This window comes from Hetaerina americana, unplaced genomic scaffold (genome assembly GCF_022747635.1).
Source record: "Hetaerina americana unplaced genomic scaffold, ioHetAmer1.1.p SCAF_3, whole genome shotgun sequence".
In the NCBI taxonomy this organism is placed as follows: Eukaryota; Metazoa; Arthropoda; class Insecta; order Odonata; family Calopterygidae; genus Hetaerina; species Hetaerina americana.
Window position 1 is genome coordinate 60,523,649 of NW_027286874.1, and position 72,089 is coordinate 60,595,737.

At 37.1% G+C, this 72,089-nt stretch overlaps 1 protein-coding gene across 2 annotated transcripts; it reads left to right on the top strand.

The window, feature by feature from the left end:
• The first annotated feature begins 6,613 nt into the window (after nt 1–6,613).
• On the top strand, nt 6,614–45,068 carry LOC139691012 (peroxidase-like). 2 transcript variants are annotated; one of them, XM_071588725.1, is made up of 13 exons: nt 6,614–6,839; nt 35,528–35,677; nt 36,310–36,640; nt 36,882–37,129; nt 37,337–37,510; nt 37,930–38,126; nt 38,362–38,584; nt 39,242–39,439; nt 40,023–40,164; nt 40,482–40,638; nt 41,335–41,505; nt 43,347–43,711; nt 44,220–45,068. In XM_071588725.1, exons 2-13 carry the CDS (start codon nt 35,539–35,541, stop codon nt 44,293–44,295), a joined length of 2,421 nt encoding a protein of 806 aa, XP_071444826.1. In that variant the 5' UTR covers nt 6,614–6,839; nt 35,528–35,538; the 3' UTR covers nt 44,296–45,068. The 2 variants fall into 2 exon arrangements, with proteins under 2 accessions (XP_071444826.1, XP_071444825.1); XM_071588724.1 differs by lacking the exon at nt 6,614–6,839 and adding an exon at nt 27,125–27,614.
• The last annotated feature ends 27,021 nt before the right edge of the window (nt 45,069–72,089 follow it).

Below are 72,089 nucleotides of genomic sequence, written 5' to 3' on the forward strand. Positions count from 1 at the left end.
AAAGCTTTGAAAGAAGGTGGCGAGCGTGCAAATTGTTCCCCTCATTGTTTGAAGGATTGATTAACAGAGTAATGTTAAGGACTTCTACAACACAGATTTGAGAAGGGAAATTTGCTAAAACCTGGTCCCAAGTTCAGATCCTTAGGTGTGGGCGTTAAGCTCAAGAATTCTCCCGCTTACCATTTCTACAATTTATTTCATTTTTTAATTTAAATCGCAGCTACCAACAAGCCGATATTTGCTGAATCATCACCTCTCATCATCTATCATAAAAATGTAGGTCATTTTTAAAAGCAACACTTGGAATAACTAATCAATCGACAACATGCAGATAATTTTTTATTATTATTAAATTTGCAAGCCTGTGTTTTTTAAATAATTATCCCTGATTTGGGCGTACGCTGATTAACAAGCTCTCTACCAAGAGCGAAAATATGGAGAATTACTGGATTTTTAGGCCAATAGTAAAGCTGTGAACAAGGGAAAAATACTCGCCACGCCAATGTCATAATTTTGTGTACTATTTTTCCCTTATTAATATGCTTCAACGTCAGAATTAATTTTCTAATGTTTCTTTACAATCATTATTTGCTGGTACAACGCACGGCTGTATTTGAAAACGCAAAACTTATGCGTGCCGCGCACTCATCAATCAAAAGATGACATGCTTAAAGATACTGCTTCTGTTCTTTAGATAGATAAACAAGGGCAAAAAAAGACTAAATAAACACACTTAGGAGCACTAGAGCGATTGGACCTAATTTTCACAATTTTATCGTGATTCCAATTTAAAAATATCAAGATTAACTCGACTAGATCATTCTCATCGATGTCGCCAATGCAAGTATTAATTTGACGCCACATGCCTCTTCTTTTCCCCATCTGCTAACCTCTTCATGCCTAAAGGGTTCTCTCTAACCCTTACAGTTATTTGCTTCAGACACCCTGAATTCTCCCTCGAAAGTTCCTCCTGTATATTTATTTACTGCCATCACCAAATCGTCGAGTCTCGAAATGTTTTCAATAAGGTAATCCCCACTGAATTTTACAGGGATGTATTGTGTAAAAACTATTAACAATGGAATGAGACCACAGGAAAACATTTTAAGCCATTGCAGGGACGAAATGTTTTTGTCGGGAATCAACCAACGATGACTCCGGATTTTAAGCATGATTTGGCCTTGTACACGGTAAAATTGGAGGTAATTTTTCGATGTGAGAGTGCCATACTTATTTTTGGAATTAGATTATCATGACCGAGCAAAAAATCCGTGGCATGAATGCCAACGTTTTATGGAGCTAATGATAGTAGGAAAATACAAAGACGGAAGCAACAACTCACAAAGACATGGGATTTCCGAGACCCCAAGTCACATATTCGTTACATTTACAACTACATTTAGCTCCGCAGTCCAGCATAAGAATGTGAGGCAAGGGAAGAGAAGTCACGGGCCATTAATGGGTATTTGTGAGTTTATAGTGAAACATAGAATAAGATTAATTGAAATATTTAGAGTATTAGGGAGAGTTGCACCTAGTACTTTCTATGATTGTGAAGAAAGGATTACATGGGATTCCTTATGTTGTTTGAAAGTCTATCTCCTCCAACTTGTCATTGAAATCCCGCCGAAAACCATCGCTGAGCATCACTATAACTATTCACTTTCTTCCGGAATTAAAGCCGTATGATTTGTATTTTTCTAGTAGTTTGAATGCTGCATCCAATCTTTGTGCTTTGGCATGGCTTCCATCCTTGGTTGTCTATCATAGTGCGACAGTCCCAGTTGTAATATTTCGGGAAACTTTCGACAAAAGAAGAATCTGGAACCTTTTCTCAGAAGATTGTTCAATTCCTAATTACAACCTTTCTCTGGGTGCCAAATATATACTTGAAACGTATTTAATATTAATTAAAGATAATGCAAAATAAAACTAATTCCAAACTTTCTCGTTCGAGCCCCTTCCTATAAACCAGTTGTTGAAACCTCCTTTCTTCAACGTAGTTCCGAGATACTATCGAATTCCTTTTCCCAATGTTAGTTCCTATGCTTCTTTCTATCTCACGTAGCAGTCAATAGGTGTACAAAATGGAATAACCTTTTCCTTGCGCATTGCTGTCTATTAAAAAAAATAAGCTGGAAACCCCACTCGTCAACTTGAGCATCAATAGTATTACTCTGCTTAAAAAGGTCTCACATGCATTTTATTAGTTGCATTTCGGTAGATGTCAGCCTATCCAGCGATATTCTTGAATTTTTTGGCTATGAAAAAATCAGTTGGTAAAATAAAATAATGTGAGTGAAGAATATCAGAAGATACCAATCTCTTCTACAAAACAGGAACTAAATACATTAAAATTGCAAAATTCGCGATGTCCATAAAAAAAACACCACCATGTAAATTTTCACACTATAATTATGCTTCACCGACCATGGTCTCAATAACTGGTGTGGAGGTAGGTGACCATTTCCTTGATGATGACAAAACCTGTCGAAACCAGGCTCGGTGAAGTATTATTATTGTGTTAAAATTTACATAGTGGTGTTTTATCGGGGATTATGAAAGAGAACTGATTTCAGACAATTCCCAACGGGTTTCCTGTCACATGTGCACCTAGTAATCTAACCGAGTTGGAAAGCAAAGTGTTTCAATTAGCATGCATGCATCGTATTTCTACACATATTTGCTAAAATTCATGATTTTCTCTCAAGAGGTAGGCAAGTTAACAAAAACCTGAATTTAAGTTTAAGTTCAGGGAATGTTCCTCGTTTTCATTAATATCTTCCGTGCTGATCCATACAATACGATGTCGTATAAATACACCTTTCGTTTAAATAAAATTCATGCATTATCACATGTATCCATATTTTTCTGCTCCTAGGAACATTTCTTGTAATAAGAACCACTACATTCATCACTACACTCTTCCCACTACATTCAGCCAAATTTTTCACAAGTCTACCCTTTCCTTTTAAACCATTCACTCTTCTCTCTTAAATCTGTTTGGTGATTCGACTCCCATACTTCCTCTAAACGTTACCAAACCAAAGTAACACACTTCTATTATATAATACGCGTATGTCTATCATAATCAGCGCATCCAATCCTCATTCTTTCTCGCCTCATTCATTCCTCACCCTTTCTCGCCTATTCTTACCGCAGACAATCCTCAACTACGAGATATCCACTGTGTTTATTCGGTCGACATTTTTACTTATCCTGACCCGACCAAGGTCCGCTTACACGAGTGGAGGAGAACGCTTTGATACATTGTCATTATCCTTTTTGCCTTCAGACCTGCATTCACTTCTGCTGCAGTTAGTATCTATTATTGTGCCGATTCTATTAGACTTGTTTTCATTTTGGTATCAGATTTTTGCTACAATAATATTCTCCACTGTGTGTAAGATTGATCAAGGTAAAAGAAGGGACTGTTTAATCTCAATCTCAACCCCAATAACGACTTTTAATTATTTTAAATTATTATCTTTCCCACACAAATATAACCTTATATCCACATTTTTAGTACACCTCACACCCATAAAAACCTTTTCTCCGGCATTTTAATCTCCTCATTTATCCTACTATATCTTTCAAACATTTTGCTAAGAGGAAACTACAAAATCACACACTTGTTGGAATATTTCTCCGTTTATGCTCATTACTTAAAACATTTCTACCTATTCTTCTTCCTTGCCAAACACGACTACCTTCATTTCAGACGCAGGCAATTTCAAATGACGCATGCCTTTTCAGAGCCTTTTCTTTTATTGCTCGATATTTAACTCGATACCTCTATTCTTGAAATCAACCGTTTAATAACGCTGTTTACAATCATTGCGTAGGGTTTATAGTTTGTATACGTACTTAATACACTGCCTTCCATACTTAAATGACGATCATCATGGAAATCAGAAGAGAGTTTTATTATCCTCAGTATATGTAAAAAAAACAAAAAATCCAATGCTTGGGCAAATATTTCAAATGTTTGCTAGCACGGAGAATGGGTACAGGGAAATATGAATTCAACTGGTACTTAAAACAATATACGATTACGTGTACTCGTATGTGTGTGTGTGGGGGGGGGTCGCGGTAGTCCAGGGATAGAGTGTTGGGCTGTTGACCGGAAGGCCCTGGTTCGATCCCCGGGTAAGCCACTCTGGGCACCTCTGGCTCCACCCAAGCTATGTGATTTTGCGGGCACCAGATCTTCCTGGGAAACCGTAACCGACACAGGGAAAGTTACTGGCCCCCTACCCTGATGTGCGAATTTCACACGCCGTCGGGCTTAGTACTGGGTGAACTCTACCATCACCTACCAAACCAACATAGATATCGTTAATGAGTTTTCAGCCGGAAGAAGACTTATAAATATTAACCTAAACATAAAGATTCCAATGACACGTATATTTTTCCACTGATGCCCTGATTGCCTATTGATGCATTTGCATCAAAGGCTAAAAAACACCTTCACATTCCTATGTGCAAAACTGGTGGTTGTCTCTTATCTGCATTACGGACTCGCATAGGTTTCAGACGGATACAGGCTAATAAATATTCAGTAAAATATAAAAAACTATGGTACGTAAAAAGTATAGGATACGAGTGAGATCATTGAAAAAATAGAACGCATACTGGCTGTTTGTGTGAAAGGAAAATCACAGAATGAGATAAAGAAATCACAAAAAAAATGATGGTATTACGTGAGGATAACGATTTCACTGCATAATATTGACTTGTGCAACAGCGGCAACGTCATTTGGCCACGAAGAGCAAAAAAAAATATTTTTGCATCGCGATCGGCAGTGTGGGGAAATTCGCAGGAATGTGGAAGTGAGAAAACCAAAAAAAAATACCCCTCTCAATTCACTCTGATTCATTCTGTTTCCGGTTGGTCATAGAGATCCGTTTAAAACGGGAGGGTTTTGGGCAAATTTTCAGGACAGTCAAAGGTCATCTAATCATTATATCAAGCCGCAATGAACTCTTGAATAGTCTCATGAGAGTAAAGGAGATGTTTCAGTACGCACATTCCTAGGAGAGTCTTTCACATCACTTCATGCACTCATTAACAGTGAATGGTCTTCAATACTGCGGGTGCGGGCATAAAAACTCTTAGTCGGTGATTGCATGGTCGGAATTTCGATCAGTATTGCAACAAAGTATATGCGCGTGTGAGCTCATTGAACCTTTGATTTTCAGGAATCTCACAACTAAAAGTCTTTCATTTTTTCAGACAACTATAAAAACCAATTCTTCACTAAATTACGAGTGCTGTGTTAATTAATAAAAAATTGGCAATTTTCCACAAAATACAAGTTGTGGAAAACTGCCAATTTTTAATTAATCATGATATTCCACCATATAACGCCTGAAACGTCTCTTTTTTTCTTTTTTATTGCTAAGCTTTGTCTAAGGATTCCATGTTCATTTGACAACATAGTCGTGCATTTTAAATAATAATTTTTGACGTCTTTCCAACTGCTGGATCTAAAAATTGTTAAAAATTAGAAAAGAATCAAACTGTTAGTTATGTTTATTGGAATAAATATTTATAAAATATGCAGCTGTTAGCCTAAAACGGTAGGTCAATTCTTGATCGAGCGAATGGGCGGAAGACTATCTAAGATCGGCTTTTTCTTTGAGTCCGAATTCCTTTAATTTGGGCTTCATCATATTTAACGAGTGTTCCAATGGATCACTCGAAGAAAAACTCTTTTTATGCTTGATTTAAATCAATTTTATTGACTCGGCGGCAATTAATTCAGATGCGCACTGTTTGAGCTTTCGCTATGAAATAGCATCTTGTGCCAACATGCCTTCAAGTCACGCTTTACTCTGGATTCCGAAATACTTTTTTTATAAATATAAATTTTAAAACGCCTCTTATGAAATAATCGCGAAAACAATGCCCAATCCAAGAGGCACTCCGTTTTTGGTCCGAATTGATGTTTGCATAAAGAATTTCTTTTTCTCACTCCAACTGCTGTCTTCTCAACTCGCCTCGTGCTGTCGACATTGGTGCCAGAGAAAATCTGTCAGCCTTTGTGGAAACTATTTTATAAATATTATTGTGATGCTGACATGAAAATCATCAATGGAAACTCGCTGTGTCGAATCCTAACGACATATATGGACCCTGGCGATTGTTAACGTCGTAGAAGTAGTTCGATACCGATGCCCTATACTTCCAGCCTGTAGAGTGAGGCTTAAGTCTGATGACGCCTATGAAAACCGCACGATGCCGACGCGCATTCGATGTTCGCGTCGCATCGGCGTGGGAGCGTTCAATCCCGCCCACCGCTCCCCTGTCCTCCGCTTCCCCATCCCACCAACCTTCACTCCCCTGCCTCGCGTCCCCTCCTCGTCTACTCCTGACGTCATTTATCCATCACCCACCCACCACCCATTCCCTACTCTCCTCCTTAAGCCCCGCTTCCCCTTTCCCTATCACTCCCTCTCTCACTCGTCCTCCCCATCCCGGATGGCTTCTTGACCCCGGCGGTCCCCGCCCCCCTTTCCGGTCAAGCCCTCATCGCCTCCACCAACCCGATGGCACTTTTAAAAGGGCCCGAACTCAGTCCTTCCATCAGATTGGAAGACGGAGTCGAAAAAGAAACCAACGCCTTTTTCATCCAGACGAGCTGAAAGGAAGGAGCTCTCTCTCCACTGCACGCGTGAGGAATTAACTACACCGCGACGCCACGCTCACCGGCGGATGCACCACTGAGGACGCACGCTGGACTCGACGGAACGGTATACGAGGGGTACAACTGCCCGTCGAATCGACCATAGAAACTTTTGGGCTACTAGGATCCAACTCGCCGCGAAGTGAAAAGGTGAGCGAAGTCGATTTTAAGAGATGTACCCTCCGAAAAATTAGTAGGTCACTAGGGGTTAGTAGGGGACTAGGGGTTGCATTAGTCAATGCATTTAAACGAATTCGGCCTTTTGAATGGCGCCTCAACTCCGCAGCTAAAGGCCGAAAATATTCCACGATCCAATGGTGGAGTATAAGAACTGGAGAGCATTTTGAAAAAAATCAAACAGAAGACCTTTCTTGTCTCTCTCCCTCGCGTTCAATTTGAAAGTAACACCTTCGTGCCAAATACTTACAACCAAAGTCCTACAAGCGTCTCGTTCTGCAATGGTTTCAGTTTCCTAAAGGTGAGTTACAGGAATTAAGTTCCTCGGTTAGCATCGCATTGTCGTGTTCAGCATTGCTATTTTGCCCACGTGCATCATAAAAACTCTAGCATGAAGCATTAAACATCGATTGAACGGACTTATACAGGTATAATGGCAGAGTTCAAGTAATGACTAATTATAATTGGAGTCTCAGTGATTTCATTGCTACTCTAAATATATAGCATAAATGCATCCATAAATTAGAGCCAATAAAATTAATTTAACATTGAAACATGTGACATGTAAGAAATCGGCTTAGAATAGCGCGGGAACATTAATTAGGCATTAAAACATTTAAATGATTAGTGTCAATTTATTACCATAAGGTTTTTCGCAAGAACTGAAACGAGTCTATAGCAGTTACTTAACGTCGTAGCAGCACACTAACTCCTACATAAAAAAAGAAATAAATACTGCAAGTCTCAATTTATTGGTCATTGGAAGAGCTCTCATCGGTTTCGAATGCGTCTTCATGTAAAATCATCTAAAATAAGTGGAAAGCTATAATTTTTCAGTTCAGAATGTGCCCCGTCAATTTTACCAAGACCTCGGAGTCCTTAATTTCTGCTGCCCCATTGCTCTGATATAGCTGATTATTCGCAAGCCATCCACTTTAAATTCTGCGCCGTCTTTACAACGATGACTGACGCGAGTGTTGTGATCCCTATTCATCTCGGAACGCAAAATGCTTCCACTCGCCAAACGTGCCGCGAAACCATAACATCAAGTGATTTGCGCTTTATTCATCCAGGAGTACTTACTCCAAATGAAAAATGGCCTCGGGAAAGGCATCATCCTTTCGAGTGAAGTGGGTCTTCGAGGGACATCCAATGGAAATTCAACGTCGTCTGACTCCAACTGAAGAACATAAGATTATATTTGCCTCATAACCACGACGAATGTATCTCAGTCATCAAAGCAGAACTCCTGAGTTCTTCATGGTGAAGTTAAAGATAATACCGGAAATATTTGGCTCAAGAAATAGATAAAATCATCGAAGACCACCACCGCAGGTCGTGGCACTCAAATTCACAAGTTTCACAAACCACCTCGAATGGCTAATTACATGGGGTCAATTTATTATTCACTCGCGGGGTTAAATAGCGGATGCATGACTTTAGGCTGTTGAGCCTCTAGGTTCTTGGGTTCTCAACATAAATATTGCTAGCCACTAGATTGTGTGGAAATAAATTTTGCCTCTCTCTACCATTTTTTACTTCATCCGAAATGAATGGCCACCGCTGAAAGTTTTTGTATAATTCAAAGCCTCGTCGAATTTTGCTGGGTAGGAATAAATGGGGATGTGGTTATTTGAGTGCTGAAAGCAGTCCGAAAACTGGTCGCTTGGCAGTGATAGCGTATTTATCAATCAATATCATTGCGTTACATGCAGGTATAAAATTGAAGTTGTAATCGAAATGGAGTCGTGAATAGGAGATGACCATCGTGGAAAATGCCGGAAAATGGCCAATTTAACTTAAAAAGTCGTAATTATTGGTTAGCGAAATAAAAACGAGGAAAAATACTGGATATCCCGGACTAAGGAAACTTACCAAAAAATGTTTTTCGTTGTTTGCGAATAAAATTACGTTTTCAAAATAAATATAGATCCCCTACAGGTGCTAACTTTGCAAATTGTTAAATTATATTATAGCACACATTGAAGGCCAGTTTAAATGGCATCTTTAGCCTAACTTTTCTATATCTACATGGATGGGAATCCGGGAGGAACGTATGAAAAATTAAATGCATCTGGAAGAAGTCCAGCAAAATTATAGTCATAGAATCATTCTATCATCTGGAAACATTAGCAGTATGAAGTTTTTAGCTGAAGATACATTATAAAATTAAAAAGCTCGATCATATTTAACACTAATCAAAATAAAACACAAGGATCAAGCCCGTCACTTGAAAAATTCAGAAAGGATTAAAGCTAAAATAGTTAAAGACTGAATCCAGATAAATGAATATTTTATTTATCAGACGTAGGAAACGTTGTAGCTTAGAGGTTAGAACGTTCGGCGACCTACTGGCCGGTAATCCGGGTTCCTTGCCCTGAGCAATCGGACTCCCTTAGTTTCAGCAGACTATGCGATTGTTTAGGGTTCCAAAGCTTCTTAGGAATCCGCAGCTACCACAAGAAAAGGAAGTGGCACCATGAAATCAAAATTCGGGTGGATACCCTTCCTTTGTTTGCACTAATTTCTTAACGAGCAACATTTGCCGAAAGAAACGAATCAAAAATTCTAGGAGATACATACATTTTTGAGCAACTTTTGTTGAAAAATGTTTTTAATGCCGAAACATGGAAACCAAAATATCTTTTCAACTCATTCTAAGATAATTATTAATTAAAAGTACACGTTTTACTACGTAAAATTACTCTTGCTATGTAGAGAGTTAAATAACTCGTTTTTTAATAAAGCTAAATCAATAAGCGCCCAAGAACGTTTTAGTAGGTAGTGCATTCGCGGGATGACTCTAGACACACCCTGGATCTCGTCACATTCCCATTGAGATATAGAATGACCTCCGCAAACCAAAACGTGATCAAAGTCCATGCATTATCTCTTGAACTCACAACCTTCAGCTGATCTTTTGTTCTTGTTTGATGGGTATCTTCAAGTACTACTTTAAGGGCGATTTTAATTAGCGAGCATTTCCGCTGTTTTTTTACGTCCTGGGCTTTGCATTGAATATGACGCTTGTTATTTTGAACGCGAGGCTCGAAGTTAAGTTCAAGGAATGTCGGAGAAGCTTTCATAATTCAAAATAAAAATTTAGTTTCGAGAGTCGGTAAATGTAAATATTCAAATGCTTGTGTTGTTTTAACTGGTTCTATAAGGGGAACTTGCAGATGGCCAAAGAATGAAAAATATTCATGTACGAGAATTAACCTGAATTTACCAGCATTATAATATTGTGAGACACCGAAAAAGCATCTCTAATTTATATAAATACAGCCCAAAATTTCACAATAAATTTATTAACCAATTGTACTGTAAAGCATAAGGAATCCCTATTTTCACCTTCAAATCATATCACCAGGGATAGATAAAATATTACCGTAAATATTTCCCTCGTTACACATCAATTAAAATTAAATACAATAAATTCTATTATAAACCAACCATTTTCTTTTGAAAGACAAAATTTTATGTAAAAGTTGTGATTTAATAAGGAAAAATGAATACTTAATCTAGTGCCTAAAAAAAACTAGGTGGTTTCATCTTACATCCCGGTGTCACACTAGCACATAAATAGAAATTAATTTCTGAAAAATCTTCCCAAAATAACATTTTCATGTGAATTCACAAATTTCAGTTGAATGTACGCAATAAACCCAAAGTCGCAGACAAGGCTTGTAGTTGATGGTTCAAGCGAACGACATTATTATGCTTTAACATGCGCTTAAGAAAGATTAGAGAATCCGATTTCCTAAAAAGGAAAGTTAAGCTTCATCTTCTTGAATCAGCGTCGAACAGCGTATACTTATTAATTATTTTCTCTCATGAGGAAGATGGGAGTTTTGGTAGCCCAGTAGACAAAGCTTCCTGCTAATGACCACAGGGTTTCAAGTTCAAACCAGGACGATATTTCTGTATACCTCCTGCTGAAATCCAAGCGGTGTTTTTATCTGAACCTGAGACTTCTTGAGAACCGGAAATTAAGACAGTGAAATCAACTGGCTCCATTACATTGAATGTCTGAATTTTGCACGTAAAAGGGCTTAGTTCGAGGTGAGGTTTACACTCGCCTATATGAAAACTAGGTTGATGATTTAATGTGTGAAAATTACTTTAAAACATATAAAAACTACTATTATATTAAGTGATTAGCAATATTCAAATGAGATATTTCTGAGCAAATACATGTTTTAATATTTTTCAGACAGAAAATAGCCCTTCAGCATGACTGCATATAAATTCATTACTTAATACTTAGGTCTTAGTACATGAACAATGGAAGACTCGATAAGAATTAAATTCTTCAATTTAAATTAATCATATCTCCAAATACTGTGGGTGCTGTATTGGTGAATGAATAGGTGAAAACAAGAAAGAAATTAATAATGACCTCAAGAGTGTCTTATAAGGGGGTAGAGTTCACCACGTAACTCGGTGAGTGAAAAGAAAGCACATCTGATTAGGAGGAACAACTTTTTTTCCTGCAATACCGGTCGAAACCCAGAAAGTTCTGGTACTCAGGAAATGAAAAGGCTTCTGTTTTGCTTGGAGTTTTCAAAGACGCGAACCTGAGACTTTCCGAGCAGTATATTGTACATTCGAACGCACAAGGCTACCGCGTCTCCTGGAGAATTGATACGGAAAAGGTAAACCAATAAAATTATTACTACCTAAATTCACGAAGACGTAACAAAACAAGAAAATTAATGTCATATCTCTCTAAAACTTGAAAATGTAATGAGATTTGGAACATAATTTAATCAAATATTTTTTACTAGGAGAGCTATGTAGCGTTAAAGAAAGGCCCGAGTCGCAGGCCTACCGCTAAGGGCCGCAGCGCCACCACCATCCAAACCAGCATGCCCCCCCCCCCTCGCCCATATCCCAGAAGCTCATTCACGGTTAAGTGGCCACGGGCGACGCCTCACGTCCACGAAACTCGCCTACCCAACTCCCACTCCACACAAGCTAACCCACGAAACCACCTGCGAATGCGTATGGCGGCGCGTAGTTGGATGAAAGCAGCCTCACCGCCGCGTGTGTGACAGCCGGCCACGCTGCTCCGCCGCTATTCAAAGGGCGCCGATGCGCATTTCAGAGAGTTCGCTTGTGGAAACGTAATGGGCTCTCCATTCCGCAGAAGGAAGGCGGTGAATGCGTCCCTGTTCTCCAACTTGGTTGGCGTGTTTGAAAATAAATCAACTGCACTTGAAGTTAGATCATTTTTCTTCCTGGCGTCAATATCACAGTTAAGAGCCCTAGCAAGGAACACACAAAAGGCGTGGGAACAGTTAACAGTAGAAGGTATAATATTACCACCAGGTTTCTTATTGCGCGGATATTTTAACTCAGCATGTCCCAACGTAAATTACCACTCGCTTTTGATTTTACATAGGAATGATTAAGTTGTTTCATTTAATAATTAACTCTAATACAGGGTGCGGCTACATAACTTCCTTCCTGGTCAAGGCGAATGATTTTTACACTCTGAAATTGTTGCATTGAAATTCATATTGGCGGATAACTCCGTTAAAAGTTATTGTTACGGCATCTCCCGCAGTTTCTTGGAATAACTTTTTTCAAACGCAAAACGCTTTCGAAAAAGGAAGCTATGTTGTCTCTTTACCTGAATATCGGTTTGGTTGCTAAGTTTTTATTTACGCTTATATAAGTAAAACTTGATGTTACATTTATGCGACGCTATCAACGTATTTCGGCATTTAATGTCAATTAATTTATCAAAGTTTATTCCAATTGATAATCACCTACATGGCCCCCAATAAAATAACTACCAAATAAACCACTGTCGATAGATACGCATTACGTTCGCGTGGACATTAGCAAGGATTTTAAGAAAAATTTTACACATACAGGTCTGTATCTATCTTCGGCCTACGAATTCTACCCTCAGATCACTTTCATGCAAGAGGTTGATTCATAACTAAGCATAGAAGATGATACTAAATTATCAGCAGACGCGGTTTCTCATTGGGTATATTTTTTAGATGCAATAACCTATCTAATTCTGGGAATAAAGTGAAAGGTACTCGCAATAGAAAATCTTGGCTTTTTTTAATCGAAGTATTGGGCCCCAAATATTTCTTAAAAGGAAAAATACCATAGCTGTAAGCAATGTATGCACACGCTGGGAAATAACAATTCATTTCATCCTGCCCATTGACAAGAGCAAATCCGCTTTAAATAAAAATTATTGAATATTTCAGGAAAAAGGAACATATTTTCACTCAAATTGTTTACTTTACTACTGTAAGTTTCACCCTTCCTAATTACACTATTTGTATTGCGCTGGGGTAAATTTCGAGGGCTGTTTCGAGCGAAGTATTTTGTGGTTTGCATTTCTTCCGCGCTGGTGGATGCCTGCTCGGTCGGGAGACGAATGTCGAAGTTCATTACGTCGCCTTAATATCCCCCCATCTCTCTTCTCTGCATTTCTAATTGTGGGTAGCAAAAGAAGATAGAAAGGACAAAAAAACCACGAATTGCCTGTAACGCTACCGCTAATAAAGATATTTACAAGGTTATACAACTAAATAATGGCATATTTCCTTCTTCGCTTCTTTGATGCATCAAAAAGAGAAAACATTTTCACATATTTTCACTGTATAAGACTGCGTCATTTTATAAGATCGCGAGGTCAAGAGGCTAACAGCGCAAGGAGTGCTGACATTTCTGGTGGAAAACTAATCTTAAAAGAACATAAAAGTACGCCAGATAAGTACTATGCTTCATCTACAGGTACATATGTACTACGCTGCATCGACGTGCGCATAAGCGAACGATTAATTCGCTCCCTCTTCGTGTCCGTAAGTATATAAGTACTATGATCCATCTACATGTGCACTGGTACACAATTACTACGCACTTTCATGCGTCTCTTGGCATATACAAGAGTAACAGAGCGGATGACCTCACATCTCCATTCATACTGACTCTCTTACCTTGAGTGTGGCCTTCAATTTTTTCCACATCAAAGTTGACTTTACCGGTTTGGAATTGCATAACTAAAACTATGTCATCGGGACCAGAAAGATGATAACCCGCAAAACAGGATGTTATGAAAAACATTTCACCCGGATTACGGGGAAATATTCAAAGCTGATTTCATTCGCATTGGAAAAATTCGGATTCATCTGGAAAAAATCGACCCGCGACCACTCGCCGATCACGTGAAGGGTGAAAATAGGAAATGGGTCAGCAAGACTTTACTGGTGCGGTCCTCATGTCCTTCGAGAAGTCACGCAAATGGTTCTGGAGGTCATTTTTTATTATATTAACGCTGTATGCATATCGATTGTACGTGAAAATCAATTCCGGTGGATAAATATCAACATATAAATGCCATATGTGCTAGTGAAGATGTTTCATCAACTTTGACAGCCATCATAAAATGGTTGGCGATCAAGTGGTGTCTAATTCGTGGGTTACATATGACAACGCCTTTAAATTCACTGCAGTCCTGAAATACCCTTCCCGAAAAACTAAGGAGTAATTTTTTTTAGTACTCAATATAAAATGGTGGGATAAATAATTCCTATTTCACGGGAAATTATCACACAGAAGTTTAATAGCTCTAAAAAAATAATGACAGAACTAGATATGGAACCTAAGTAGAAAAATACGACGTTTACTCTCTATGGGAAAACTTTATCATAGCAAAGAGATTGTCCTCTCTTACCGCCATTACATGTTATTTATGTGTGTTCCGTGAACAACACACCACCTCTTCTATACATTCGATATTATAGTAAGTTACAGAGATTGATTTATTCTGAGAAAAAGAGGCTCGCTCGACCTCATGTAAAAGAAGCCAAAAGGAGACGAGTTGACGTGTAAGTTAAGCTTAAAACAAATTAATGGTCAGAAATTTATCATTAACAAACGTATTCCCAGAAAAAGAACTTAATGCCCATTTCAGCCTTTTCCGGAGGTGTGGATGATTACGATAAAGTTTTGCAAGACTTTCAGTCGACAGTCCAACTTCTCCTACATTCAATAGTATTCATGTTGTTGTAAAATTATAGCACGCGTTAAGAACTCGTTGAACGTTGAATTCACATACTTCGATTTCATGGGTGAGGAAGTGAAACCTCTTCATCCACCCTTGCGATTCAAATGAAAATATACTCTAGTAAACTTAAAAATGCAAGAACACGTTCTTGTTTGAAGTTTCCTACATTCCTTTCCCATCTCCGAACCTCATCACCTCAAAACCTATGCACTTGACGTCAGGAAAGACGTAAAAGCAAAATACGCTCCAAACCATAAATGAAGCTCTTCTCTTTCCTTCGATCTCCGTTCAGTAGGCTGGAGAAATCTTTTCGCCATCGTGGAGGCGACAGTGCGGGTGACTAACGAACAAGACATTTCAACAAGTAATTAAAAAACAGTTAACGAGTAAAATAATAGAATTGGAGCAACATAGGAACATGAACACTTCCGGAGTTCCGACAAAAGTTATAACACCATCGCCTAAAGTGAAAAAAATGTATTTTCGATATTCACGTATTTCTACGACCCACGCGACAGCTAACTCGCAACCGTCTTTCGACAACGGCTCGTTCTCTTTATTTCGTTCCCATTCAAACCATAGCCGCTGCGCAGTTTTCAACCAGGCGGAACCATGTTCCACGCCGAAACCTGACTTTCTTCGCGCCAAGCGGGCTTTCCGTCGCCCGTCTCCGCCGTTAGCACGTTCCGTTGCCCATGCTCCCTCGCCGCGGGCGTTCGTGGGAGGGATGGGGCGATCACGAGCCCGCTCCGTGTCCAGGCAAGGACTCCTTTTTTCCACACACAAACACTCTCTCTCTTGCATGCATCCGCCTACGCCACCACACCCTGCCTCTTCCCACCTGCCTTCCCGTCGCGACACACGGCGATGTTGCGGCTGGGCCCATATGTCCGGCCGGGCGTAGTGAAACTCTCCCGTGGACACGGAGGAAGAAGCAGCGAGGAATGGTCGCACGGGAACGGAGAACGATTCAAGGCCCTAGGGGTTCGGCATCACCACGCTTTAACCCACGCGATCTTCCGCGACAGGTTGGAGATATTTCTTGGGGTCCATTGTTGGTCGAAAATTTCCAATTACCAGCAAGGCATGTGACGCTATTCCACAAAGTTAAGCCTGAGGAATTACTTATGTGTCTATGTGTTTCCGCACCATCGATTTAATGCGCCGAAGTGGATTACTCATTACCATGCAATGATCGGACACGGGAGAAATAGAGAATATTGTCACTGGAAAAACCAATGCGGTGCCAGAAAACCCTCAATCTTTTCCAACCAGTTCGGGTAAGCTGGCCGCGTTATTAAGTCTGCGCATTGGAATCAACCCCAGGCCGCTGTTTGGTCACCGTGGGATTACTATCTCTATGTTGAATTTAAAATTCAATATGGCCACAACCGTCAAGGACTTGAATAACATCTTAAGGTCGATGGGCCGATATCTGAATGCCATTGGTTCAGCTGGACTTTGGGAAATAGGTCCCAGGCATGCAGAGAAAAATGGCAAATTACGTGGGTAGTTTTTTAAACTCGTGATTACAAAAAAATAAGTAGCGTATGCTCATGGAGGACGCGATATTTTTATCTCGCTTCTGCCCTAATTCGCAAGTGATTCGACTCTTTCAATTCAACTTTTTGATAAAAGTTTACGTAAGATAATCTGAAATATAAGATTCAAATCTTTCTATATTTTATACCTCAATCATCCCGTAAATTCGTTTAAAATGAAGTTCTCCAGTGTTTTCAATTTTTATGCGGGTGCAACGAAGCCATAAAGAGTTTAACGCAACAAAAACAATGTTCCAAATATAATGTCTACCCTGATTTAATGACCATAATAACAGCATTTGCTTTCATTTCCTTAAAAGATCTGAGACACCCACAATGAAGACCTAACATCTCTCACGGCAGAACCTCTGTTCGACCTTTCCGTTGACGTACTCTAAATTAAAGATGACGAATCCAATTCCAAGGGCCCTCGGTGTAATCCTTGAATTTAATTAAATGGAAAATTTGCACAAAATTTTACGAATTTTTCATTTCTTTGTCCCATTTTGTTAGTTCGGAGATTTCAACAGGTCAAGTGTGAAACGCTCTCACCGTATGTGCGTGAGATCATAATCACCAGCAACTAACCCCAAAAATGATATCCAAGGCAAATAGACTTAATGTGAAAACCTCAAGTTGTATAACGTTTCTGTCGTCTCAGGTGTCAGATAGTGCTAATTCTTCATGTATTCAAGTCTAGGAGGTACTCAGAGCATTGGGTAGTATTCATAAGATCACAATTGTGTTGACTGAATAAATTATTTTTCATCGCAATAACATGCCAAATATTTTTTAAAACATCACATCGAGCCGGACCTAACTGGAGTAGAGATCAAAAGCAAATTCTGTGTACACCTTGATATTGATGCATTTTAATATGGTAATGTTTTTAATACAAATATTTCGATTTTTCAAAGAATATTTATCCAATGTGTACTAATTAAATGACATACATGCATCATTCGTTGAAGAAATGAAAGCAACAATTAAAAATTGAATCACATAAAATACATATGACAACTTTCCATCCACAGCTTTTGAAATTTCTCCGTCACTGGATAATGTGTTCTAGTTCCTCTCCGCTCCATGCCTTTAAAGAAAAAATTGATTCCGTTAAACTTAGAGCAGGAACATTCATTAAAATTCTTCTGGGATTGACGTTTCTTCAAGACTTGTGACATTGCATTTCGTTGGCAAAATTATAATGAAAAGTTCCGAACGAAACAGAAATTGCGAAGGACAAGTTTTTTGGCTCATCCAACTAATGTCGTACCTCATCTTCCAGTCGATAGGACTATGTTATGAAACCTCCCTTCTCATGCGGTTTTTTGCCATACCAAATGTCTTTTATGCTGGGAAAAAAAGCTGGGCCCCTTTTTAATGCTCGACTTCCTGTTTTCCTTCTTTTCGACAATCAGGATTCACCGCCGTAAAAAAAACAAGCATATTGTTTAAAATATTTTTTCGGTCGAATTGGTAAAATTCTCAAACCAATATAAACTGCTTAGATGACGCCCAATAGTTTTCTATGGATGTCATCATCGTGTTGTGATTAGTTGGCGTTCCTTCTTAGATGAATCAATGAAATGCAATAGAGAGTAAACGTCAAATGCGCTGATTTGACACCATATTCAATATATTTAATTAAAACAAATTTGAAGAATGTGTCTGTGGAAGTAAACGTATAAAAAATTAATGTACAGATTAATCAGTTCTGGTCTAAACAATTTATAGGTGAAGCAATATTCTATTTCGAAGCCTACGCAAAATAACTTCCATTGGCTAAAAACTTAGTGCCTATCGTATTTCTCGTGATTCATACGGAAAAACAAATCTGAATTGGTTCAATGAGGATATAATATTTATAAAAAACAACTGGAAATAGAGTAATCTTGATTGTTCACATTGTGGCACAAAACAGATATGTAAAAACACTGGTTTTCCAACGGACAGTCAGTAACAGTCAATCTGTTGAGTTAGTGCATCAGCCGCGCTGCCATTTTCGCTAGAAATTTCCTATCTGCGGTGCCATTTCTGTGAGTAGTGGCCTTCCATGTAGGTATGCAGTTCACAAATGGGCTATGGAATGTGAGGTTTACGTTATTTTCACGTGGACGAAGTTGTCGCAAAACTTATTTCACTCTCCTGTGCTTTACTTTGTGGGCGGGCATACTGTATAGAGACTGTTTATGCGGTAGATCAGTTCCACAGATGTACATGGCCAGCGGTACCGCTGTAAGGATTCAGGAGAGGTGTCGTATGAAGCGTCGAATAAGGTCGTGCTCAACCCTAGAGAAAGACTGGACAAGACAATTCTAGTCACCATTTTTCGCACTGCGAGAGGTGATTCAAATGCTAAATTTTATGACCACAAAGTATTATGTGTAATAACATCATTTGTGTATATATATATATATATATATATATATATATATATATATATATATATATATATATATATATATATATATATATATATATATATATATATATATATATATATATATATATATATGTGGGCCGCGGTAGTCCAGTGGGTAGAGCGTTGGACTGCTGACCAGAGGGTCCCGGGTTCGATTCCCGGGCAAGGGACTCTGGGCGCCTGCAGCTCCACAACTCCAGCAGCTAAAGTGATTTTTCGAGTACCAGGTCTTCCTGGAAAACCATAACCGGCACAGGGAAAGGAACTGGCCCCCCTACCCTGATGTGTGAATTTTCACACGCCGTATAGGGCTTAGTACTGGGTGAACTCTGCCGTCACCTACCACACCGACCTTCGGTTTGATTACTGTGTTTATGTATATATATATATATATATATATATATATATATACATTTGTGTATATATATATATATACACATAATATATATGTATGTATATATATATATATATATATATATATATATATATATATATATATATATATATATGTATGTATGTATATATATATATATATATATATATATATATATATATATATATATATATAATCTAGACAATTATTAAATACGCTGTATTAAAAAAAAATTGTTGATACTTCCGATCCGTGTAAACCAATTTTCCAAAAGGAGCCAAGAAAACCTGCAAGAGTAAAGATAATCTCAAACTCGACCCTCTGCTATTTCCAGTGGACAATAATTGACCCGCCTTAAAACGCCGAACGAGAGTTGCCACAGGTAAGCCTTGAGACTAATATTCCTTTGAGCGTCCCGCTTAAAGCTTCGAAAATCACAAAAAAATTCCAATCGTCTTGGTCCATTGGTGACCCTCAACGATGTGAGGTCATTGCATGCAGGTTGCCTACGTGATTTCCGCGGAGTAAGCCATCTTCGAGAATGTATCGCAAGGATGTCAGCATTCGCTACGCTCCTTTCCAGCAAATACTCCAATTGAAAATTAACCTGGCGCACAACATGTTGGGTTGTTTTTTGCTTTCGTGATAAAAAGATGACATCTGTTTTCAATTGCTACTTGTTTGCGGAGTGACAAAGAGATTTTTGCTTTTTAAATGTAATTTTTATTATTTCACACTTAAGCCGTATGAGATATCCCACATGATCATTCATAGATGCCATCGGCCGTCGCCTGATAGCTTGCTTGAAGATAACGGCTGCCCTTGATTGTTTATTATGTATATAAATGAGCTTGTATCGACAGTAGTTAAATGTCATATGCACTCCTTTCTAAAATCAAAGTGTGCATCATCCCGATATTAATTATGTTATTTTACAGAAATAAACTCAACATTTCGCAGTCTACTAAGATTTATTTATCAAATCGTAAAAATGTTGTTGTTATATATATATATATATATATATATATATATATATATATATATATAACAACAGCGCACGTATACACAAATCGTACATATATTTGTAGGTACAAATAACATTTGAGAAGTTGTAGAGCGTTGGACTACTGACCGGGATGTCCGAGTTCGATTTAGGGGACGCCTCTTAGCACCCTCAGCTTCACCCATTCTAGTACCATATATTCCTGGGAAACCATACTTGGCACAGGGAAAGGAAACGGTCTACCCTCACCCATCTACCCTCACCTATCAAACCAAACTGCGATTGCGATTAGCGTGGAAAACCAGGAATCCATTCGACATTAATTATGGAATTGGGAGAGGGAACTCATTCTTGATGAGTGTTTAGCAGGTTATTCTATGTCGTTATATACTATATGCCACCTTTGATTGCTTGCCAAATATACATGCATTTTAAAGAGACAAGAGCAGAACATTATATGCAAATTTTGCCCGTGCTGGGAGAAGATCGTGAAATTCAGTCAAACTAAAACAGTTTAGTACGGGACCCGGCATGTAACAAAAAAACCTGATTTTGAAAAGACGATACACATTCATTTCGAAAACAGCTCCATTTGTCTATTTCGTTCATAGGACTTGGTGAATTGGTCGGGTGATTCGCTGTTTCAACCCCGACCACGTCAATTAAAAAGTTTTAAAGCAAGGGAAAGCGAGTACATTTGTCGACTATTTTTGAAATGATAATCACATTGCTGTCAGCGTCGCGAATTCGCGAAAAATCGCGAATGGGTTCAGAAATTTGAGCTCCAAGAGTATTCTTCCCTGGTTTAAGTAAATCATTGTTAAGTGAGAGGAAATGTATCGTATTTTTTTAATGTATTGTGCTTTGACCTTCGTCCAAACACATTGAAATTCAATCCGCAGGAAAGCATTCATATCGCTAAAAATTTAAACAAAAAAAAGGAGGCCCTAGAGTCGGCAGGCGTGCATTAAAGGTGAGATGCAGGACGCTGTTCAGCTATTTACGCTGGGCTCGAGGATGTGGGAAATGGGTGCTAAAAATGTCTCGACCAGAGGCTTCACAACAGGATATTTTCATTCTCTTTCCTAACTCTATTTACACCCCACTGTCTTCAGTTTTCGGATTGGAAACTGTGGTTTTCATATGCATATAAAATTAAGAAATTAAGAACGAATTTGAAAATGTAAGTAGGGTAGAACTTTCGTCCTCGGACGAACTAGAAGATATCCCCCAATCCACGCAGTAACATGTGCTCTGGAACAAGCGAGAGAGAACTCGGATACACGCTCAACTCTTTCACTCGGATGCCCTTCAAAAAATTCATGAATGGTGACGTACGGACCGTCCTCCATGATTCTTATTTCAAAGCTTGGTGCGCTGACCATCTACCCTCCCCTCATTCGCGTGCGCAACTCAAACGGATTCTCCCACGCGGAAGCGACGAAGCTCCCTCCTTTCCCCTTTTGCGGCGAAGCTTAAGAACTGCGATAACCCGCATCAACGAATTGCTAGATACCCGCAAATGCGGACGATCGCCCGCAGGAAGACGCACCTCACTTCCCCGTTGCGTAAATGCGTTCCCTCACAACTCCCCCCATTCCGCAGCGACATCTCAGCCACTCTTCCGCGGCGAGAGCGAAGGAGTATTTCATCTCCCCTTCGCCCAGAGGTCACCGAGTTAGGTGGTAGCTAGCTCCAGCATGCGAGAGGGCGTGGCGACGGAGGGGGATATTTCAGGGTCCCCCTTGCCACCACCACAAACGTGAAGGAGTAAACAAAGAGTTAGAAGCGTAGCCGAGACAGTCTCGTCCTATGGCGTACCTACGCAATCATTACTAACTTCTCAAGGTAACACCGCGCGCAATTTCAAGAGGCGTCTCCGTCACGGCAGGCATGAAGTATATATGCGTTCTAGTACTTCATAAGAGACTTGAGATTAACAACGATAGGCTCGTCACATGTATGGAGATACGGACGACGAAAAAACCGCTGCACGCTTCACAAGGCAATAAACACACGACGAGGGGATACCTAGCATTTTGTTGGAAATTTCATTTGCAATATTTAGTGATGCACGAATGCGTTCAAAGCGCTTTTACATAAGACAGTATATGGTTGTTTCCTTGGTACGACGGTAACTCATTAAACACAAATGCACAGTAACATATACGCATTCTTTTTTTACAAAAAACGTCCCATGCGAAGTGGGGTTCTTCCCAATTTGGCGAAAGTGGCGAATGCATGTAGCGGTCCCAAATTTCCCTTTAAGCAGTGATTTTCAACCTTGTTCTTCCAGTGACACCCGTATGCCCTCAGTTTAGCGATTTATTCTTTCAGGAATGCCTATTTCTTTATATATGTAATTTTGCACAGACATGATTTAAAAAAATAATAACAAATTAAGTATGCCATCATCAGGATTTTTTACCAGGGCAAGACAGCTAGGTATGTTTGTCATAGAGTTACGAAAGGAAAAAATCCTTCTCAAAGATACTTCTTTGTGCCCAGATACCGATTCCTACTCTTTATTGACATAACAACAGGATTCAGGGTTTAGTATCAAGGTGCTAATACATCGGTACGCCGGAACGCAGGTTGAAAACCATCACTCTAGGGTATAGGTATTCAATTTGTGCCATTTCGCTTTTGCAAAGGATTGACTGACTTTATTTTGGGGCATGTAAATTTTTTTCATTAAAGCTAACTGAGAGCTATTGAGAGAGATTTTTTAGTTTAGTATTAATTCACCGTAAATGTTATGCCGTAAAATCATTCATGACAGCAAAAAATCTTATCGGTAAAAGACGAAAAATGTCATATTACAACGATTGATACCAACGACTGATATTGACACATTGTCCTTTTCTTAAAATGTGCCCTCCAAAAATGATGTGACGCCGTAAGCGGCCGTTAGTCAAACTTCATTCAGTATTATCACATTCCGGAGCCAAAGAGTTATACCTTCAACAGTTTCACCATGCATGGTGTCGCGCTCTTCCCATAATCTCCTCTCTCTGTCTGCTATTAACTATTCAGGAAATTCTTAACTTTGCTTGCTGAATGAATTTCACTGATAAAAATTTCCCAATCACGGTCGTCACCACGTCACACATTTACATCCCAAAAAATCACGAAGGATAAGCTAATCAAACACTCAACATTATTAAACAGCAAAACTTGCAGAAAATAATAGAGAATAAAGCATTGTGATATACTATATTTCTCCGGTAGCGAGCTGATCGTTTTGCCATTCTAAAAAGTAATAACTTCTTTGTTTAGGTCAATCATTATAACAGGTGGGCGCTGGATATTCATTAACTTTAAACGTGAGTAACTTGAGATAGTTTTCCATGCCGTAATAGATCATAAGTCCATTTAGCTATAAAGGGAGGCGGCCGACAGCTGAGTTAATTTGCACCACCCGGAATGAGTAGGTAATATGGTCGAGGAAGGATTTTCAGGGAATCGGGGTAGGGTGGAAAAAACCTACTCTATTCGAAATATGCCGAGGGGACCTCTATTTAACGCCCTATCTGACGGACCCCTCTTGGAGTGCTTTCCGAATAGTACAAAAGTAAGGTTCTAGATACCAATGAAAAATCCGCCACCAGGATTCGAACCATGTATGTAAAACTACATTTCCACCCTGGCGAAAAGCAGATCTACCCTTGTTCCTTTCTTCAAGAATTCCTCGCCTATCTCCATCTCCATTTAAGATGTAGTTTTCCACGAACGATTAGGGATCAGATTAACACTACCCGACCGCGGTAGGGTCATATTCGGATCAAAATTAGTCTGGTGTGTATTAATCCCTGCCGCACACCCTTGAGGTGGCTTGTAAAAATGTCACCTGTCCATCCATACTAGTAAGATCACTAGTATTAAGCACGTTCATCTACGTGGCTCCTGCATGGGCATATTCCAAAAAGAAGAATACTAAGCAAATCACCACAATTCACAGCAAATGCTATCGAACACTAATATCAGCTCCCTTGTTTTTCAGAAACTCCGTCATTTTTCGCGACCTAAAAAACCTAAAAACATTCCCGTAATTTATCGCCTCATTAATTCAAAATTTTGCGACAGCCTTCGCACCACGGGAAACCTAATATCATAAATCTGAGATTACAACTCCTCCGCCTCCCCCCCCCCTCCCCCCGAGGCAGAATTTAACGTCCCAAATCCTTTCTTTCCCTCAGCTAAACCCTCCATTGTTCCTTCCTCTAATCTCACCATCTCCAACGTTCCCAAATGGTGTGACCCGCGAGTATGATTTGCATCCAAAATGAAATTTAGCATTCTAGTAAACGACCCCGAGTCAGCAAACAAGAACACTAAATCGAGTGGAAGAAGTGCCTGTGAAATAACATCGCTGTGGTCGCAAGTTGTAAAATTCACAACATTCATTTGAATTGGGGTCTTAGGGGTGTAAAACCGGTTCACTAATGACTTCGTCATCCTGATCCCCTTTCTTATTTTATTCGCGCGGGCATACGGAATAAATTTCAATAATTCAAAAACAAACACTTATCAAAAACAAACACAGGTTATCGTTCGAAAATTGAGACCAATATGATTTGAATTTTCAAAAATTTGAGAACGAAATATTAAGTTAGCGGAAATTTGAGTATTAATGCGGGACGTGAGAAAAATCACTCATATGCTGGGAAATTCCCTGGATTGGGGAGCGTCTGGCATGTGCTTGTTCCTTGACCACGTCATCTTCAGAACTGGATTTGAAAGTGATAACATAAATGAAAACGAATCTCAGAGTATACTCAGGATACACGTGGTGGCATTGACTTGAATTAATATATTTATTTATGAAAATCAACTAAATTACTAAGTATTCGATAAATGAGAAGACACGTCTGGAAAACTTGTTCCTATTGAATCTTATCATTCTCATCAATCTCTGAACATACTCCTCCGTTCTACCTCTCTTTCTCAATATTTCGGTTGGGTGTGAATCGCTCTTCAAATGGAAACACTGGAAAACTTCTTTAAAAGATGCGCCATTGGTTGTCCCTGGCGGGGCACGTCCTCATGGAGGACACGTGAAGCAGCAATCAATAAATGCGCACAGGTATACACCCCCGGGCAGAAGCAGCTCGTAAATGGAATGACCCGGTGGAAAACCAGTGAACATCTTCAACCACCATGCCAGCCATAAGACGAAATTGAAGCTTCTGAAATTCAAAATTTAACAATTTAAGCTTGCCGTAAGCCCATAATTTGTTTTTTTGTCGTTTTACAAGGGAAACAGATCAGCGAACAAACATAAGCAAAATGATGCTTCGGGAATTTTCAAATGGAACCCATATTCCCTATCATAATAATATACACAGAAAACCTAATGATCGAATGTGACCCGAAGCGATTAATTTTTAAATGTTGAATTATTGGATTGATAAAAACAATAAAATGTTGGACCCTAAATGTATCTGACGAAGAATTCTTTTTAGGTTTAAGTAGGTATTTTAGTACCCTGCAAGCCACCGCTAGGTTGTGTGGCAAGGGGTGAATACACACAAGAATAACTTTGACCCGAATATGACCCTTCGTCGGTCGAATAATGTTATTCTCTTCCCTTATCGTTCGTGGAAAAAATTAAATCTTAAAATCTACCTCTCCTACCCTTATACTCTCTAATGTTATTGACATCATCTCTCCTATCGTAGTACGATGGGGATAGTAATACATTTTCAACATCACTGCTAAAGAAAATCCTTCCCATTAATTCAAAATATTTAATATGTAATTAAATCTTCGTTTTGTGAGTGATTCCCAGCCTAACCCCTCTAATATTATGGATAAGTTACTAAGTTTATCATATCAGCGTTTTACAAATCTAGCTCCTCTACGCTGCACGCGATCCCAATCGGTAATCAATCCAATTTCGTGAGGATCCCATACACTAGCAGCATACCTGTATTCTAAATCAGGCCTAATTAGGTCTTTAGCTAATATGTGTGCGGAATGAAACTAAAATGGTACAGTCAATTGGGAAAATGACAATGAGAGCAAACAGATCTACTTGATAGAAATTTTATTCAACCTACAGAAATAAGGAAAGGGAGGTAAAAAACGATCATTTTATTTCAAATTCTTGTGGTTTTCAATGGCAATTCAGTGTAGTGCATAAAGGAAGACGTTAACAGTTGATAGCCTCTTCTTTCACAATAAGACGAGAACTGGAGGTTTATAAAGAAACAAATGCGATAATAGTTTCAAAGTTATAACTTCATTTCCCTACCTTCCGTTCTCCTTGGTCTTATTGAGATTAGTTGTGATACACGTATGGTTAGGAAACAATGCTGCTCGCATGAGGCCTAATTTTCCGGTGGATTTCTTATAATACCTTAAGTCCGACGCGTAGAATTCAGCATTCTGAATTTATGCACAGTTATACTTGAAAATATTTCTGATTTGACATCGATTCGGGGTCAATGACGTGAGTTGATAAAAAAAGCGACAATTTTTTCCGATGGAGCAGCGCACGAAAGGATTGATTTTACACTACGGGTCACGAGCCGGTTTCCGAATATGAAAGTAGTTTTCACGGGCTTAGAAATACCTTAAAATGAAAGATACATTTCAAGAATGAGCAAGATGAAAATGTTAAAATATTTCAACCCACTCCAGACGCACCCTTGAGAAGAGTCGCGAGGTCGTCCACGAACCCTTCGACTGAAGGGCTATGGATGGAGGAGGGTTGCGTTGTCTTTCTTGCACGCTCAAACCACGCGATTCCCCTCTTCCCCATTTGCTTTGCCCACCGCCCTTCCCCTATCCCAACATCCCCGACTTCCCCACCGCCCGAGAGCGCTCTCCTATATACACACCGGACGCGCGCGCGGAGCAAGGTTCAGTTCCCAGCTGGCAGCTCACGGAGCAGCAGCAGCTGTCACTAATCCCACCGAGTGCAGAGAGATCTTGGCCACGCCGAAACCCCTTGTTGTGATTAGTTTATAACAGTAGAAGTCCGTCTGTCGACTAATCTATTCATCGAACTTAAAAGGATCATAGCACGCGAGGGCGAACATTGTCGACGCCGTGCAACTACAGAACGAAGAGGAGTCGGGACGGAGTAGGCGAAGGAGGAATCCGGCGGCTTCTTGGATTGTCGCTCTGGGAAGATGAAGATCGCGAGCCTTAAGAAGGCGATGATAGGCGAGGGGGAGAGGTTGCCGGAATCCGCCAAGGCCCTGGCGCATTGGTTTCACCAGAAGATGCAGAAGTCCCCACCGCCAGAAGACAAAGCGGCCCTCGAAAGTGTGAAGAACTGTGAAATGTCCGAGAACGAGAGAATCGGGAGGAAAGAGGATGATGAGTCGGGGAGAGGGAGGAAAGTCGCAAGGTTCCTAGAGGGTGAGTCCGCTGGAATAAAATTAATCGGGTGGAGGGGGAGATTTTTTATTAAAATTTTTAAACATGACTAATCTTACCAGTAAAATAAATAAGCGGTGGTCACAGCAGGCGTGCGTCCAACAGCACAGCTTTGTGGAAGGTTTTTCACGTCGCGAGTAATCGACGCTCCCGCAGCGTGAGCAGCGGTGGTGCCTGAAAGCCATACAATGGTGTTACTTCTCGCCTTTCAAAACATCGCGCCACTTGCTCGGCGTCGAGTCATAATCGAAATTTCACCGGTGGGTGTGGATCACGCGGAGGACGACGGAAAATTCCTATGACCGTAGCGGAAGGAAAAGGGAGAGAGGATAGGAAATGAATAACGTGCATTAGCGAACGAATTTCGTCGGCGGCATTCCGTAGAAATGCAGTCGACGCGCGGGGAAATTTTATGAATAAGCATTTAAAAGAAGCACATGAAAAAATAATAAAACTTGAACTACTATCATTTAATATCCTGGTTAAGTGCTCTTATACGTTTGCAATAATGTCTAGCCAGTGAAATCAACTGTGTAACTGCGGCATGAAATAGGTAGTTGCTCGTAAAGTGATTTTATGACGAATTATGGTCAGAAATTTGAGTTCAGAGGTTAGTACCCTTTTATTTTGACGAAAAATTTGATGTTTAGTTTAAATGTTAAACGTAGATTTGCTGGAACACCGAGCTTGTCTGGGTATAGTGATACTTTTACATTATGTCATTGATGCATTTACATTTGCAAACTTTAGTATTAAGTGAAAATCTGGATTTAAAATATTAATTAAGAGAATGGGAGTTATATTAAGATTAACATCGAAAAAAGATAAACGATAAGTTTTATTTTGGCTGGGTTGGAATGAAATATTTTGAAAAAAATGAATTCCTAAATTTTCGTTTCATTGGTTTATTATAAAAATCCTGAGGGATTAAAAATATGAGCATAAGCATAGCTTTTTACTCATTATCATTTCTGACTTTTGCGATGCTGCTCATCGGAACGACCCGGCAATGACATTCTCCTATTTTTTAGAAAACAAAAGAAAATAGCGCAGTGATTGCTTATTGAATTCTAAACTCTTTATTGAGTTTTCCCAAAATCGAGACCTTCTCTAGTGTAGTTCGTCTAGACCCTGTCTAGACGAAATTTACATGAATTCCTCGGTTTAAAGTGCTTACAGGGGATATTATTTTTTATTGAATTAATGTTGCCCACTTTTTGGCATCCTTAGATAGCATTGCGGACAAAAGTACTCCACAATAAGAAAACTCTCCGAAATATTTTTGTATGCTATACAGACCCATCTCGTGATAATTATTAAATACGGTGAAGGCCAATGATTTCGAAAATATTTTTTGTGCATAGTGATAATTTTTTTCTAGATATTCTGCTCAATTTGTACGTACGTGTCTTGCGCCGGTAGAGGTAGGGGCATGAGATGAAATCTCTCTGAAAGATCAAAACCTTGCTTTATTTTATGCAATTTTTTTAATGTTTGCAATATAATAAGTTCTGGTTTTCCGAAGTGGGATGAAATAAAAATTACATGTCGATATATTTTGAGGAACAATAGAATGAAAAGAGACCCGAAATCCCTTGCCTGTTTATGTCATTTACGAAACCACGTATTTTGTAGGATTCAATTTCGAGAGTAAATTCATAATGTAGTAATATTCGCACGGTGAGAGCGAAATGGAACATTTTTCCTCTAAAACCAATATTAACAATTTTGCTATTGGGTCATTTGCAAGGGTGCTATTTAGATGCTATTTAATGAAGTGCAATTCATATTATGCTAAAATGAAATGCTTTTTGGAGCGCACCATTAATTAAAGTTTCTTCATTTAGAATCTCCATGCTGCTCTTGCCATTGAAATAGACCTTTCAGTACGTATCATTTTGTTGTTCTTTTTTGTAAACAAAGCAGTTATTTGTACAAAATACTACCGTTAATGTACAATAGAAAATATATGAAACAGGCAATTAGTATTTCCGAATAAATGGTTCCCTGAATAACCTTATGTTCAAGTAACGGGGTCGTATTCCGGAGGTTCATGTTCACATAACGCCCTCAATAATGATCGAAGCGAGAGGTTAGGGACAAGTAAAGAATGGATTTATTTAAAGAAGCAGATTTCTTTTGTTTTATTTTAGAAAGAAACAAAGATAAAGGACCTTATCCTCAAACATCTATCTGGGCCATGGACGGCACCCAAATGACTGGGTCATCGAAATAAAAAAACACCCAACTCATGGTGACTTCAATCGTGGAATAACGACAAATAGAATAAACTTATCTCACTCAGTAGATTGCATTGAACAATAGGAGTGGAATATATATCCTCGAGAATCCACAGGAAAGATAGATGAATGTAAGGCTTCCGACTTAAGAACGAACTTCGACACAACTTGAAATGAACTTATAATTATTACTACTTTCAATTATTGTCGAAAAGGATTTCAGATCGATCAGTAGTTTAACTCCTTCATTTAAATAGCTTTTCGAAGTGAAAGCCATATTTTATTAGTTGATGATGATCCTACTTGACGATGTATCCTAACCCATAGGTTTAATAGTTCTTGTATTTTTACCGTGTAATAACTTGGATATATTGATTCAAATCTAGATAGTGGGTGCCAAAGAGTACCATTTAACCGATGATTAACATACTACTATGCTGTTAGAATATGGCAATACTAAGTTAAATCATACTACATCAAATAGAACTTTCATTCATAGAACTAAAATTCTATTTTGCCCTCACTTTCATAAAACTTAAATGTTCCGTTTGAAGTACGCGCAACTGTTATCACGCGTTAGCTATGAAAAACAGCTTTTTGCCAAAAAAATATACATTATTGTGCTTCATAAGTATTGTTGAACTATTTTATGAATGAATATTATCTAAATGTGCTATTAGAAACGAACGGCACTATGCGATACGAGGAACCACGTGATAAACGTCAAATACGCTTGTATATATTAAATTAAGCTCATAATTATAAACGTTTATTCAATACGTATGAAAGCAAAATTATCAACTATAATTATTAGCAATTTCCCGATATTGCATCGGACGGCCTTATATCTTAATGGTTTACTAGTAGCTTTTTAATTTGTATTTCCGTTCTTCGGTTCATATCGACGCGATACCAAGTATCAACACAGACGAGGTAATCTGTTATTGAAACGAAAAACAGCTGTGTGCGATATTCAGACACCTTTTCAAGTCGCTCGCTGAGAGTAGTTGATTTTTAAAAACAAGGATAATTTCAAATTTCGGTGAATCATCCCATTGTTATTTTTGCGCCTCATAAAGGAATAATCACTCGTTTTTTTTTAATTTACAAAAGTTCACCTTTGCGAGGAAAATAAGTAATTTCATTACCTAAACATCCGCTTTTTCTTTCGTAAGAACAGCATTCACGGTTAGAATGTGTGACTAAGCTTAAATTTTTTTGCCACTTTTCCTTCCTTTTCAAGTTTTCTTCGTCATGTGGTAGATAGCATGACTCGAAATTTTGGTGCTTGATTAGCGACGACTTGGAGAGCACCTGGTAAAAATAAATTGGGCGTTGTATTTTGCTGCTGAGAATGTTATCCTTCATTTCAAATTACTTCTGTCATTCATGAAAAAATATTTTATGTCACGATACCATTCATTGGGAAGAATGGTATGGTCGGAAGTTTATGAAGGATAGATATCGTTTCTCTTATCGATATGGCCATGTACATCTGCTCACCACCTCACAAGCCGTCGCGGTGGCGTATGGTGGAGAACGTAGGGAGAACAGCCGTAGGAAGAAGAAAAAACAGTTTATGTATAATGGCTATTATGCTAATGTGTTATGTATTTATGGATGATTTAAGAATTTCCTTCACTGGCCTAATAAGATAAGAAACAATTTCGTCCTGCTGTTTTGAGTACACCGCCCTTCTAGACGATAATGCGCCGAAACTTTTTCTATTCGGAATCCTTTGCCCCGACGGCGCTTAGAAAAACTTCACAACAGGGAGGGTGCCCCTCAGCTGGTTGGTCGGCCCCACTCCAGCCCCCCCGACTCTCTCCTCCCCTCCTTTAGCTCTCACTGTCAGCCGCTGACCACGTGCTCGCGGCGTGATGCTGTTTCCTTCCCTCTGCCACCCCCACTCCGCAACCTCCCCTCGCTCCTCCTCCGAACATCCCTATGCCAACTCACTCCTCCCCCTCCATTCCTTCACGGCGTTCGCCTGCGGTTACCACCGCACATCCGAGACGAAGGTGTAACTCCAGAGAGGGGGGACGGACTTCGGAGGTGGCTGGAGGTGAAGGCGAAGATGCAGGCAGCGTTCGTTGGCCCCACGGGGTGAAAATGAGGGCCAACCGAAGGGGCCGCGATGATTTTTTTTTCTTATTTTATGAGGACATGGCTCTCCGTTGTCTAACACCCGCGTAAGCTTTCCCCGGGAGATTTCGTCTTGTTTCTTTCGTGAAGTCGTTCCGAAAGGTCGTGCGGAGAACGGTATGGGAAAAAGCGAGCCTATCGGACGACCGCAGAACCTCCAAAAGATTAAAGAACCTATAACGCGTGAAAGAGGCGTTCGCTCATGCATTCAAATAATAAAATGTGATAAGAACGAATTTTTATTTGGATTTTCGATTAAGAACTGTGAATAGAGTTTCTTTATTCATCCGTTCTGCGAGTTTATCAACTCGCTGCATCCCGTCAATTAAAAGTCCCACAATGGTGCCTTGTCCGTATGCATTTCCCAGCTCACATGTGGGGAGGATTAGCGTCCAACCTTCAGTCCGTGGGTCGCACCCCGTCCGGCGCGTCTACCGCCCGCGTAAAAAAAAGTGGTGGAAGCATAATAGTTCAGTTTAAATTACTCCAAGTTCCTATATTATTGATGATTAACCAGATTAAATGTTTTAATGTCTCGAAAACGTGAAGGAATGAGTTTCTTACTGTCCAAAAATCCGCTTCCCTGCTAACCCAACATGTTCTGTAGCGAGAAATTAAAGCTTAAATTCTATGCTTTCTGCATGCGTTTATGACATTTTTGCCGAACAAAACTCTAAGATTTAGCTTTAAGATTTATCTTCGGAGAAAAGAAAGTCGATTTCCTAAACATCTGTAGAATGAGACCTCGATAAAACCACGACGGTCTACGTAAAATACTTGGGAGTTATAACGACATGATAATAATTAACTTTGTACAATATTGATATGTCTCTAACTGGATGTCCTGATCTAACAAGGGAGAGCAGAGATCGAAACGTCAGGCGATCGGCACTGAGGAGACTTCATCGAACGAATAGGAGGAAAATATTCGGATGAAAAGGTTAAGTAATGTTACTCCGCATGGTAATCATTTTCAGTACCTCTAAAACATTCAAGACCCACAAAAAATTTCATTTTCATATTAAACAGCTAAAGAAAAATCCATTAGATTCGTTTGAAACTTCATTAAAAACTATTGGGAAGGGAAGGAAATCCGTTCATTACTATTATGATTCTTAGTATAGGAATAATTCGATGGACGAATATTAGATTCGACAGGCACGTGAAACTCGTGACGCTCGTAGACTACAGTAAAATTTCGAATACGTTGATGTTTTTATTTTACTTAGCTTGATTGGTGTATCTAATTTTTTAATTTATGAATTCGATTTTTTTACTCAATATAGTAATCCATTTATTGTTAAATGCAAATTTCAACAGTTGCATGCGAAGGAATGTTATCAATATTTGCAATTGAAAATTGACGTTTTTTCCCAAACTTTTGGCATTATCTTGAAACTATAATCCTATAATTTTCTATAAAATCATTATTGGAATAGAATTAATTAGCTAATTAAGAAATTGTACAAAAATTACTGGAGAAATACGAAGCGTAGTGCTTAAGAGATTTGGGATTATTAAAAACTTTTCCGCTCATATAGCCACGCCAAAACTTTCATTGGGAGTACGGAACATTAGTAACGTACGTACGTGCGGTCGAAATGTGAGTAACTCGTTATACTTCTCCAAGTCACCAGCTAAGGTTGAAACTCAAATTTTGAAACTGATCTGCAATGGAAGTACTCTTAATTCCCCACATTGAGTAATATATCTCCCTACTTTACTTAGTTCCCGGAGTACACCGCAATCACCCGGATTTCCCATCCCCGCCTTTACAAAAACCTATCACTTCAAATATTATGGCTTGAGAGCTTGAAAACAGAGCAAATTGGCATGAATGTGACGGGGTTTCTCGAAAGTAAATAGTTAAGTCCTTAGGGTGAATAGGGATATATAGTGACCCACTTCAATCATCAGACTTCTTCTCGTAGCTGGACCATTCCACCGAGTGGGGATCACAGATCTGCAAGCGGTGATGTGTCGTGAAACCGTCGTCACACTCCGGGAAACACAATCCATTGCCATGGATCGTCACGCAACTAAAGAGAATGCGCCTCAAGCGTTCATTGTCAAGGCTTGCTTGGTCAAATCCTTCAGGGTTCCTCTCGAAAAGTACTCAAAGGGCATTGTTATTTCTTAATCCCAATAGAAGGGAAGAAAATGCCATTCCAGTTGGCTCAGCGTGGGCGAAGCATTACAGTGGGTATTAGGCTCTGCACTACGAAGACCACGGGCACGGCTATAATGATGTCCTGTGATTTAATTGCTCTTTTTAAATACTCATACGCCTCTTGATGCTAAAAAAACGTCTTACTGATAGAATCACAAGGGCATCTTCTTTTATAACATCAGACCGTAGTTATTATCGAAATGTATAAATCTGAATGAGGAACCTACTGAACTTTGAAAATCCAGTATCTGATTGCAGTACCTGTTCACACTGCAATGACCAGAGTTGGAATTAAGAAATTACAAGGAATGGAACTATTCCATATTTCTGCTGTATGCATTCACAGTGTTGTTAATGATTCCTTGTTTGCCAATAACAAAAAGTAGACAGAAGAGAGGCGAGAATAAAATCTATTATTCTTTATTCGATTATATCCTGTGTGATTGGTAATATTGAATTCTGCTACACTTGGACGTGAAGAATGTTCAGTAATAAGTTCCGATTGACCAGGCGTCATTTTTTAATTTCCCCAAATTAAAGATATGTGATAAGATCAGGGAACTACATGAGCTTAGAGAGTTCAACATTATAGATGGGCCCATTCTTTTCCCACTCTCAGATAAATTTCGTTGTAGATTTGTATGTATATAAGAGGCATCTTTTGACCACTTTTTTGTCTAGAAGTAAGAAAGAGCAGTTACATTGATATAATACTTATTGCCTGCCATTATTGCATATCAAGCATCAATGACCACAGCCAGTTACTATTGGTGTGCTGGAATTCCATATTCTGAATTGGATGAGCAGCCAGATTTTTGCACACATAGGCAAGGAATGATCTCTGTTTAATGGCATTTATTTTATTGCGTGCACATTTATATTGGGCTTTTTGTTTTGAGGTCAAACCCAAACTAGGTAAGCTTGCAATGGCAAATTTTCCCTAAGTACATATCGTGTCATCTGATGCACACTATACTTACGATGTAGCTTACACTATACTTATTTATACTTACACACTATATGCAAAACTATACTTAAATATATGCAAATTATACCAATGAAATCAGCATTTTAGTATATTCTGCTGATTACCAACTAGTTCATTACTTTATCATATATTTTGATTTCCCATAAAAGAAACAAAATACCCATAAACTAATATAATGCTCAGTAGTTTATTATATTTCAATCATTGATTATGTAATTCAATGCTTTAAGACTTGATGTCAAGTAAGGGTTACTTGAAGGCAGGTATGCAGATGGAGCTCATTGGCAAAGATTTCCAGTTCACATATAAAAATGTGCCTTATCCTAATATCTTTATTTCCTATCATTCACAGTTCTTCTTACAATGGTGGCAGTCCCTGTTATGGTGGGTGCTGTGTTATGGACGGCATCCCAATTGACCGGTCTTGTCAACTACAGCAGAGAAGGACAGCCAATTGGCACACCAAGAATCTTGCCTTCATTCTATGCTAAACTTCAGTCAGGTGAGTGATGATGTAGGTAGCATAAATTCTACCCCTTATCCCCCTTTCCCCGACTCTCTCCAAAGATAAAATTCCCTTGAAGAATTTGTATTCTAACACCGTAGGTAACAAAAACAATGATCAGTTGAGTTTTAGAAGCTAGCTGAATGCTCAGAATAGCTGCAAATCTAATACAATGCATTGTGAAAATGGGCAAAATTGATGTAGCATATAGGTCTCCATTGAATAAATTGAACTCTAATGATTTTCATACTCTCCAGAGTTTTCAACCCTTGTTACTAGAGCAGTAGCAACTTTTGATTATGCTCTCCTCAAAGCATCTCATCTCTTGGATTACACCTTTCTTTAATTCATTCTTGGGTATGCAACATTGGAACTTGGCACTTGGAATTTGCACAGTCAGCTGTGCATAACTAAAGAAGTCTTAATGTACTATTTCAGTGATGGTAAAATGAATTTTACAATCAGAAAAATAGCAGAAAGACCCATAAATATCCATATAATTTAAAATAACAACTTCATCACTGATTTTTCAAATTAAATGTTTGCAATTTTGGAAATAAAACATTTCAAATTCTATCAAATCAAAAATATAGGGTGCTAACATTGGAACATTTATCTGAACAATTCAGGCGCCCTTCGGCAAGAAGCAACCCCATGGGATGGCTCTGGAATTCCACCCCTCTTCCTCATGAGTGAGATGAGTGGGAAGGCATCCTCAAATTTTCCAAAAGTGACTCCAGAAGATGTAGCCGGATCGTTAAACTACGTGAAGGATGTCCTTGGACGTTCCTTGCGCCTCGAACTCAGTATAGAAAATGCAAACGTGAGGGTATTGGAGGGTTCTGCTGAGCATGGCCAGCTGATAGCCTCATATCCCAAGAAGGAATCTTTAAGGCGCCAAGGAAATGGTCTATTGGCAGCAAGAGCATCCCTACACCTGACACACACCCTGTGCAAACGGTGAGGTTTAATTCAATTTCAATCTGTAAAGATCATCACAATAAATACCAGAGAATGTAAATTTGAAATTATGGTCCAAAGATTTCAACGAATACCGGATAATTCATTCTAAAAAAAGTCTTAAATTTGGCAAATGTTAAAGTATGGCATTACATTTATTTTACAGTTATGGTATCATCATTAATTTTTCTAACAATTAATGGGTGTTAATCATTTCCTATGATATCTCTTTCTACAATAGATATGGATACAAGGGAGATAAATGTGTAGAGTTCCTGTCCACGATTGACCTTGGAAATACTGAAGTTGGAAAGCACTGTGACTGGAAGAAAGGAGGAGAAAATGAGATAATCACTTCCGCTAACCTATTGTGCCACAAAAACTCTCCCTATCGGATGGAAGATGGTTCTTGCAACAATCCAAATAACCCTGCTTTGGGAAAAACTTATACTGGTTACAGAAGGCTTCTTTTCCCTAATTATGCAGATGGTGAGTGCCTAATCAAAGAGACAGCAAACCATGCATGCATTCATTTTCTAATTTAAAGTGCTCAGAGTAAACATAAATTTTAAAATTAAATTTTCAGAAAGGATATTGTGGAAAAGATTTAATGCTGATATAGTTGACACGAAATAATTTTGATAAAGCAATGCAAAATTAAATGGAGTCTTAATGTTAACTGTTCTAATTAAACAGGCATCCAGCAGATGAGACGATCTGTAAGTGGTAATCCACTTCCAAGTGCCAGGCACATAAGTGCATCCTTGTCACCAGATTCGGACAGGCCTGACCAAGTAACTACATTGAGCTTGATGCAATGGACCCAATTTGTTGAGCATGACTTGGCCCACACACCATCTGCAACAATGTGTGAGTATATCTGGGCAAATAATTCTTTAATAATGTATCCATGAGCACCTGCCCATTCACAAAAACCATTAAATTACATATATAATTCAAATGACTATTCATGCACATCCTCAGTTGAAAAGAACTCATAATTAATGATGTTCTTTTTTCCAAGAAAACCGCATTTAGTTTCTCACTGAGCATTTGACCGAGAAGAATATGTTCTTATATTCTCAAATTTTTCAAGTATCTAACTATTCCCAATCCCTGCTGTTGCTGACATTTCCTATTTCACTACATCGATGGCAGCTAATGATATATTTTTGATGTGTTAATTAAAATCCAATGATTAGTCATTTGAAATATTTTTGAAATTTAATTATGGGCAAATATATTGGCATTGCTCAAAAGGTAACTGAAGTTTCCTTTCTCTATTTTAGTGAACAAAGGAGCATCAATCACTTGCTGCAGGGATGATGGATTCCCTCTAGCCCCTCGGTACCAACATCCATCTTGTTCACACATTGAAATTCCTTCAAATGATCCGTTCTATCAAAAACACCGTCAGCAATGCATGAATTATGTGAGATCTATCACAACAATTAGACCAGGATGCACCTTTGGGCCTACGGAACAGGTTTGTTGACAAGTTGTGTTAGGAAATTAGTTTATTTCTAGCTCTAAGTTAACAATGAAAGTGTCTACATACATATTTGTTGTAAAGCCTAATGCTGGAAATAACTATTGGGAATAATTCACAATCAATAAAGCCTAAATGATGCTAATTTATTTGTTAAAAACTAACAAAGTAATCAGAATTTAGAAGGGTAAATTTCTGCAAATAAATAATCTTCCAAATTTATTCCTTCCAGATCAACCAAGCCACTCATTTTCTAGATGCATCCATGATATATGGATCAGATGCAGAGACTCAACGAACTGTTAGATCTTATGATGGTGGAAAATTGAAAGTAAAAGAACAGGAAGTTGAAACAAGTACAGGAAAACGAACTGTAACATTTTTCCCTGTGTCTTCAGAGCCATTAGATATCTGCCAAGGGATATCAATAAAGGGACACCACTGTTATCATGGAGGTAAGCTGATTGCAACCTTACACAAGAGTTGGGAGTTAAATTCTTGGGCATTTAAATGAGATAACTAGATGACAAAATAAGAGTTCTTGAGCTCAAAGTGACTATTGGAAGGAAGTTATCACAAATCACAGATCAATTAATTGTCAGGGCAGAATCAATAATGTTAGCTAACTAATACTGGCGAATGACAATACTGAGAGAGCTATACATTTATACCTACTTAAAAAACAATAGAATTTAATGCTATCAAAGCCACAGAAATACAGTTCGGGTGATAGTGATGATGACATACATGTGATTCTTTTATAAATTTCAAATTAGTTGAAGGTATAAACAGCTGATCATTTTTACTGAATGTGAGCAAAATGGAAATATATTTACTTTCTTTAAAGGAACTATTATCATGTTTTCCATCACACTGACTAATGTTGTATCATTAGGTACAATTGTTAAAATCTCATGTTAACTTCTATCCCATTTCAATAAGGAAATGAGTTATAAGGAATTGGAAATATAAATTTGAAAAATGAAATTTTTAAGACCATTTGATCAATATTTATTTTCTAAATGTACACATTCCTCATGCTTTTTAACTTTGCAGCTATTACAATCATAGTAAATTGTTATTAAAGGTCCTCATACTATTTCACTTCACAGGGGACTCCCGAGCCAATGAGCACCCACAGCTGACTGCTCTGCATACTCTATGGCTCAGGGAACACAACAGATTAGCAGATGAACTGTCAAAGCTTAACCCCCATTGGAAGGATGAGAAGCTGTTCCAGGAGGCACGAAGAATTGTAATTGGTCAAATACAACATATAACCTACTCAGATTGGTTGCCTAATGTCATTGGTAAGCAGAAGATTATTCATTGTATATAGTCATAGTGGAAAAATGAGTCTTTTAGTCTCAAGTACTTTATTAGTCAAGTAGAAGGAAGTTACTAGGAAATTAATGTGAAATGTAATGCATAATAGTTGTTAGGGACCGGCCTAAAATTAACCTTACATGGATTGATTACCAACGGCTACTGTACAGATTCATTGGAAATACTGTATGCATTAAGCAGAGTACAACCTAGGAGAGAAAAAATGGGTAAATAGTAATTAAAAAAAGTTGCAGTTGAAGTAATATGCTATTGCTTCTAATGAGAACAACTTAAAAGATGAGTAAAACGTATTATTTTTTCTTTAGCATGACCTCAATCCATTCAAAATTTCATGAATAAATACAGTGTAAATTAAATGGCTTGGCACTTATGCCAGTTAAAATATCATTTTTCTCCATTTTTAAAAAGAAGAAATATTAATTAAAATAGAAAATTATTAATAGATGTCTAATAAAATATGTAATATGTCTGCAGAAAAAAGTGGCATGTGTTTCTTTTTGTGAAGAGAGCATTCTTTAAAGTGATTTTATTATTTTATTTCTACAGGTACTGAATACTATGAAAAGTTATTTTCAGAGAACGAGGAACAAGGAACTGAGTACAATGATGATATTGATCCATCAACAAGCAATGAGTTTGCCACAGCTGCAATTCGTTTCGCACGCTCAATGATGGAAAGCAGCATCAAGTAAGTTGCTCAGTCAATAAAACAAAATTAAAAAAAATTGTAAATCCATAGTCAATGTGCAAGGAATGATTTTGCCAAAAAAAATCTTTTAAATAAACCTGAAAAAATTTGAGTGGAAATATTGCATGTAAAAATATTATGGACTCTGTATTTTTTATATTTATGTACTTTGTTAAATTCTTCCTCAAATTACACATCAAATCTACTAATCAAATCAAAAGATGCTCATCAAATTTTAAAATTTTACAAAACTAACTTGTACTCACTCATCTGAATTGGCAACCTTACTTGAATTATTATTTTTTTGTTGAATCTAGGTTATACGAAGAGAATCGTAAGGTGAATGATACCATTTTTCTACGAAATCATTACAATCAACCTGTTGTGATTGAAAAACCTGGGCATTTTGACTCATTAATCAGAGGGATGGCCACACAAAACAGTCAGCAAATGGACCTTTTGTTCACTGAAGATGTAAGTTTATCATTTTTGCTGTCACTAAAAGAGGTTATGATAGGTATCATAACCGAGTCTTTCATTGGAAGAGACCGCCTTAAACCATTTGCTCATTAAATGTGAATATTTGCACATAATCAAAAATTCATTTAACTAAATAAGGAAATTTGAGATTGCACAGCAAAATATGCATTTTTCCATATGGCAGTAGAATGAAAAAAATAAATAAATTCTACATCAATTGTTTCAATTAGATCAAATTTTTTCAAAACATATTTTTACAAAATTTTTAATTTGTTATTAAGGATAAAGAGAAGAAAAAGATTGTTATCCCGGATGAGTCGTTGCGAGGCCAATAATTTACTTTGGTTATGTGTGATGGATTAAAGTAAAAGTGAATACTATTGAAAGAAATATTGAACTCAAAATGCAGCATTTATTAAAGCAATAAAAAACAGCCATTAATCCATTCAATGAAAGAAATGACTATTTTTGATACCTATAATGTAAAGGGAAAAAATATAAAATCTCTTTAATGAATCTTCCATCACATATTTGAGAAAAATTATAAGATAATCTTTGCATATACCGTGCCGAAGGCTGTGATTGAAATACATTAAGCATTTTTTTCAATACAAAATTAAAAGATAACAATAATCCAAAACCACCATTGGATATGAATGACAGTAAACATTTGTAATTTTTTATCTCAAGGTTACAAGCCTTCTTTGGATGGAAGACAAGCCATATGGAATGGATGTCATCAGTTTGGATATTCAAAGAGGAAGAGATCATGGTCTTCAACCATATAACAAGTACAGAGAACTTTGTGGACTCCCATTAGCCAAAACGTTTGATGATCTCCTGGATGTGATGCCAAAGTCGGTAAGTTAATTATAAAAAATTAGTTACACCATAACACTTTTACGGGGCACATATGTAAAACCATCCTCTCTTACTCTTTAGTGTTTCATTTCAAATATTAATTGACTTAATCTACTGTCATCTACAGCCTCTATCTACTTTTGTTTTCTTTGGGCCTTGATAGGTATTTTACTTGAATCACTAATCATATAATACATATTGTTGTTTGGTCCTTTTTTTGTGACCTTTTTTCAATTTTGCTGTACTCGTAAAAAGTGCAATATATGCCAAGTGCCATCCACCTGCTTCTTCTCTTTTGGAAAGCATCAAAATGCATTTTTCTTTACTTCTCACTATATCTATGGCCTTTTGGTCTATAATTGGTATGTACTAACTGGATTGGTATGTACTAACTATATTAGTACTACCAGGGATTGGTATGTACCAACTGGATTAGTACTACCGGGGACTGGTATATACTAACTGGAAGGTGAGGCATTTGCTGAAAGAGGTCAGGATAGCTTCAGTTCACTTCAGCTGTCCACTTCATTTTTAGCTTCCAGCTATAGGCTTCATGTCATAATTCTTTCACATTTTGCTTTTACAGTAGTTCATGTCTTTGAGCAATAGAGTACCACACTTTGCACAAAAGTTTTCATGTGTTATTTTTTTGTTTTATCCATTTCATTTCATGAGATCAGTATGTACCTCTTCATCATAAATGCCTGCCTGCCTAGAGCAAATTTATGCTTGAAATGCATTGAGCCTATTTTGTCCCAGTTTATAATATACATATTATCCATTAATATAACCTTAAGGTAATATTTGCCTTTAATTCAAGGATTGATGCATTTTTATCTTGATTTTCTGCTATAACAGCATTGTCTTCTTCAAAATGCAACACACTCATTGCTTCACAACCATCTTAAATCCATGAAGGCTATAGCTCTATCCCTCATTTATAACTTCTTCCAGGTATAATATGCATGATGTCATGAAATATGGCTCAATGGTTTCATTCATTTATTTTGCTTCAACTTTTCTCCCATATTTAATTCATGTTTGGCAACTTCGTTCATATAAAGACTTCTTCCATCATGGTAACCCATTGTAAGTTTTTCAAGCCATTTGAACATTTGGTTCCACTCAATGCTTCCAATGACCTTCTGCTAATTCAGAAATGCCACATGCAGAACCTTGTTGATTTATATGTTTCTTTTTTAAATCTGTAACACTAGGTGGAGACATACTTTATCTTATCTATTCCTGGATCTGTTTTGATTATCTGACTGGTTGTCTTCTCCTTTTCCATTACTAATTACTGAAACTTAGCATCCTGATAATTTCTCCTTTGGTTTTGTCATCTCAGGCTGCCTTGTTTTTCTCCTGGATCCTCTTTCTGAGAAATCAACTTATTGATGGATTTGGGTCACAATTTCATTTTCCCACCTTGATCTCAATCCTCATTAGGCTGTCCTCGTAGAGATTCTTGAGATAAGGTTTTTTTCATGGAATTCTTATTTTTCTTATGGGTTAAATTTCTACCAGTACGTGCCTTTAACATCTCTGATAATATTTCATTTAATTTTTCTTTCTTTCTGAAGCCTTTCATTAGTCTGCATGCTTTTTCAGAAAAAAATCATATGAAAATTCTGACATAGCCATTGGTTTTGTTGCTACATACATTAAATATAGTATGGATTGAGCTCAAATTCAACTACTTCTAAATGTATGTCAAATAGATCAACTACCTAAATGTGTTTTTCATCAGTTAGCATTATTTCAGATTAAATGACTTATTGTCCAATTTCTTCTATGAAGTAAAATTAATTCTCTAATTAATGTCTTATCTTCATGACCAGGTTGTGGAGAAGCTGCAAAAATTGTACAGCAGTGTCAATGATATTGACTTATATGTTGGTGGCATGTCAGAACTTCCCAATGGGAAAATAAAGAATATAGGTGATTTTAATAAGAAATACCAGAAAAACAAATCTGAAAAGAGTTTAGTCGGACCAACATTCCAGTGCATCATTGCAGAGCAAATGCTGAGAGCAAGGAAAGCTGATCGTTTTTTTTATGACAGAGCACAGGAGGATAGTCGATCAGTTTTCACACCAAGCCAGATAGCAGAGTTGAAGAAAGCTTCCTTGGCTCGAATATTCTGTGACAATGGCAATGAGGTCCTTAGGATGCAACAGAAAGTGTTCGAAAAACCATCAGAAAGGTAAGAAAAAATTTTTTTCATGGGTATTGGACCTAAATGTGAAAGGCATATCACTTGTTGTGCCAGATTTGATGGTATTAAGATGCCAAAATTGAACATAATTATGGTGTAGATACTTTCCTAGGTATATCAATTTGCACATTAATTATAACGATGAAATATCAAATCAAATTGATATTTTATATCTTAATAAGGATTACATATAAGGAGTTAAAATAAGAAAAGAGAAATAGTAACCCAAAAAATTTAATTTCTAAAAATAAACATCTTTTAAATAATTGAGGTTTCATTACGTAATAATCATTTGATTCTTTAACCATTTATAAAAAACTGTGGTTCATGCAATTTCTGTAAATATTTTCTTTGCATTAGTCATCCGCTGAATTGCAAGGCTCAGGACAAATTAGAAGTGCTACCTAATAATAAGAATCATTTTCAACTTTGAAAATTACAATTTATTTTTTTGATTAAAATGTGTAATTATTCTTCATCCTAAATTTCTTTGCAGTAACCCTATGAACTTCTGTAATGACAAGACAAACATCCCATCCATGAACTTGAGCCCCTGGGTCGAAACATTTTAAGACTTCTCTCTGGAGCATATTTTAAGCTGAAATTGCAGTTTAGTAATTTCAATAGCTACCAGAGAACCAAAGTGCCTTCAAAAGACTGATGGACAATTACATGTTGGTTGAGAATGTTTCACTCTACCTCTATCATGTCTTGTTGGAAGAAATGAAGACTACATGACATATTTTACCTCTTCTGGTGTTAAGTTGATATGAGAATGTACTTGAATTTACAGATGAAATCTGTATGAACAGTGTGTTGGCAGAGCATCTGTTGTTCATGAAGAAGACATCTTTTGTACATGTGTTATGTTTTGTGACCTGAGAAGTATTTTTGGTCCAGTGACATCTTCAGGAGTACATTCTCCTCTCTTTTGAGCTATTGCTTTAGAGGATGTTTAACTTTAAATAATTTACCTGAAACAAAAAGTATCTGTGATTGCTCACAAATTCAATATATAAGTATTTGTGTAATGTATAGTGATATAACAAACATATGAGAGAAAATGTTAAGGAATTTATATTCCTTTGCATAGGTATCTATGCTGTGTGAGTGATTTTCATTGCCATTGCCTTAATTATTTATTGTCATTAGATTAGTATACATTCTGAGATATTTTTTTATTTCATCTAAAGGAAGTTTATCATTCCTTTATCCAAGGATCTGGATATATCATTCATTTTTGCTATCACTGGAAGTTTCATAATGAAAAATGCTCATTCCTCTATTTAAATTATGATTCACTTTTCAACAAATATTTGTCATAAAATAAAGTGATTTTTTCAATTATGCTTGCCTTATTTGACTACCATCCCAAAATGAAATTTACTGTTAGAACTTACAAGTTTGCTAAGTGATCATTATGACAGAGTTTGGGAGAAGCCATTGAACTGAACAATCTTCTACAAACGTAGTGTGCAGGCATACAGTACTAAAGCAAATTTCAACCCTCGTTCACAATCATCATTAGGATTTTGGTATAATTGACCACTCTTGCAAAGGAATTTAGGCTAGGCAATCTAGCATATAGTGTTGAACCTACAAGAGCTTTGGTAAATATTAAGTAGTAACTGCATTAAAATAATGAAAGCATGATTTTGCACAATAAATAATCCATGATAAAAGATAGAGGGTCAATAAAAGACGGCAAAAACATGAAAGCAATACAAGATGTAACCCTCTTACCTAAACTGGTGTAAAATAAGATTAAACTCTGTATTTACCTTTCTTTCAATTTACTTAATCAAGAAATGTAAAACAATGCTGAGATTTTCATTTATATATGTATGTATAATTAATATGGCAATAGCAATTATTAAAAGACACAGAAAGAGAGTTGAACAACATAATTATTAAATAACACGGCCCTAAGGAAGCCATCATTCAATTTAAGTTAGGGATAGGATGATATAATGAGATTAATTAAGAAGTGGATGTATTGTATCAACTGAACTTATGTCGGCCACATGAATGCAATAGTTTTAAACTATGCTCAAAACCTGGAGGTGGAACAAGAAATATGACCTGATAAATTAAAAAACAGAGTATTTATTTGCCACAACTTCAAACTAGGGTTAGGAGATATTTGGAATGTATAAGCATTAAATGGAGGAACTGGTCTATCATGGACACAAGAAAAATATCTCTGACAATATTCTGCATTGATAACAATGCTACATGCTATCTAACAACAATAACCTTGCCATATGATTAGATATGTGAAGGTTTTGAGAATTAGGGCATCTTAGAATCATTTATTTATTTAGTATTAATCCTAAATCAGTCCTAGTTTTCAGCCTTTCAATCAGATTTTTAACAATAATATAACATTAAAGACAATAACAAGCACTGAAAGCCCACCTTGGTGGGTATTGAACCCATGACCTCTGGATTGGAGGCAAGGATGTAATCCTTCTGCCGCCAGGGCAAACAAAAGAAAAATTGTTGGTTATTTGGTACTGCAGTGTTTCTCATCAGAGTTTGAATAGAAATTGTGACATTCCTTCGGATGCAGCAAAAGTTATTGTTAAAGAGAAAAGATACTACACCAGGCCAATACAGGAAGCCACAAAGATCACAACAATGCCCAAAAACATTAATAGAGATGACAGATATCCTCTCCTTAGTGTTTGAATGAGAGTTCTTTGAAATAGAGCCAATCAGGAAGCAGCTAACTCACGGGACCCCCATACAAAGATGCCAAAACTTAAATCTGAAAACCTTGACCTGAGGATGCTGATTGGAACATCAGTGAAACTGTTGATAACAATACCAATATATGTGGTGAAAACACAAAAAATGGAAATCAATAGAAAAATGGGGTCCCAAAGAAAACATAAATTATTCAGGAAACTAAAAATATTATTGGGTTGGATTCATACTTTTATAAAAAATCTCTGATTCCAGCACAGTGCTTGATAGTCATGGTAGTAAAACTTTTGGTTTCATTACCTAATAACTATTTGACTCTTACACCATTAAATCAAAAGGAAGAAATGAGCATGCAAACCTTATTTCAAAGAATTGAAAGTTCTAACTTGTGACCAAAATAAGATTTGAAGTTAATAACGTTCCAAGTAAAATAATATAATAAAAAATTGAACCACCAGAGAATGCATATAAAATTCGGTCATAGAGGAAGGAAGAGATGAAGAAAATCTAATGAACGTTAGTGGCCATGCACAATGGTACTTGATTTGGCAAACTTCTCTATTTTTGGGTAAAACTACATTTTTTGTGACATTCCAATTCAGTAAGAGACAAGTTCTACCTTCACTTATCCAACTGCCATTCTGCTTGATGATATGGGTGACAGCCTGCAGTTTTATGTCCCAACTTCAATTGTATGTCTTGGCAAGAAAATGGAAATTATGATTTAAGCACAAAATAATTTTCATGATTCAGCAACTTGAGTACACCTTTTTTATAACTTTCTGAAAATAAGAATTTCTCATTTTCATAGTGAATGGGACTGGTTTAAGATTAATGAAGGTCTTTCAACTTCTGGGGACTCCAAGGTGTGGTGACACAACATCCACAGTAAAAATGCATGTGAACAGCACCAATTAGTACAACTTTCCATTTGTGTCTTTGGAAATTAACATTGCATTACAATTTGATAGTGGCTTAGAATTTTTTCAGGATATTTTGTATTGAACTGAATGCTACTACAATAACAGTAGAGCAATAATTCTTCTACAGTTTGAATACAAATCCTGATAGCATTCTTAAAAATTACGATTAAATATTATTATATTTTTATTTTTGTGAAAAGAGGATTAATTAAGGTTCATTTTTCAGGGCTTTGAAATATCTAAGGCCATATTTTCCTATTGACCCAAAGGCTAGGTACAAACAAGGATTATTCAATATTACTAAGCTAAAAATAATGAATAAATAATCAGAGCCTCTGAACTGAGAAGCTGAGATAGTAAAGTAATGCTTTGAATAATCAACAATAGGATGCAGCATGGAGCAAATGAGTACTTAGGATAAGAACAGCTTGTTTAGAAAGGGGATGAGTATGAGTGATACCCTAGTAATAATGCTGTCACCAGTAGAAAAAAACCATAAGAGTACAACCAGGATGTATTTGTATTTGTTGTAGATTTTGATTAGGCATTTAACAGAGAAACATGGACACGATTAAAAAACATTTTGATGAAGATAGGAGTGGCCTGGAAGGATATATGACTTATTTGGAACATGTAAATATTTCAGGCTGCATAGGAATAGATTGTCAACGGAGAGTTGGGATAGACACTGCTAGGCAGGGAATTAAAATAGAGATGCCCATTCACATCAGCTCTTTTCAATACCTGTATGTGCAAAGGAGATGGACAGGGGGATTGGAAGGGCTGGAGCCAGGAGTTAAGGTAGGTGATGAATTCATCAAATCAAATTTGTGGATGATCAGTCAGTCAGCCAAAGGTTTACAATCATTGCCCAGCTCATTGCAGAATCAGTGTGACAAGTATTATATGAGAATTAGTCATGAGAAAACAAAGGTAATGAGATATTCAAGAAATAGGAAGGAAACAATATACATCAAAGTATGGGAGCATAAACTAAAACAACCAGAACAGTACATCTATATGTACAGTTCATTAGTACATGTGTAGTATAGAAGTAAGGATGTTTAAAGAAGAATTTTATTGGGTAAAGAAGATTGTAAAAAAAGAGGCAGGGGTTAGTGACAGAAAACTTACTTAAACAGTAAATATATAAAGAAAAGATGAGTGAAAATTTTAAAATGGAGCAAAGTTTGCATGGTTCAGTAACTGGGTTGTTGAGGCAAGAGGATAACCTTAGATTGGAGGTCTTTGAGATGTGGGTGTATGGAAAATTAAAAGAAAAACAAAATAAACAGAAAGGAAAAGAAATAATCAAGATGGGTGCAGAGAGAAAGTTGTTGGAAGAAATTTGAAGAAGACACGACAAGTGGATACAGGATATATTTAGAGACAAGGGATGCTGAAAATTGTAATAGGAGGGAGATAACTAGGAACGCAAATCAAAGAAAGGAAATTAATATAGATTTTGGATGGAATTAAGGGAGGTGGAAATTACACAGGGCTACAGAATGAGTATTTAAAATAGGTGAAATGAGGCTTCAGAATATTTTGAGCCATTTTAGCTAAGAGATGGGAAGTAAAGTGAAGTGAAGTGCCAAGGTCTAGCAATAATATACTTAAACTTGGTATATTAATGTAAAAAATGATTGAAAATTGAGGGCAAAACAATATTTTCAAAGAACAAAAAATATTGATGTGAAAATATCGGTACCAAATTCAATTATTCAATTTTATTTATAGTATTGGTTCATCACATTCTCCATATCCTATTTGATATTAGAGACCCCTAAATGTGTAAAGTGCATTTTCATGAAATTCAAATGAAAAAAAAATTAGTGACTGTTTGACCTTCCACTGGTTCCACCATCTTACACCTTGATGATAGATGGACTGGCATGGTATTAGTTGGCCCTAGGGGTATCAAAACTCTTTGATAACCTTTGGATTTTGGGCGATTCCTATTTGTAGTTTTACCTAAGTTTCAGAACATGACGAGATCTTAGGAGTAAATGGAAACAACTTACAGAGCATGGGTATATAAATATTTAGCTTGGAAAAACATTGCATTCATCAATTATGCTGATGAATAGTATTGAGTCTACATCATACATTCTTCTTCATGATCAAAATACTATAGGGAGTACTGGATTGTTAGGACCTTCAAATTTATGGATTTTTTAATATCAATACCAATGTTAACAGAGAACTTATAGGTTAGTAGATATAAAAGTCCTTGTCAGAAGATGGAAGAGTAAAAATCCAGGAAGTATGCAGGGAAAAAATAAAAATTACTGATGTGAATGTAATTAAATAAGAGTAGATCAAAAGGCCCTAATGATTACAAAGGATCTCCAGATTTTAGAAGACCCCTAAGGCATAGATTTAGGGCCAATTTGCGATATGTGAGATTCATTTAAAAATAAATGGTATCTATGAATTTGTTTGTGATTTACTAAGTTTTTACGGCTGAAACTCTTTCTCCTTGAAGGTTTTTGAAATGACTCCAAAGAGTCTTATCTCAAGTTATTCTCTCATATGCTATTTTATTTCTTTCTGTGAATGAATGGAATCATCTCATGAATAAAAGCTGACCACATTCCCTGTGGAAAGTTTATACTAATGCACTTTGTCTACGTATGAATTAGTATTTCAAATTTGATTGATGAAATTATTGCTTGTTTATATTACAAGAAAAAGAATCCCTTCCAAAATTCTGGAGAAGGAAAGGCAGTCTGGTGACTGCTCCTCATGGAAATATTTGGAGCAAATAAAATGCAATGATGAGAGAACATTTCAGAAATGATAGAATTATTAAAACATGCTCTGTGGAAACTAGAGCTCCAATTTTATGATATTTTGAAGATAAGAAATGCCCAGTGTTTCCCTCATGTATCTTTCATGAATGATTAATTATTTAATCAGGTTTCTTAAGGTTCAACCTCCTTAATGATATTACTATTATTAAAAATTCTATGGGCGCACTCGCTTGTGAAGAGTCTAACCTAAAAGTTCACCTCAATTTTGCAACCACAATATATCACGTTAATGCAACAGAGTAAATATAGCAGGTGGTATTTTTCAATCCTATGTGGTATCTTTGCAAACGAGTTATGGGCAAAATTAATACATATTTATCTAAAGAATCCTTAAAATTCAAAGTAATACAAAAATGTAGGAAGAAATATGTAGATATACATTCCGTGATAACTCCAACTCCGCTATTCCTCTAATAACTCAAGAGAATACCAAAAATTAGAAATTAAATTATATTCTGCATTACTCAGCACACCTAAAAACTTACATCTCCGCCGCCTTTTGAAATGTAGTCCATTACTTAAAATGACTTATTTAAAAAATGTGAGTGATTGTGAGAAAGTGTGTTACTGCAAAGATAGAATGTGTTCCACTTCGTGCTAGCAAAAATGAAGACCTCCGTGATGCATTGCGTAGTTGAGTTCGAGTTCAAAATCTGGAGGAAGGCTCGTGATCACATTTGCTTGTCCAAAAAGACTGATTCCGGAGCGAGAGATATTTTTTTTATTTTCGGGGAAATCTAACCTGACCTCTATGGGTACTGTGGTGTGACGAAGGTTAGTGGCGACGGCGGCGGTGAACATTTTAGTTTGAAAAGGACGTTTTTCTCAGAAAGCAGAAGCCACAGCGTCAGAGCACCTTTCCCTTCTTTGCTGCGCGCGACAAGCCTCCTCAAGTCAGGTTGATCTCCACCCCCCGAACTTGATCTCAGCACTAGCTTAATTTAACATTAACACAAATGGTTTTTGAAACCAAGCATGAGTTTGAATTAGTTACTGAAATATCAAGAACAGAAAAATATTACTAAATGAGTTACACCGAGCATGATGGAGCTCAAATTACCGGGAGTAACTTCGGCCGGAACGCCATGTCATTGCACATTCAAAACACTATTTAAAAATTTCCTTGCAGTTCATCGTAAAACCATGCTAAAAGTGGTACTTGTATCGTAAATAAAATGTTTCTAAGTAGTTTAAAATCACCATTCTCATTGGGAGAGGTTTCCTAAGCATCGCTAAAATTTCCTCATAAGCAGGTAAGTGTTAAATTAATATCTCTATAGGATAATAAAATTTAAGATACTTGAAATGACCAGACGTAAAATTTGGTATTCTTTATTCGTAATAATAACCTTTATTAACCACTTGATAAGAAAAGAACTAAGTAATTTATGCGTGCATAGAGCAAACAATAAAAATTTCAAATTTACTCCTGGTTCGGGCCTAGGAGAGTATTGAACCATGTGATCCCTACATTGATTCGGTCTGTCATAGCAATATAAAATTGATTAAGAGAACCAAGTAAAAGGATTTAAATCGGAGATAAAATCAAATGAAAAACAATAAGTAACTTTTGATGGTTGATTTTTTAATGTGATAAGGCTATTTTTAAGCTAAAATATTGGCTGATGTCTTACTCAAAGAGAAAAAATGGAAACCTACTTGAAATGGAGAACACTCAATTATAAATAAATGCTTGTTCGCACATACGTATTGAACTAAAAACTTGCGTATTGAATACATTTGAGAACGAATAAATCTCTCAAAGACTTACGAAGACCTTAAAAAGACTTACATTATCGATGACTACGAGCGTAAATTCTAAAAGTTTGGAAAGCGGAAATTTTATCATATGCACAAGTATTGAAATATTTCCAGAAATAAATATTTGTGTGACTAACTGAAAGGAATTGACCAAACTATATTGCCGCAGAAGATAAGCAGTAATGTATATATATATATATATATTCACAAGGTTATTTATATTGAAGAATTTTGTTCGAGCGGGAGAGAATTCATATTATTCGTTTCACCGCCTTTGAAAAGAGTTTACCTAATAGTTCGGAATTATGCTGCCGCCAGGACGAAGAAGAGAAAGTGATAATCACATTTACGTAATTACGGGTTCTCACCATGATTAAATATTCTAAAAAACCCAACATTAATGAGAGACTCATAGAGACATTGCTGGAGAGCGTAGAATTACATAAAAACAACAACGGAGTCATTGACACTGGTTCCGGAAAGGAGACGAATACATTTAACCGACCCATTTGGTAACGCGAAATTCCATCACAGCAGAGGTGCGCGCAGGTGGAAAGGGAAGGTATGGTGCCAAGGACCCACGTGGCAGCACATGGTACTTGCTTTAAGTGTAATAGTGCACCGTTGTCGATAATGGGTGCCAGCAGATTGAATGCATGGATTAATAAAACAAACCATAGTTTAATGATATATAATTACATTGGATCCTTAGGGGGGAAAGGGTTTTCTGACAGGTGCTCATGCTGGTAACTGTCCCTAGCTTTTCTGGAGAATCATAGTGAAAAATGTCTTTTAGACTTTATATCTGCGGGTGAACATATTTTTAATAATGTCTAAACGGAAAAAGGACAGGCTCATGCAAAAAAATTAATGAAAATTTTATGACGCTTTTCTCAGCAACATGCCGATGTGTCCAATAAACCAATTTTTTCATAGTTAATTTTCGGGGTCACCAAGCTCTCCCGGGAGAAAATGCCTAAAAACCTATATGGTTTAATTTCTGAAGATATTGTACGCAGCACCATGATAAAAGTATAAAACGATGTGAGTGTGAGTTAAGTGGGTTTAAGTCGATTTACGCTATTATTTCATGGTCGGTCTTCGGTTTCACCGAAATAATTTAACTTTACATCATTGATTCATTCAACAAGGTCAAATTCATATCATGGGCTCATTTCTGAACGCACAAACGCTCTCTGGATAAAGATCCTGTTTCAAAACTCAGACTAGCATTGTGGAGCGATTCTATCGTTATCATATTCATATTTTTCCATTTTGAGAAAAAATGGAAATGTCGAAAACGATGGCCCAAGTTAGTCGTCGGAGAAATAATTGCATCCCGTTTAACCACAAAATTTAGCTTTCCAGATTAATCTAGGTTCATCACTGATGTGAAGCAAACCGTCTGACAAATAAGAGTGTACTTCGAGGGTGACCCGGTTGGACCAGTTGGTTAGGTTCACTGGTCGGAACGTCATACGATCTTTGGACTGTTGCAGTGCAGGGTGAATGCTGCATCGAACTCTTTGAGTGCCGAGCGAAAAAAAGATTTCACTGGTCAGAACAAGTAATGCTAATTACCACTACCGGGCAAAAGAATACTTTCCCAAAACTGGCTGGGTGAGCTTGGTAACCCAAATATCGGAGGTTCAAATCGGTTCCTGATAAACCTGATGAAAAGGCAAAGTTTGACCAACCACACGATACCACATGAGGACACGGTCACCAAACGCGTCAGCAGAGCACTGAAGAACGTACCCCACAGGACAACGAAAGAGGCGGACAATATAGGCTTTCTACTTGATTGAATTTCTTTAAATGCTGTCTTGCGCATGAGGTATAAATGAATTAATGATTTTACTGCCATTTCCTGATAAATACATATATTTAAATGCATGCTTTTTATTTTGTGTCCATTCGATTCTATGATATCGTTGTCATAATTGGAATAGTATTATTATTTTAAACGATGAAGAAGAACTTCAAAATTGGAAACGAGTTTAAAATTCAACAATTCCAAAGTGTAAAAATCATTCTTGACCAGAATTCGAACCCGGTTCCCGATATAATGAGGGATACGGATTCAAATTCCAGTTAAGGCGAATGATTTTTTCTATTTGAAATTGTTTAATTTTAATAAAAATTAGCGGACGACTCCGTTAAAGTTACTGTCATTGCATCTCCCGTAGTTATTTGCATTTATAATGAGGTTTATTGTCTTCAACTATTGTTTGCTATGAACAAATGTATGCCAAACAGTTCTAAAAAAGTGAATATAGTGTAAGGGAGTTATCCCAGCACATTAAGGCTAACTCATAATCTTTAAGGCACTTGCCACTGAGTCCTTGATTTTACTTAGAAAACGAAGCAGAACAATATAGAGACTCGGAAAGATGCAGTTCGCTGCCCAGCGCTGAAACGCTATTTTTATTATTCAGTTGTGAAATAATGAAAAAATTCGTTTCATAAATGAGTTAAAAAAATATTTTGCCTAAAAATTAAATAAAAATATTGGAATCAGGTATATTAATCCTTATTGCTACATTTGCCTAGCCACGTCAAGGAATTAAAAACAATCTCATGCAAAAATATCGGATAGGGTAATTTCAAAATAACTGCGGCAATGCAAAGTTAATTTGGACGTGGTATTCCACAAACTTCCTTTCTTCATCGCAGAAATTAACTTTCACATACTTTTCTTGGTCAGTGTTTGTTGAAATAAGGCGACAAAGCAAAATAACACCGTGTTATAGCAGATAAACAGCTGAATTAAGAGCCTGATGAAGTCTGAATAACATATTTTTCAATATTTCAAAAACTACGCCCTGTAAAATATATTGATGTTTATTTCGGCTGGGGATTGAGGGATCGATGCAAGTTGGAATGAAACTCATCTTTGCTTAACTCAGTAACTCCCAGGAGCAGGGCATAGCGCCGGATCAAGTCACCATAAACAATGGGAGTTATGTTAGTACTTTGATTAGATAGGAATCAGCATTCTCGTGTCTCTATTTGCAGTATTCTTAAATTATTGCTCCTGAATTATTATTGTCACACCTACATCTGCGTTAGTATTATTGGGCATACATGGACATATTGACTGAACTTCATATAATGATGGAGTAAAGAGACAAGGATTTTAGGACAAGTTTAATTGAATGGGAGGAAATGCAGGGTGACAGACTGTATTAAAGGTCACAGTCAAACACAAACACCCTCATAACAAAACAACACAGAGTCTACGAATTCCCGAAATCTTGGTTTTGTAGTGATTAGATATCTGAAAGATTTATCCGAAGGATATGTGAACGAAAGAAATTGGTTAAACTAAGGGGGGTTTCCCGTGATTGCCAGCAGCGAAATCTGTTCTCCCGCTCGGATTGTAGACAGAATGGCATTTTAAACTGACTGCTACTGGTGACCTCTCGTTAAAATACAGGAAGAGAATGCGAAGATGGTACAAAGTGGGTGCAACAAATGCCCCTGGTTCCTAAAGGTCACAGTGAACTGGAACTTTCCAACTCCCCCGAAGAAAGTAGATATAGGGGTATCGAGAAAAACTCTTTCCTTTACCGAAGTTATATTTGTTCCCTCGACGGGAGTTCATAAAATAAACCACCTCATAAATAAAATCCTCTTTTTTTCTATTTCCACGACGAAAAGTTACGTGAGACTTTCTCATCATTTGCTAACGAGGGACAGTATTATTGAAATTGCCATTTAAGTCACAAGTGTTTGGACTCTGTTAAGCCTTTGAATTTCTTCAGGAAATGATTCACAGGGACTGGTGAAAAAGTGAAACTGTTGATGATTTAATTAAAAAAAATATGCATCGGTGATACCCTTAATATTTTGATATTCTTAATTGTGTGATGGCCAGCGGCGATCATGGCATCACGCAGGAAGCAGGAAAAGAAAATTTCTGGAGCGGAGGTCACTTGCGAAGCGGTCTTTGTGTAGACGTCAGCCAATCTCGGCGCGTGGGAACCTCTTGGTCGGAATCGAGGTTGCTGGTAGGGCTGCTGAGTTTGCTCGACAAGCTCAGCAGTTCTGCTACATAAGCTCACGCGAGTGCGTTACGAGCGTTTTTTGGATAGCGATGGATCCGCCACTTATTTCTGTCAGCAAAGACGTTCGCACAAATAAATATACTCAGATACAAGAGTAACGGTAATCGAATTAATCGGCGAATCAACAGAAAATTAGCAAAATTTCCACGCTCTATCGAGAAAAAAAACCCTGATTGTTCTTCCTCTGATGAAAACACCACTACCTTTTCCTTAACGGATGCAATAGCACCAGTTGAGAAACAATGGAAAAGGATCAGAAAGTCCGTATCTGCAAGTTGACTCGGAAGGGAAATCGGATGGGATAACTAAATATTCGAGTTACTCATTAGAGTTAACAATAACTCACATGAGACGAATAACTTTCTACAAGAAGATTTGTGTGTATACAGGGGCACGTGATCGCATAACGAATTAATATTTCTTTATTGATCGGAATACGGAATACAAGATGGTATTTGTCACGGCAGATATGTGAATATTATAAATGACCAGTAACAATTATAATACCAGTCCGGGGAGAGGAACTTTCGAACTTTTTCAACGGGGAAAGGAAGACCCAGGTCCCACCAGAGTATCCAACAGCAGGTAAAACAGCCAGCGTCATAAAGCCCAAAAGAGAGCCGAATCGCGTGTCCATAATAGAGTCATTTGACTCACATAACCTGGAAGTTGCAACGTCTGGATCGAATCAGGCGTGGAAAAGAGATAAAAAGGGAACAAGAAACGTATAAAAGGGTGAGGTGATGAGGAAAAATATGAAATCGACCCGATTTTTGCGGGTAAAGTCTTTCGCCCGAGATTGCATAACTTCCGAAGGCAACTGTGCCGCCGCTAGTTCACCAAAATATTTTCGTTTTAGCTCCGGGGGCTCGCATACATGTGGACGTCGGTCTTTTTATCTCTTATTTTTTAAATAAGCATTGGAGAAGAAGTGTGTGATTATTGAACTTTAATTAGGTCATATATTTAAAAAAATAACTCGTCCCACGTTTGCAATTACTGCTTTCGTATGAGCCAACGGCGACGATATCCATTTTCTTAAGACGTGATCGCATAGTTAACCCGCCACAATACGGGTGGCCGTATGCACCCAGGCATTAATAGCACACTGGGGGCAAGCGAACCATTGAAATACGTGTAGGGTGGACAAGATGTATCAACAGAAGTACCCCCAGAATCAAATTGAATGACACTAAGGATTCATATCCAATACGCTACACTGTTAAACACATTTAGAAACAATTAGAATTGAAGAGAATGAACCAAGAATATCCATTGAATGAAAGCTCCAATTAATTCATTAAGAAAAAATGCAATAAATTAAAGCAGAGAAATCCACAATGTATCAAGAAAAGTCAACTTAAATGAATAATTGACAGTATAATACAATAAAAAGTACAAGAAAAGGTCAAAGAGTTCATTATTGGTAATTCATGTTCAATATTGAACATATACCACCTAAACGCATAACTGTAAGTCATGTTATTCTCAACATTTATATTCACCATTATTGAACTGGCAAATTAGTATTTGGCTCAATAAGGAAATTATATCAGCCACGGGACTATTATCCCCTCAAAGATAATTATCAAGATATGGACTCACTTTCTATAATCAGGACGAATAAGCGCTGTGGTTTTTTCATAGGTAAATTATAATTAAAATACCCATTACCAAAGGAAAACAACCGAAACCCAGCGGAAATTGAAATATTTACATTCACAAATTAATTTTCTTTTCCCAGAAACATTTATATAGTGTTCTTGACTAAATGTATGATTAAAAATTCATTACTAATTAATTATTATTCGAAATTCGATCAATTAATGGAGCTCGCCGTTCATGGAAATCATTATTATTTCTTTAATATTCATTACTCAATCATGAATCATTAAAAACACCAAATAATGCGCCGTAGAAATTAATTTTAAAATACATTTGTTTACGGATTACTTTTAAAATCAAAATATACCTTAGCAATTATTTAAGACTTTTATAATGTATTAAATAATTTGTTTTTTATTTGATCAATAAAAAATTGTAAGAATATGATAAAAATATTCATAAAATTGAAAGCGCATGAGTAAAATAAGTAATTTAAACTAAGTGTAATTAAAGATTGGTTAATAATGTTTTGGAGAAAAAGTTTTGAAAAAAATCACGTATATTTTGTATTTTGAATACCACATATATTAAAGGATATTTAACAAATAAACTTACCTGCAATGCATACCAAAATATTTCAACATCCTTCCTTAAAAACTATGGGTTATTTGTAATATTCTTTAAACTAATACATGATTATAATTTATTCATTTAAGGATTTCTTTCACTACCTCAATTATATTTTTAACGATTGTAAATGGAAGAATTGTCTTTTTTCGTTGATATATCGGAGGATATTGCTAACGACATTGAACGACCTTGCGTATCGGTAGGTAATAGGCGCAGCAGAGATTCAAGTATTCTATCATGTGGTTAAAATCACATTCCAAATAATTGCCATTGAATACTCGAAAAAAAATCATTTAAATCTAAGTAATCAGGATTACTCTGAAATTGGCGTGACTATTTTAGAAGGAATCTAATGATGTCATTTTCAAGAGCAATGAGATTAAAAACATTAGATTACATTATCTGATTACTTTACTAATCTGGCCACAGAAATCCATAAGCTTTAATTTTTTGCTGGTACAAATTTAACGAATTGAGTAGTTTCAGGCATGATATGTGTTCTTTATTAGGATAAAAATTTAGCTGACATTTCGACGTTCAGCAATCAAAATGAAGACATAAATCTAGCCAACTAAACAAAGCGATTAATAATATCGTAAAAAGAAACAACTATCTAGCTGTAAGAATCATATGAAATAAAATTAATTGTCTCAACGATTGAGTGTTCCATTTTATTTAGATTTTCATTCGTCAATTAATTTTAATGTATACCCTATCGGTGACTAAGGTGAGTAAGATGATGAGTAAGGCCTCTCTCGTAAAACACTGCTCCTTAATTTTCACACAAGGAACAAGTAGTCGCGACTACAATAAAAAAAATGGACTAACTTGATTTGATATAAGTACTGGAAAATTTTTGTTGGCAAACACTTCAAGTTGCATTGTTATGTTGTATTCAATGACGCAGTGAGCAAAACTGTAATGTAAGAACTAGATTAGCGAGAACATTCCTTTAGTACTAGCAAATTTTGTGAAGTCCAATATTCCCTATAATTTTAAAATTCTTCAAGGTGGTTCTCTGAAGATTTTTGGAAGATGTAGTCAATAAATTGAGACCACATTTTGATCACTATGTTGTTTGGTTGAGAATTAATTCGCTCAACCTCAGATGAACTACAAAGATGTTATACCTAGTACTATATATATGGTTACTCTGTCTGCGTAGCAAATAATAGTGAAATTGACTGCAGACGACGTTCTTCCAGTAAAAAAATATTTATCCAAGTGAAAAAAATACAAGAGCTGGAATGGGAGAATGATAAGTAACCAAGACTCAAAACATTTAACATTTCTTGACTACGCAAGAAAGTACATAATATTGAAGTACACAATACCATAAACGAACGATAATTTTGAAAAAAGTCGATGAAAAATTGTAATACGTGTAACATATCAATATTGAGAGCTACTATTATAACGACAATTGTTCAACCATCCTCAATACTAAACTCGAAGTATCGATCTAATGTTGAACAGTTGATTATTGGATATTGCTACCCGGGAGCCAATAATAAATATTCTATGAGCTACATGTAGAAAAGATGGTGACCCATCCCTTTATAGGGTTAAGGTACGAGCTTTGAGACAGCCAAAGAAGGAGAAGTGGTGAATTACGCGAATGCTTTCGTTGGAACAAGATTATTAGCATGAAGATCGACTAATGATGACATGCTAACCAGGAGGGTGGGACCAGTGGGAAACGAGCTCACCCTCGTGACTCGTTTCCCACCGTTACCTCCCAACTTGCAATTATGTTTCGTCAATGGTTCATCGAGTCTAAAACTGGGCTGTGGGAGCATAGAGTGGTGGCCTTGCCTCCACTCGGGATGCTTCCTTAATTTGAAATCCTCAACTCCAGAAAGTGAAACTTATCGAGAACGCAGGCGATGCGAGCTCGCCTTTAACGAGCTCGATGCAGCGTGAGTGACCTCTGGGAGAACTCTACGGTGAAGGCCGAGAGGCTATCGACCTTTTTTGGGCACTAACCCAGAACTTCATATGTTATTACACAGTTTGTGACTCCCTGAAGTCATTTTCTTGATGATAAATTTCCCTTGCTCATTCAAGTTGTCTGGGTTAGTTCAGTGAGCAGCCAACGTCCAACAAGGGACTGGGAGTCAATTCACATATTTGGCCTGGGAGCTAATTAACAGTGATTGCCAGACTAATGGTGTACGTGATGGCAAGGAAAGAACTATCGTGATATAATGGGTCACTCGGATCTCTCGCACGTCTGCAAAATGGAAAAATACTGCCAAAAAGTACACACCTTTAGTGTAGAGCATGTGACAGAGATAATGGTTCGCATTGGACATTATTTGTCGCACCATTTTCAATGATAGCTCAATTCCAAAAATGAAACTAGAAATTTTGAAACCCTCGGCAAAAACATTAACAAGGCATATGAGTACTTAGAAGTATAAAGTGCATAAAATTCATGTTTGGAGTCGTCAAGAATATTTACGGCAACATAACAAATTTTTTACTACGCATCAGCGGGTTTCACACTGTGATAGTTATTTGCGAGAGAATAAAATAAGACCTTAGGAGGAACAAAATTTAAAAAAAACTGGTAAATGAGCAAAAGCAATAACAAATGAGTCCAACGCATAGACAAGAAATTTTATGGTGAAACGTCTAGCTTCGCATATCTACTAGGGCAATGCTTAATATCCGAGTGTGATACAGGCGTCGAGAGTATTATTCCAGCTCCTAATAAAATTGGAGCTGTTGTATCATTCCCTTTGTTATCTACGATCAGACGAAGTAGCAAAGAAAAGTGAAAAGGAGAGAAAAAACACAATAGTAAAATATCGACAAAAACAGAAAAAATAAAATGTATGATGACATAAATACAAGCATACTTGTGCATTGTCTCAAATAATTGCATAATTTTCGGAATTAATTAAGATGAATTTCTTTTATCAAATATACATTGCTGAACTTTATTCAAGTCAGTGATTAGCTTGATGGGAATGTATTGTGTAGAATTAATTCTGGATAGGCGATTCTGAATGAGGTATGTGAGCCAATTCATCATGAGTCCAATTAATCATTGCTTTGGCCCAAGTCTGATTGGCAAGCATGCGACGTAAAAATAAATCTTTCATGGCAGTACATATAATAAAATGTACGCAGGCAAGGATTTATGAGAGAATATATCGGGCGTAAATGACCGAACCGTCATGGAAACGGAACTCCGGTAAATCAAATGTAAATTGAATTAAATTCCACTTTTTATACGATTCAGTGCAAAACATGATATAAACGGCACGATGCGTCATTTTACGTTTTGCTGGCAGCCATCGATTCAAGATCCCAAAAGTTGGACGCGGGCAGTTCCAAATTCATTCTGAAGTACCTATTTTTAAACAATACTTCAATAGGTAATACATTGCTGTCATTATTACCACAGAATAGACCAAAAGCTGTTTCCTTCGAAGCCATTTGTTTGACAGATTCTAAACGTAATATAAACGTGACTATACGAGAGCATGGATATGCCAAATGAGTAAAAAACCAAACGGAACTGGAATATCAAATAAGCCACAACAGTCATTTAAGTAAAAAATCCGAAAACGATGAGCTTTCATTCATCAAGTGAGACAGCAATATCTTCTAGTGTATTCTATTGACATTAATTTGACAACTAATCATTTGTCATCAGGGTGACAGAAAATAATTATGTTTCAATACTTGATTTTGTTTTGACTTCCTTTGAGAGTTATTAGAATTTCAAGGGTGATGTAACTGGCCCTAGACAACAAAGAGTGGTGATTTCAGCAACGGTGAACAATCTATTAATTTACAGTTAAAAAGAATGATATAATAATAATTTTTCCTAAAGCCGAAAAGGCTTTTAACACCACTGCAAAGGAAAACAAGAAGGGAAAAAGCTCGGTGTGATACTTTGCAGGGAATGTTAATCCCTCGCCATTGATCACACACACTTATAATTTTTAAGACATTCATACGCTCACATTTACACCTTATAGCTAAAAACGGTGACTGATAAGTGTACCGTACACTGTAACACATCGATTTAAGGTGAATTGTAACAGCTTGGTTTTGATCCAATATCATTCGTTCGTGAAAAGAATTAACTAATGATCATTAATTACGCTATACACATTTGTTAATAAGGCTAATGATTGAAAATACTATTTACGATCATTGTTGTTAGCATGTACACATTCCTCCATTGTCGTATGCGCAGTAGTAATTGTAATAGAGTATTAGTTGAGACCATTCAATTTAGCCGTAAGGCATACATACACTCAAAATGCAGTTCCCATTTGTTTTTCCTTTCCACAATTACGAGTGAAGTGAACAACTGTCAAACCTATAAGACGTACAAAATGATGAAAACGAACATTAAAGTCAATAATCCGATAAATTATAAAATACCCCTTTACAACTGGTATTTACGTGGCGCAGCCAGGAAATTTCCGCCGACGTCATTGGTTCTGTTTCGGTGTCAATCACCTTTCTTGGTGTGCCGGAGAAACTGGATATACGACGTATGTACTGCACCAGTCCGAATTTCACAGCTTTCATCAGTTTTGAAGGATGGCAAAAAAAAAACTTTCCAAACATTTTTGTTTGCTGCCCACAGAAAACTGCTCATTTTTCCCCTGTGTACAAAAAATTTGAAAGAGATCTCGGTCAGAGCAACGCAAAATTTGTCTTGCAAAACGTGAAATAGAGTCACATAGGATGAGTAAAAATTGATTGCACTCTCTGGACGTTCGTTGACACTACCCAGTGGAAAATTCCCTTTTTCCTGGGAAATTTACAACAGTCGATTCTTAGAACATATTTTATTGCAAATCAGTAGGAATGGCAAGTGAAACTGGACTTAAGAGATCTAATATATTCAATGGAGGAGAAAAACTGTCCTTTTTTACTGTATAAATAGAATTTTGAAATGCACAGTGGCTGGGAAACGCACTGCTAGCTCTTAGATTGTGACTTCTGACACTAGTTTAGAGCCAACTTTTGTAATTCAGCTCTTGGAAAGCACGCCAAAATTGGGTTATGCATCTAAATCGTACCCTACAAGATAACTAATTATGGTAGAACATGAATTAAGTGTTATTGATTTTTAGTTTCAATATGCACGTTAAATCAAATAATGCAGATCGTGATAACTACATGTACAATATCCTACGGTATCTAATGGAGATACGTATACTTCTCTACACATACGAGGGGAGCTGTTAGTAACCATAAGGGCGATAACCAAGGCTAAATGAGATAATGGTAGCATGCAAGGCTACTTAGAATGAAAAGAGAAAAATACGTTTTCCTCTCTAGCACGGTTGGATATAGTTATTTTGATCCTTTATCGTGTATCAGAACAATTTTATCTTAAATATATCTTTTCTATACTTTACTCTAATTTCATTGGTCTGATCTATCCTAACGTAGTATAATGTGTTTACAATAAACTAGCTGACCCAGTGAACTTCGTACCGCCTAACAATCAATGAACAGTTTAGTTAAACCATTTATAAATCAAGAAAGGCTGCATCAATTTTAATAATACTTGACATGTTATAATAATATAAGGAAAAAAGCTCAATAAAACTACAAAAAAAGTATTGCAATGGCATGTCAGAAAGACATTTTCTTTATTCTATAAATATATATATATATATATATATATAAGTATAAATATATATACATATAAATAGATATATTTATATGTATATATATACACAGAAAAATTATATATATATATATATATATATATATATATATATATACACACACACACAGATATATAGATGTATGAAGTTGGATTGATTGCCGAATTGGATCGTGTGCAGCGTAAAGGAGCTAGATTTGCAAAACGCTGTTATGACAAAATTTATACCTTATCCAAAATATTAGGGGGGTTAGGCTGGAAATCACTCACGAAACGACGGTTTCATTACAGAGAAAATATTTTGCATAAAATGGAAGGGTTTCTTTAGCAGTGATGCTGAAAATATATTACGAGGGTCATCCGGAAAGTAGTACCCGTTCGTGCCGCATGAAGTGCTGACGACGCGAGTAGCCGCTGGACGAGGTCAGATAGCTTCAGTGGCTTGTCTGCCTTCTCTGAGCCAAGTTGCGTGACGCTAGCATTGCCTGTGTTGTTTCTGTGATTGTTTACAATGTTTAAAAAAATTGAGAACGCCGCCAGTTGTGAAGTGAGGGCAGTGATTAAATTCCTCAATGCAAGAAACGTTCGCCCATGTGATATTCATCGCCAATTAAAGGAGGTGTATGGAGACAATGTAATGGACGAGTCGTCTGTTCGGCGGTGGTGTCGCAACTTCAACATGGGGAGGGGGAACACACACGACGATGAGCGTTCGGAGAGACCGTCTGTCATTACAGACCAACTGGTGAGCTCAGTTGACGAATTCGTGAGGAACGATCGGCGCGTCACAATTGATGACATCTGTGAGCATTTTCCCAATGTTTCTCGAACAATTGTTCATGAAATTGTTAAACACCATCTGCATTATGCAAAAATTTGTGCAAGATGGGTCCCTCGCGTATCTCAATGAGCTGGCGGCGAAGGACTATGCAGCAGGAATACAGAAACTTGTCACACGTTATGACAAATGCCTTAATTTGCTTGGAGATTATGTTGAGAAGTAGTTTAAAGTATCCTCTTTCAAATAAAATTTTTTATGTTTGTTAATATTTACTTTTGTGTCTTTATTTCACGAACGGGTACTACTTTCCGGATGACCCTCGTATTAACCCCATTGTACTACAATAGGAGAGATCATGTCAGTAAAATTAGAGAGATTAAGCGTAGGACAGATAGATTTAAGATTTCATTTTTTCCACAAACGATAAGTAATCAGAATAACATTATCCGTCGGCGGTAGGGTCATATTCGGGTCAAAATTCACCCCGAGCCACACACCCTAGCGGTGGCCTGGCCTGCTAGTATGAGGGAGGCATAGATATGGTGGGCGAGGAGAGGGGTTTGTTAAGAGAAACGCTAAGATGGCAGGAAAAATGGATGAAAGCCGGCAGTGGGATGCTGATTAAAAGGCAGGAACAGCATAGGGAAGTTGGACGGGATGAAGGGAGGCAGGAAGTACACAGAGATGAAGAAAAACTTGATGTAAAGTAGGTTGCTGGATTGAGTTTTGTAAGAGTTTATATACATATACTTATGTGAGTGTCTTTTCTTTGTGTTTCTATGGTTTATAGAACTACATCTGTGTTTTTATATATTCGTGCGTCGCCGAAGAGCGTTGCATTTCGAAGATATATATATATATATATATATATATATATATATATATATATATATATATATATATTATTTTATTGTTAGGTAATCTACCGGTTAAGGTAGGGTTTTGGATGGACACAGTTACCAAATAAATAATTTGTGACTCCTAGCAAAAGACAACATCCTACTCCACATCAGGTCCCTCTTCATCTCCGGGTACTCTCTTTCTCCCTTCATCCCGTTCAACACCCCTATCCTGTTCCTTTCCCTTTCCTCGTTTGTCCAAGATTCTCCCCTCTATCACAGTCTTCAACATTCTACTGCCGGTCAACACCCCCTTCATCCAATTTTCCTGCCTCCATAGGATTTCTCCCAACAAACACCTCTCTTCGCCCACCATACCAAGTACTGCCTCATTTGTTTTCTTCTCTGTCCATTTCACCTTCTCCATCCTACTCCACACCCACATTTCAAAAGCCTCCAGTCTACGTCTATCCTCCTGCTTCAATGACCACGTTTCCGCTCCGTACATAGCTACGCTCCATATCAAAGTTTTTACGAGTCTTTTCTTAATATCCTTACTCAACGTCCCTGTCATCAACTCCCTCCTCCTTGTGAAAGCCTCTTTGCCTAGCGCAATTCTTCTCCTTACGTCCTTACTACTTTGACCGTGTTGGTCCAAAACACTTCCGAGATACGTTAACTGTATATGTAATATACATAAATATATAGTATATAAGGGTAGCCCTTGTTTTTCAACTTTCTAAAAGTTTAGCTCCCACCTGCCTATCTTGTTTTAATCAGTAAAAAAACGAATGTGCAAAACTTTAGCTCAATCAAATAACTGCGAGGCGACTATCATCGACCATGGTTTCCAAATTTTCGCTCAGAAGGTCATATTTTCATAGAATATTTTTTAGTTATTTCATTTTATGGTATATTTGCTTTGTCACATGCTATTTCGTCAGTTTTTAATGATCAATTAGTAAAGAAAATTAATGCGAATCGGAGTATAACATACAATTCTTTCCATAGTGTGATTTTCTATTACCAAGTTAAATAAAAATCATTAAATATTAGCCGTATGAAATATGTCATGTGGTTTATCATAAAAGATAAATTTATACTATTATTCCTGTGTGCTTTGTTTATTTATCTTGAACCAAGGGTGATGATTGATTTTTTTTATTATAGTTTCAGAACTGTTTGTGCTGCAGGTTTAAGGAAGTGTTCTTCCTAGACTTGTAAAATGGCATCAACTTCTTCAGGTCGTTCGGCTCAAAAGTTAAGAAAACATTTTTATGTCACTCTTGTTGGCTACATTTCTAATGAAATCGTTGAGACCGAACTTCCTTCAAGCAAGACAAATTTTAAGCGTCTTTTTCTACAATCTAAGAGTTGTAAATATTACAATGAAGAAAGTGCATCATTGGTGATTCAAGAAGATTGTGTTTTTTGCAATAAGCACGAAATCCTCCTAGAAGAACTGACCACTGCATTGATAAGTTAGTTAAATTCTATGATCAATGAAAACATTTGCAAGAATTGCAGGGAAAGAAAAAGAAAAAAAGAGATCTTTTCGTGAAAACTCTGGACGATTTGTTTGTCATAGCTCATACAGATGCTTTGAGAAAAATGAAAAATAAAGAGGATTTATTAATACCACAGCGCCAAAAATAATACCCGGGCCTTATGGTTCGAGTAGATCGAAAACTAAAATACAAGGAAGAAAGCACTAAAGGATACTACAATAGAAGCTGTCAAGAAAAAGAGAACTTATGAAGACATTGAACAACATTTTGAGATATCAAAAACTGATGATTCTACATCAGTTTGCAGCAAAAGCAGTGATGGTGATGATGGCAGGGAAATTTCTTCTGCGATCGATAAGCCAATAACAGCAACCACTACAGCAGCAGCAACAGTTGAAACTTGAGGAACATCGCAGTTTTTTGCTCCCCGTCTATCTGAGGTTTTTGATAGGCGCAAAATCACTCTTAGAAATGGGGTTTACCTATTGATGGCTGCGGAAGCTTTGGAGCGTAATCCTTAAAACCTGGTAATAAATCGAACTTCATTTCAACGCCTTCGAAAAAAATTTAGGGAAGCGAGAGACAAATTCAAACTAAACGACGGCCAAGTGTTGCACTGGGATGGAAAGTTGCTACCAGCACTCTCAGGTGTTGAAAAGATTTATGGACTGGCAATAATAGCAACTTCTGAAGGCAAGGAGCGTCTGTTTGGAGTTCCTGAAATTCCAAAATCTTTAGGAGAAGAGCAAGCCATGGCTCTTTACCAAGCAGGTGAGAAGTGGGGTATAATCGATAAAATTCAAGCACTTTGCTGCGATGCGACTGCGAGCAACACAGGTGGAATAAATGGTGCCTGCAAAAATCTAGAAAAATTGTTCAATCGTATTCTGTCGTACCTTCCTTACCGTTTCTTGAGTTAGTTTTGAGGAGTGGTGTCAACTCAGTGATAGGTGGAACTTCTGGTCCAGATATGGTGCTGTTCAAAAAATTTTAGAGAATCATGGAAAATACACGACAAGAAGATTAACAGAACCGGTAGCAATAAAGTGTTTGATAATGCCAGCTCTGCCATTCTTGAAATGCTTGAAAACCATCATCTCTATGAGCAGAAACAACAGCAAGAGGATTACCGCGAATTGTTGGAGTTAACTATGATCTATCTTGGTGGTATTCCGAAGAGCGGAATATCGTTTCGTAAACCACGAACTGTGAGTTATGCAAAGTGGATGGCCAAGGCAATTAATTTACTCAATATTTACCTATTTAAAGATCAATTTCAGTTGCCTGATGGGAAGAAGATATCTTTAAAAATATTATGTATTTTTCTTGCTCGAGTTTACGTTCGAGCCAGGTTTCTATTATCAGAAGCAATTAGAGCACCTTATCGCGATTTCTTATTCATGCGTCAATTGTTAAATTATCAGGATATTGATCCAGAAATCAGGAAGGCCGCTGTTAAAAAAATGTCAACTCATCTCTGGTACTTAGCTCCTGAAACTGTGGCTTTATCCTTATTTGATGACAATGTTCCAATCACGGTTGAAAAAAATATTATCCAAATTATGCTAGAAGTAGATATAGGTGAATAAGAGGAAAAAGAAAAAAAATCCACGAAAGAGGTACATTTTTCTTCCTTAACAAACAACGAGGTTTCGTCTTTTGTAACTTTCGTGACAAAAACTCTCTTAACGAGACTCTCTGTCAGCGCCGATTTCCTCGACAAAGACCCTTCATCATGGAATAGTGATGCTGGTTACGAAAGTGCAATTAAAAACTGGAGAAGACAGTTGTTGTGAATAATGGTGCAGAAAGAGCTGCCAAACTAATTCAGGCATACAATAGCATTCTCACAAAAGATGCAAATGAAAAACCATTTGTTTTGCAGATCGTTGCGTTAATGTAAAAATTGCACAACTGCTACTAAATCTACTCTTATCAAAAAATAATATTCAATGTTCGTTCGTTCTCATATGTATGTTTTGATTCTACACAAAGAATTGTTCTAAATAAAAATGACTTTCCCTTGAAGAAAATTGTAGCTTTATTAAAAAACAGTATTTTCACAATTTCCATGTTATTTCAAGGATTTTTTCAACTTCAAGGCTTTTGAGGGTCGTCTAGTAGTTGTCCGATCCAAGTGAAATTTTGTAAAATCTGTTTTTTTGTTTATTGGGGGGTGGGAGCAGCAAAATTTTGACTTTCGGAAAATACCCCATAGCTAAGGTCCACCCTAATTTATATATATATATATATATATATATATATATATATATATTTATATATTTATATATTTACTCTAGTGATCAGTTTGATTCCACCTTCCCCACCTCTCCTGGGTTCGTCCTATATGTTTGTTCCTATCCGTTTCCTTATGCCTATTTCCATGTGAATGAATATATATATATATATATATATATATATATATATATATATATATATATATATATATATATATATATATATATACCCATGGCATATTTATCCCTCTTGGCCACTGTTCTTGAATAAAATGGTCACTCAAGGGAGATTCCTTAGTCACCATATGTTGAATTAACAAGTTTAAATGTTTTAGGAAATGAATTATTTATGAGTATTATGTATCTCCATGCAATGTCTGGAGCGACGCAGAAGAATAAACCACCTCCGCTTACTTTCTCACGTCAACTAATTTTTGATCAACTGAACTCCTGCGAGCATAAATCTATAAGCGTGAGTCACTTTCTAAGAAGAAATAAATTATCAATTGGCATCGGAAAGGATAACTTTTAGAGCTTCTAAAAGTCAATCCGGTTTAAACCCCATGCCATGATTTAAATGATGGATTGGTATCATATATTTCTGTAAACATGAAATGCTATATTAAGAAAATACTCCTGTACTATAATACTATATTGATTCTGTCTCACATGCATTTAATCTTACTCAAACACTGTTGACCATGTATACAATTGAGATTATGAAAAGCGAATTAGCTCCCATGGCACGAATTAGATATAACAAAAAGAAATATACTTTAAATCAATGACAAACCTTGTTCCTTTAGAAGGTAATTAGTGGAGGATTGTAACTAAACGGAAACAGATGTGAGCAGGCATTAAGAATGATGAACACGTAACCTCATCAGTGCCTTGCTTGTGAGAGCGGCCCTTACGAGTACAGAATACAAAAGCAGGCAACGAGACTCAATTAACGGACACGGAAACTTTATGGGATCCGAGTCAGAGTTTCATTCATTCAACCCACGGCATGATAAGCTAGAACACAGGGTATGTCTTTTTAAATCGTGGATCAGAGGAGAAATGAACCAATAAAATTCATTCCAAGCAAGCAGTTTAACTCTCAGGCATGTGCACTAATGTTTAAAACAATTGGGAACCGAATATTCTTGCATGGTTAACCCCAATACAAATACACATGAGAGAAAATTATTTTCAAAGGCATGGTTGCAATTACATTGCGGCCAGTAGAAATGGTATGCACTTCATATTTTATCACCCATAATAAGTAATAGAACATTAAGAAATGACTTGGCAAACTTTTAATAGAAGCACCGCCTCAATTTGTGGCGAAAAAGTCATTAATTAATCCATGAAAGAATGCCTCACTTTTTTGGTAGTAAGTGACTTGAAACCGCAGGCAACGAGACTCAATTAACGGACACGGGAGAATACCGCATAGAGAGACAAACCATCCAGGGAAATTACCAACACAAAATATAAATTCAATATAGCTGCAGTATTAGCGAAGGAAAGAATGCCTGCTCACTCTTTTAGGCTAAATACAGTGACATTTAATTCATTATATAATATTTCCCAACACCATGGAGTGCTCTGCACGAGTAAAGTAATGGTGAAATTTCAGGCATCGTGCAGAACATTGACGCTCTCCAAAAATTAGCATCGAAAGGAACAAGTGTGCACTATCGGAAATCATTACCATTAAATGGTGGTCGTTGCTCGGTTACGTTTATAATTTCCGGAAGCCAGAAAATAAGTCTGGAAACGTTCTCGAAAAGCTTGTAACGAAGGAAGGCATAGCGAGTTAACCGACCACATTCATTCACTGCACGATTGCTTTCGGCGGAGACCGATCGTCACGTTAAAGAGAGAGAGAACAAAGTAAGATGGTCAGTGGAGCGAAAACATTGCTGCAGAGCATTACATAAAAAAGACTAGAGTGTGAGTATTGGAGGAGGGGCAGATTGCGGTGCTTTGGTTTGGGGTTGAAGAGTTAAGGAATTTCTATCGTGTAAAGGCGGCGAGAGATGGTTTTTTGCCCATACACGAGTTCTCCACAGACTAAGGATGCCTAATTGTTATAGAACGACTCGAGATATAGCGACAACACTTTCGCTAAAATTTTCATTTCATCCATTGCCCCAATCAACTTTCACCACACCCCACAGTCTGTTAGCCGGGTGAAAAAGAGGGGATTGCTCCTTTTTTGCGAGTTTACGAACTTAATAATATTAGCTTAAAACTCGAAGCCAAAGATTTGAAACGTGTACTAGCGACAAGATGGCTTCAACTAATGAAGTGCGATCAAAACAGAGACTGTCCTATCACAAAATATGCATGCCCTTTTTCTTCACACCGTTCCCTTTCGTTCCCTTTCGGCACGGTGAATAAAAGCTTGATTTTGAATTTCTTCAGGAAACACTCCCTTCATTTAATTTTAGCCAAACTGCCTCATCCTATATTTTTTAGCCTCTATCGCACTCACACCTTACTTTAACCATACTATTATACTCCGGAGACATCCAAAATATCCTTTTTATGGAGACTCCTAGATGACATTCACCCACCAATTACTCTCATAGGTACTACTTCCTCTTCCCCCCATATATGTACGTAGTGATTTCACTGGTATTTACTCTCTTAACAGGAATAAATCAGCGCGACGTCCATCAAACTTATCCACTGCCGCAGCCAAGCGGCAGTGGATATTACTTTCCTTCTTTAACTACTCCGTCCAGCTATCAGGCCAGTCTGGCGTGGTGCGGCTACTGTTAAAAAATGTAATTTAAGTAAAGCAAGAAAACAGTCTTCCTCTGAAAAGTGGCGATTCCGAACAT

Coding starts and splice junctions, on each gene's coding strand:
- LOC139691012 (XM_071588724.1), top strand. CDS start 27,383: ATGAAGATCGCGAGCCTTAAGAAGGCGATGATAGGCGAGGGGGAGAGG. Junction 27,615..35,527: donor AGTCGCAAGGTTCCTAGAGG/GTGAGTCCGCTG, acceptor TATCATTCACAG/TTCTTCTTACAATGGTGGCA. Junction 41,506..43,346: donor TGGATGTGATGCCAAAGTCG/GTAAGTTAATTA, acceptor CTTCATGACCAG/GTTGTGGAGAAGCTGCAAAA.